The sequence below is a fragment of the Oryctolagus cuniculus genome, chromosome 6 (assembly GCF_964237555.1).
Source record: "Oryctolagus cuniculus chromosome 6, mOryCun1.1, whole genome shotgun sequence".
In the NCBI taxonomy this organism is placed as follows: Eukaryota; Metazoa; Chordata; class Mammalia; order Lagomorpha; family Leporidae; genus Oryctolagus; species Oryctolagus cuniculus.
Genome location: NC_091437.1, coordinates 115152053 through 115213000, shown reverse-complemented (window position 1 = coordinate 115213000; position 60948 = coordinate 115152053). Strand labels below are relative to the sequence as shown.

General features: G+C 40.3%; 1 protein-coding gene across 3 annotated transcripts; it reads right to left on the bottom strand.

Moving 5' to 3' along the window:
• Positions 1-9766: 9766 nt before the first annotated feature.
• OSGIN2 (oxidative stress induced growth inhibitor family member 2) lies at positions 9767-41034 on the bottom strand. 3 transcript variants are annotated; one of them, XM_070075847.1, is made up of 6 exons: positions 40797-41034; positions 33778-33932; positions 23036-23172; positions 22021-22212; positions 16005-16096; positions 10305-12202 (listed from the first exon to the last, which is right to left on the bottom strand). In XM_070075847.1, exons 2-6 carry the CDS (start codon positions 33842-33844, stop codon positions 11173-11175), a joined length of 1518 nt encoding a protein of 505 aa, XP_069931948.1. In that variant the 5' UTR covers positions 33845-33932; positions 40797-41034; the 3' UTR covers positions 10305-11172. The 3 variants fall into 3 exon arrangements, with proteins under 3 accessions (XP_069931949.1, XP_069931948.1, XP_069931947.1); XM_070075846.1 differs by having other exon boundaries at positions 40677-40955; XM_070075848.1 differs by lacking the exon at positions 33778-33932 and having other exon boundaries at positions 9767-12202; positions 40677-40809.
• Between the last annotated feature and the right edge of the window lie 19914 nt (positions 41035-60948).

The following is a 60948-nucleotide window of genomic DNA, read 5'->3' as shown; positions in this document are numbered from 1 at the left end:
CCCGGTTGCCCCTCTTCCAGGCCAGCCCTCTGCTGTGGCCAGGGAGTGCAGTGGAGGATGGCCCAGGTGCTTGGGCCCTGCACCCCATGGGAGACCAGGAAAAGCACCTGGCTCCTGGCTCCTGCCATCGGATCAGCGCGGTGCGCCGGCCGCAGCGAGCCGGCCGTGGCGGCCATTGGAGGGTGAACCAACGGCAAAAGGAAGACCTTTCTCTCTGTCTCTCTCTCTCTCTCACTGTCCACTCTGCCTGTCAAAAAAAAAAAAAAAAAAAAAAAAATTGTGGCCGGCGCCGCCACTCACTAGGCTAATCCTCCACCTGTGGCGCCAGCACCCCGGGTTCTAGTCCCAGTTGGGGCCCCGGATTCTGTCCTGGTTGCTCCCCTTCCAGTCCAGCTCTCTGCTGTGGCCCGGGAGTGCAGTAGAGGATTGCCCAAGTCCTTGGGCCCCGTGCTGGCATGGGAGACCAGGAGAAGCACCTGGCTCCTGGCTTCGGATCAGCGGCCTTTGTGGGGTGAACCAACGGCAAAGGAAGACCTTTCTCTCTGTCTCTCTCTCACTGTCCACTCTGCCTGTCCAAAATAAATAAATAAATAAATAAATAATATCCTCATTAAGTTACCTTGGTAACTTTGTGAAAAGTCAGTTAACTATAATGGGTGTGTCTTACTTCTGGACTTTGTGTCCTGTTGATCTGTGCTCTCAGCTCTTCTTCAGCATTAGAGTTTCAGTGTACAAGCTTACATAAATTTTAATTTATCCTTTAGACATTTAATTTTTTTTATTTTGTAAATGAGACTTCCAAAAAATTTCATCTTAAAATCCAGTTTTCAAAAAAACCATTTATTGACTAGACTGTCTTTTCTCCAGGGAATTTTTTAAACATCTTTGGTAAAGATAAGTTGGTTACATAAAACTCAAGAACAGAGAGACATCAAGATGGCATAAAAGGGAGGGAGCTTAGTGCTCTAGTTTAGGGAAAGATCATTAAAAAAAAAGTGTGTAGGGAGTGTAATCTCAGGGAAGAGTTAAGGAGGAATTGGCAGAGGAAACTCCACACATTAGAGAGACACTGTGGATCTGTGTGGAGGGTGTGGACACGCACAACTCAGGACCCCAGCAGCTGAGAGCCTCTGCACCAGCTTTGGAGAGTGAGGTGAGTTCAGACTGTAGCAGCCCAAGTCATTGGTGAGAAAGCTGCGGGAATAGCCTGGTGTGAGTTGGTTGGGAGTCCTGTGGGGGACAGTGTACCTGCCAACCTAGAGGGAAAAAAAGGGGGGGGCAGTTTTCTTCCCAAATCGCCTGGCATCAGTGTCCTGTAACTAGCCACGAGAAGGTGGGTGACATTTGGGACATACATAACAGCTGTGCTAGCTCCTGTCCACTCTCCTAGCAACCAGCTGAGTAGAGATGCCCGAGTCTGGCTAAGAATTGACAGGGTTCTGGGTGCTCATCACTGTGGGAGTCTTGTGTGCTGGGACTGTGAAAACACTATGGCTGCATGTGAGGGCACAGGGTGTGGCTGGGTCTTTGGGTAGTCACTGTGTGTGGCTCCACATGCTTGGGGCTCCCTGATTCCCTGGTGAGAGTCATTGTTGCAGGATCTGTGTGCACACTGAGAACTACAGGGATCCTTTGTGTGGTTCTGGTGGCAGACGACTGAATGGATATTATAGCCACTGGGGCTAGGAAACAGGCATTGGTCTCCTTGGAGGAGAGGGGGTGAGCGTGAGACTATGCCATCAGAGCTTAACAAACCTCCCTTCTGATTAAAAAGATATTATCATACCCAATTTAGGTGTGACCTTGGACACGCCCCTCATACTGGAGCACTAAAGAGAGCTCCCTGGCAACACCCAGTATATGCTTCAGGGTATTCATAGAAAGAGCACTCTACTCATCCACAGAGGCATAGTCCATCTCAGGGGGAAAAAAAAGAAAGGCCAAAAAATATCCACAAATGCCCAAAAAATAGATGCAGCAACTCATGGAACAAGAATAAGGAAGACAACATGATGCCACCACAGGAACAACAATACTTCAATACTGGAATGTTCATTAAAATGAAGAGATTGATGAAATGCCAGAAAAGGAATTCAGAAAACTGTAGGATTACTTAGAAGTAATGAAAAGCAAATCCATGAATTAAAGAAATTCATACATGACATGAATGAACATTTTTCCCATGAAATTGAGATTTTCAAGAGAAATCAAAGTGAAATATTGGAAATGAAGAATTCAATAGATCAAATAAAGAAATGCAGTGGAAAGCCTGAATGACATATTTGGTGAGACAGAAGAAAGAATATCCAAGTTAGACGACATATCTCTGGAAATTTTACAGTCAGACCAAAAAAGAAAGAAAGCTAAAAACAGTGTTGGAGATTTATGGGATGCTATCAAATGACCCAATATATGGGTTTTAGGAATTACTGAAGCCGTGGAAAGAGAATGAATTAGAATGCATTTTTAGTGAAATAATTACAGAAAACTTTCCTAATTTGGAGAAAGAAAGGGACGTCCAAGTACAGGAAGTACACAGAGCTCCTAATAGATATGACCAGAAAAGATCTTTACCACAACACATTGTAGTCAAACTCGCCACATTAAAACATAAAGAAAAGATTCTAAAATGTGCCAGATTACTTTCAGAGGATCTCCAATTAGACTCAAGGCTGACTTATCAGAAACCCTACAAGCTAGGAAAGAATGCCGAAAAATATTCCAATTCTTAAGAGAAAAAAACTGTCAACCTAGAATACTGTACCCTGCAAAGCTCTCATTTATGAATGACGGTGAAATAAAGACATTCCATGACAAATAGAAATTGAAAGAATTTGTCACCACTCATCCAGCCTTACAAAAGATGCTCAAGAATGTGCTACATACATACAGAAACATCATGATGGGAAAAGGTGAAGGCAGAAAATCTCCCAGTAAAAGTATAAAGGAAATCCAAAGTAAACAATAGGAATATTTATGGATAAATGTCAGGGCCAAGTCATTACTTATCAATAGTTACCTTGAATGATATTGACCTCAACTCTCCATTTAAAAGTTACAGACTTGGCTGAATGGATTAAAAAACAAAACACATCTATTTGCTGCCCACAAGAAGCACATCTCACCAACAAAGATACACACAGAGTGAAAGTGAAAGGATGGAAAAAGATACTCCATGCTAACAGAAACCAAAAAGGAGCTGTTGTGGCCACCCTAATATCAGACAAAATAGACTTCAACACAAAAACTGTTAAAAGAGACAAGGAAGGGCTCTATGCAATGATTAAGGGATCAATTCAATATGAAGATGTGACTATAATAAATGTATATGCACCTAGTTACAGGGCACCTGACTATTTATAAGAAATGTTAATGGATCTAAAGGGAGACACAGACTCCCATACAATAGTAATGGGGAACTTTAATACCCTACTTTCAGCAATGGACAAATCAACCAGACGGAAAATCAGCAAGATAAACAACAGTAAATCGACATTGTAGTCAAAATAAACCTAATGGATATCTACTGAACTTTTCATCCTACAGTTCAGTTGCAGAATACACATTCTTCTCACCAGTGCATGAAATTTTCTTTAGGATACACCACATGCTAGGCCATCAAGCAAGCCTCAGAAAACTTAAAAAAAAAATTGAAATCATGCCATGAATCTTCTCGGACCAAGCTGGAAATCAACAACTCAAGAATGTCTAGAACATTTGCAAACACATGGAGACTGAACAACATGCTCCTGAATGAACAGTGGGTCAAAGAAGAAATCAAAAAAACTGTTGAGGAACAGTTTTTATTATATATATATGTATATATGCATATATATGTATATATATGTATATGTATATATATTACTTGTTGACCTCTTAGTATAGAATTAATCTTCTGTGCATAAAGTTACTTGAAAATAGATTTTAGTAAAAAATAAGAGTGGGAATAGGAGAGGGAGGAGGAAGAAGTATGGGAGAGTGGGTACAGTGGGAAGAATCACTGTGTTCCTAAAGTTGTATTTTTGAAATGCATGAAGTTTGTATACCTTAAATAGACTTCTGGGGGAAAAAAGATAAGTTGATTATAGATACATAAATTTATTTCTGAAGCTTCTATTCCATTGTTCCATGTGTCTATTTTTGTGCCACTACCATTCTGCTTTGGTTACAGTAGACCTAAAGTATGTCTTCAAATCTGGTATTTTGATGCCTCCAGCTTTGTGTTTATTGTTCAAGATTGCTTTGGCTATAGGGGTCTTTTTTGTTTACATGTGAATTTCAGGATTTATTTTCTAATTCTATGAAGAATATCCTTGGTATTCTGATGGGAGTTACACTGACTCTGTAAACCACTTTGGGTAGTATCGACATTTTGATAATATGAATTCTTCCAATCCCATGAAAATGGGAGTTTTTTCCATATTTTTTGTTCTATGTCTTCTTCAATTTCTTTCATCAGTGTTTTGTAATGTTCATTGTAGATGTCTTTCACATCCTTGAATTTATCTCAAGGTACATGTATATGTGTATATTTTTGTTGCTACTGTGAATAGGATTGCTCTCAAGTTCTTTCTCAGCAAGATCCTTATTAGTGTATAAAAATGCTGCTGATTTCTGTATGTTGATTTGTATCTTGCCACTTTGCTGAATTCATTTATGAGTTCTAATACTCTCTTGGTGGAGTGTCAGCCTTTATTGTGTTCAAGAGGAGAAGAATATTAGGTATTGCATACCCTCAGCCTCCAACCTTTTTATCATTAAAACTATATTTTTAAAGATTGATTTATTTATTTGAAAGAGTTACAGAGAGAGAGTAAGCAGGACTTGAACTACTGGCATTGTGGGTGGCAGTATAATCCCCTACACCACAACAGCAGCCCCAACATTTGTATTTTTTTGATTCACTGAGTTGTTTCTAATATTTCTGTTGGTTCTTTTTCAGTTTCTCCCTGCCAAATTTCTTATTCATATCATGCACAGATTTCATTATTTTGTTTATCTGTATTCTCTTGTCTCTTTGAGTAACATTTGATTTTCTTTTAAGATTAATTCATTTAATTAAAAGGCAGAGATAGAGATAGAGAGATGATAGAGACTGATTTTCCATTCACTGATTCACTCCCCAAATGGCCACAATAGCCAGGGCTGGGACAGGCTGAAGCCAGGAGCCAGGAACTAGTCTCCCTTCATGTTTTCATTAGCTAAAGTGTTAATTTGTTCCCTTTTGGGCATCATAGTGCCTTGTTTATTTGTATTTCTTGTGTGCCTATATTGATTTTTGTACTTCTGGGGGACCAGTTTGTAGCATTTTTTAACATGGTTTTCATGGATTGAAGATTTGCCTTAACATATGCCTTAGGGTATCAGTTTTGTAGACTATTTTGGCTTTAGTTCCAGCTGGACTTTATAGTATAATGTCCTTCTATCTTTTTATGCTACAATTGATAATAGTATTAGAGATCTGGAGTGATCCTGCGGCCCAGTATAGTTGCTGAGATCCCTGTCATATGGGTCTCCTGTAATTTCCTGGGGGAGGGACTGGAGTCAGGAGCTTCCCAGGTATTGTGAGCAGGTCCTGCTCTACAGGAAGTGGGCCTGGCATACAGACTCCTAGCAAACACCAAAGTCAGGATCTGGTGTTATGAGATCAGCTGTGGCTCCAGGAGTAGGTTGAGCTCACATACTCCCAGCCACTGACTGATTACAGAGCCCCAAGAACAGCACTAATGGCGGTTAGGGGAGGTGGGTTCCCCAAGATGCTTTCTGAGTGGCTGGATCTGTGAGAGTGACTTTGGCCCTGGGACAGAAGAGCAAGTACTCCCAGACCACGCCCATGTGCTGAGCTGTAGGGGTAAGGGGTGGTTTGGGCACGTTACAGATCAAAGGTAGGCAGTGGGTACAGGAATCCCAGCCTGGAGCTCCAAACAAGTAGTAGCCTTGGAGGGATATAGAAACCTGCCTATTTCTGTGGGAAAGGCTGGATCCCTTAGACCAAAGCTGGACCTGAGTGGGGCATAGCAACTCTGGACTGGACTCCCTAGCAAGTCAATGGTGTGCTGGACTGGTAAGAGCACAGAATACCTGGGCTAGAACCCTGAGTGAGCTAGCAGTGTGCTTGCTGTGCTGGTCCTGACACAAGTCCTGGCTGGAGCCCCAAGTGAGCATGCTACTTGATGGGCTAGGTGGAGCATAGATAGCCCAGGACAGAGCCCAGAGCAAGACAGCAACAAAGCCTAAAGCTCAAGCAGTTGTTCTTGGGAGGGGCAAGAGCCCAGAGTAATTCTCTGGATGGGGAGGGCACAGAAAACCCCAGTATTGTCAGTGAGAGGGGCTGGAGCTAAAGGGTGCTGAGCTCTGCTGCAGGCCTTTTTGTCATTTTTTTAAAAGATTTTTATATTTGAAAGGAAGAGAAAAAGAAAAATCTTCATCTGCTGTTTTTCCCCAAATGACTGGGCCAGGCCAAAACCACGAGCCTGGATTTCCATCTGGTTCTCCCCTGTGGGTGCAGGTGCCCAAGGTTTTGGGCCATTTTCTGCTGCTTTCTCAGGTACATTAGCAGGCAGCTGCATCAGCCGGGACAAAAATCTGTGCTCATTTGGGATGAGCAGAGATAAGTGGATTGTTAGCTTTGTTGTTGTGGGGTTTCTTTGTAGATTCTGGTTATTAAGCCTTTATCAGTTGCATAATTTGCAAATATTTTCTCCCATTCTGTCAGTTGTCTCTTTACTTTCCTGTTTCTTTTGCAGTACAGGAACTTCTCAATTTGATGTAATCCCAGTTGTTAATTTTGGCTTTGACTGCCTGTGCCTCTGGAGTTTTTTCCCAGTAAGTCTTTGCCTGTGCCTATATCTTGCAGGGTTTCTCCTATTTTCTCTAATAACTTGATGATGTTGGGTCGTAGATTTAGATTTTTAATCCATGTTGAGTGGATTTTTGTGTAAGGTGTAAGGTAGGGGACTTATTTCATACCTCTTCATGTGGAAATCCAGTTTTCCCAACACCATTTGTTGAATAGACTGTCCTTGCTCCAGGAATTAGTTTTAGCTCCTTGATCAAATACAAGTTGGTTGTAGATATTTGAATTGACCCACAGACCATTAAGTATGGCAGTGATTTTCTAGTCTTTTTACCACTGTCTGTGCTTCAGTTGAGTTCTGTTTACCCATCCTCTTCTATCAACCAGGTACCCTCTTTCTGCAGTATCCTCATTTGTTGCTGAACTCATCCAGCGGATTATTTCAGAATGCATTTTTCAGCTGTACTATAATCATGCTTCAGTTTTTCTTCTGAGATTCTTCCACACTTTTCAAGTTTTTGAATTTTATCCCTGTATTAACTGTGTTAGAGTACTTATCCGATATTTTCAACACCTGTATCCGTTATGGAACTGTTTTCATTCCTTTTTTGTTTATATACCATATTTTCCTTTTTATCTGCTCACCTAATTTTCTAGTGTATGCTGGACACTGTGGATGTTGTTTTGATTCTGGATTTTGCCTTTTTTAAAAAATTTTTTTATTTTTTGATAGGCAGAGTTAGACAGTGACAGAGAGAGAAAATGGTCTTCCTTTTGTTGGTTCATTCCCCTAATGGCCACCAAGGCCGGCACTGCGCCGATCCGAAGCCAGGAGCCAGGTGCTTCCTGCCAGTATCCCAAGCGGGTGCAGGGACCCAAGCACTTGGGCCATCCTCCACTGCCCTCCCGGGCCACAGCAGAGAGCTGGACTGGAAGAGGAGCAACTGGGACTAGTACCCGGTGCCCCAACCGGGACTAGAACCTGGGGTGCCGGCGCCACAGGTGGAGGATTAGCCTAGTGAGCTACGGCAGCACCAGCCTTGGATTTTCTTATTTTAAGAGTGTCAAGTGTTGGTGTGGGCAGGCAGTTAATTTACTGGCAGCTCTGCTAGATTCTGCTAAGGCTTAATCTTAGTAACCTTATTCTAAAGGCATGGCCTTCTTGGAGAGTCACAATCGAATGCCTAGGGTATTTAGAAAGGCCTGGTTTGGCTGGCAGGCCAGAACAATGTTCTAGAATGGTATACCTCTAGAATTGCCATACAGCCCAGCCCCTAGCTTATAGCTGCTGACCTCTGGCAACTTTTGTGGTTCTCACCAAAGCCAGACTTAAGGAAATCATCAAACTTCTGGAGTATCTTCTTTGTGAAACTTCCTTGTCAGTACACTGCTCAGCAAATCCCAGCAGGAACTCTCAACTGTGATGTTTTTCTCTCATCCAGATACACTCTACTCCTTGGAATAGTTTGCAGAGTGACTCAATGCAAAAAAGGCAGGATAATTATAGTGCTCACCTCACTTCTATCAAAAAATCAGTCCTATACTTGATTACAGTGGAAAGTAAGTTGAATTCCCACCACTTCATCATGATTGGAACCGGGAAGCTGTCCTTTTACTAGTTTTAAGTTTGAAGGATTTTAATTTTGTGGTTTATCAGTCATTTTTTCCTTATCTTTTTGGTCAGCTCCTTTCCCAGTGGCATTATTTTTCTCAAATAACATGGGTGGCAGGGTAATTCAAAATCAACAGGATAGGTCTAATCCTTAATTCAGTGTTTTTAAGGCTAGCCCTGGAGACTACTGTCATGTTTTTCCTTTTTCAGGAATGTATACAGTGTTGTTTTGAAGACTATCTGACCTGATATAATCAGATCAAAGTGGCTTTATGCCATAAGCCTCCCTTTAAAACAAGTTAGGTTTAAGATCACATTTAAACTCAATCTAATTCTCTTTCGAGTTCTTCACTGTTCCATAAGCAGGGACTTAACAGAAGTTACTTTCACTTAATAGCAGAATTTATTTAGAATTTTTCATCACTGCCTAATGGCTACATAATATTTTTAAATACCCTTGGTTTGAATTTTTAATATGTGTTTAGTAAAGTTTGGTACTATGGTAACTACATGATAAAACTGCTCAGATTTTCAAAAAGTAAAGTTGGATAAGGTTCATTTACTCTAGCTGCTTAAAGTACTGAAAGCTGTAAATGAATATTATTTTTATTACATCATTGATTTTTAAAAGTCAAAACATATTCCGCTTGTTTCCTGAACATTCTTTTACAATTATTAAGTATGGGATGTTTGTTAGGTACCAAGCTAGACTTAGAAGAATCAGGAGGAAATGCTCACATCATAACACTACTCGAGTAGGTAGTGATTTTCCTTTTCTTTAATAGCTGGTTAACACTGAAAAATTAGGAAACATTTGGAATTGTGGTAAAGAAGTTAATAACCTTAAACATAAGTGGAAAGGCCTGAATGTTTTATGCCACAGAGGAGACCTACCATTAACAGATTTGATAAACAAGAGGCTGTCAAAGATGAAATTACCCACCATATTTATTTAGGGTTTTACTGAAGCTTTATTTTCCCTAAAGATTCTTTTTTTCTTATCTTTTTTAACAAAAACTCTCATCAAAAGAAATACTATTTGTTGAGTAGGAGCAGACTCGGAGGCACAAGAGGATGTCAATAGGTCTTACTCCTTCCTAGAAATCATATGTACAATACTGTCATTTTTGATTTAAAACTGACATTAAGAAAAATATCCTATCCAATTCATTCAGAATTCAAAAAAGGCAAGCAAAAGAATATTGACTCATGTAGTCAGAGGATGTAATACCATTTCAATAAAGTGTGTAAACAGTTTTTAAAAAATTGCCATAAAATGAAACTGGATTACAGTTCAATTTTAACTCAATTAGGTATGCCATTATCAAGAATCTTAAGAATTCTTCTGAAGCAATTACTTAGAAGCAAATAATTTTAAAACATTATATTTAAGATAAGTTATGATCTTAGTTAACCAAGCACATAGCATTGTTAAGAGTGTACATGAAAATACTGACAGGTCCACTTTTTAAAATTCTATGAAAAATAGAATTAGAGATTCAATGAACACATTCCAAGATGAAATAACTATACCAAAGAAAATACTGATATATTCAATTACAAAGGAAAACTTGAGATGTTGTCTTATACTAAAAATTCTGACAATCTGTGTGAAAATACAGACATTAAGCCCACTTAAATGCAAATCAAGATAATTAGAACAGGCACATCGAATAAATAATCATTGTGTAAGCTACTTTCATCTCCAATGAACAAACAGTATTAGTGATCTCAAATTAATTTTGAGAATGGAAATTTTGGGAATGGAAAATAAAAATTTTAACCTTTTCTATTTTAAGCTTTAATAATTCTGATAATACCCAATACATTACAGTTTCAGAAGTACTTACCATGCCCAGATGTCTTACAGAAATGAACTATGTTCACACTCATGGATAAGTAGTTCCATTCACAATTTATTAGAAATCAGATTTATTAGATTTTATGGTGATTAGAGAACAAATCTCTGAAAAATATATTGGGTTCTCAGATGTCAAAACATATATCAACATTACTGGAATGTTTAAATTATTAGAAGATTATGAAGTATGTGTCAAGGTTCCAACAATAAAAATATTTTTAGAAGACTATCATATTTGGTAATAAATTAATTTACAATTGGTAATTTCAAAATAAATAAAACCTGAGTTGTAAATGCCCCTTGCCCTTAAACCACCCCCAGCAATATATACATAGCCATTTTTCACTTAGGCCAGTGTCTCAAACTTTATTGAACATACATATATCCCTTGGGGATCTTGTTAAAAAATGCAGTTTCTGATTCAGTAAGAGTGTGGTGGGGCCTGAGCATCTCCATGTCTAATGACTAACAGATGAAGAGGATACTGCTGGTCCCTGGACCACCTTTTGAGCATCAAGGTGACCCAATATACAGTGAGGACAATTTCTCACTTAAAGACTGTGTGGTTTTATAGATTTAAGGTTGTAATATTTTGGAATGAAACAGAAGAAACAACCCAAAAATGACCATTAAAAATACATCTTGGAAGAAAAGAATATTTTTAGTTACTGAAAGCTTAAATTATAAAGAAGTTGGCAGTGTTTCTATCTGTCGAATAGTGACACCTTTGATACGTTTTTATACAAATCAGGCCACCAAGTTCTAGGAACTGCAAAATGAAGTTAACTATAGTTTGAGGTTCTCCTCCAGTTAATTCAAGTCCAGAAAATTCAAGCCAGTACACTGCAAAACCATTATTAAAAATCTTTAATGGTAAATTGTCCATTTATTTATAAATTTGGTTTAAGATATCCCATCTCCTCCTCCTCGTTCAACAAACAAATGCTTTTTCTTCTGTCTTGTAGCTAAACAGCGTGTAACACCAAGTGCCCCTCCCTTTAAAAATCTAACAAAATTGTCTCCAACCAAGGGACCCAGCGCAAAAAGGTTGGCTTCTTTAACACACTCATAGGTATATGCATCTATTTCCACAGGATTGCCCTTACATGTGATTGGCTGACTTGAGTTATGGCCTAGGTAACACCCTTGTTCCTTTAAAAAGGATAGGTTAGGATGAGAACCTATCAATACTACTGCTGCAGACAGCTTAAATATTTTCTTCAATCCAGAGATGCTTTGAAGAATGCATTTCATATCTGACTTAAAGGAAAGCACATGGTGCTCAGGAAAACTTGTATAATCAGACAAAAGATTTGAGTCTACAGAATATGACTGAGTACACATCAAATGATAGACTTTATGATATTCAGGATAGAGTTTTTTGGGAAGCTGTTTGAAAATTAAGCTTGGATCAGTTACTCGTCTACGGAATACATGAATCACAGGGATATTATTATTGTAAGCACACAGGACTGCATCAGCTGCAGTAAGCCCAGAACCTACAATTAACACTGGATCTACTTTGCCACGCAACTTTCCTTTGTTTATAGCAGCTCCAAATTCAGGCATTGAATGAAACACAAAAGGAAAATCTTCCCCTTCAATTTCCAGATGGGCAGGAGAATCCAATGTTCCAGTTGCTAGAGCTACGTTCTCAGCAAAAAGGCAAAAGGGAACATGAGAACCATCTGCTATCCGCTGATAACCCCTGATTTCCCAGTTTCTCTTGATAAATTTTGACTTCTCTATCTGTAAATGCTTTGTTGAAACATCTCCATCTTGACTATCATTATCATCCTGCTCTCTGTAGAGTCTTGATACGGAGGTTATATATGTATTCTCTCTGAAGTTCTTCTGAAGACCCATGACTTTTACATAATGTTTATAGTAACGAGCTATTTCCTCTGGCATAACTCGATCTCCTTTTAGGTTCCTGGAAAAGGGAAAATATTCTATAAGGACAGTACTTTTAGTTTCCATGAGTATCTCTTCTCTGTCGTATGCTGTTATACACTTTTAATTTGTCTGGACTATCTTAGCTATAAATTATCCTAATACTTCACACAGAAAGCCTGTTTTTCTTTTTCAGTTAAAAAATGCTGATGAATTAGTTTTATCAACAGGAATCCCATGAAAGCAGTATTTAATGAGTATATTAAATATTTAAATTTAATATATTAAATATATTAAATATTTAATGAGTACATTAAGAGACAGTATTTAATGTGCCTTTGTGATTCCAGTGCCATCTACAGTGCTCAAATTAGCTGCTTGATAACCTTTCATTAAATAAATAAAGGGATTAAAATGTGTACATCTAAAAATTAAACCAGTTTATAACTATTGAGAATTTATAACTGTTGAGCTATTACAGGTCTAATTAAAATCTACACTTCTTAGTATAGTTAGCATCACTGCCGCTCTACTTCCCATCCAGTTCTCTGCTAACAACCTGGGAAAGCAGCAGAAGAGGGTCCAAGTGCTTTGGCCCCTGCACTCACGTATAGACCTAGATGAAGCTTCTTAAAGATTATATATAGACCATCTTGACATTTTTACTAAGTTCTATTTTCCTAATGACTGAAAGAATTTTGATCTGTCTTCTGATGAACAAAATCATCTTATGCCTATTAAGATTTAACATTTCGTAATGGGTATTCTCTTTTTAAAATTTATTTGGGCTGGTGCCGCGGCTCACTAGGCTAATCCTCCGCCTTGTGGCGCTGGCACACCGGGTTCTAGTCCCGGTCGGGGCGCCGGATTCTGTCCCGGTTGCCCCTCTTCCAGGCCAGCTCTCTGCTGTGGCCCGGGAGTGCAGTGGAGGATGGCCCAAGTGCTTGGGCCCTGCACCCCATGGGAGACCAGGAGAAGCACCTGGCTCCTGCCATCGGATAAGTGCGGTGCGCTGGCCGCACCACACTGGCCGCAGCGACCATTGGAGGGTGAACCAACGGCAAAAGGAAAGACCTTTCTCTCTGTCTCTCTCTCTCACTGTCCACTCTGCCTGTCCAAAAAAAAAAAAAAAAAAAAAAAAAAAAAAAAAAAAATTTATTTTAAAGGAATGGGGGAGGAGGAGAGCAATCTTCCATCTGCTGGTTCACTCCCCAAATGGTTTTAACAGCCATGGCTGGGCCAGACCAAAACCAGGAGCCTGGAACTCCATCTGGGTCTACATGAGTGGCAGGGGCCCAAGCACTTTGCCATCTTCTGCTGCTTTCCCTGGTGTGTTAGCAGGGAGCTGGATCATAAGTGGAACAGCCAAGACTCAAAACCAGCTGCCCACATGGGACTCTGGCAACACAGGCAGGGCTTAACTTGCTATGCCACAACACCGACCCGTCTATGTGTTTTCCTACTCATCGAGAGATCTACAGATATAACCCATTTTTTTTTAAAGTGGATTAGTACATCTTTTATTTTCCATTTGAATTTAAAAGCAAACAGGCAGTGGCCGGCGCCATGGCTCACTAGGCTAATCCTCCGCCTTGCGGCGCCGGCACACCGGGTTCTAGTCCCGGTCGGGGCGCCGGATTCTGTCCCGGTTGCCCCTCTTCCAGGCCAGCCCTCTGCTGTGGCCAGGGAGTGCAGTGGAGGATGGCCCAGGTGCTTGGGCCCTGCACCCCATGGGAGACCAGGAAAAGCACCTGGCTCCTGGCTCCTGCCATCGGATCAGCGCGGTGCGCCGGCCGCAGCGCGCCGGCCGCGGCGGCCATTGGAGGGTGAACCAACGGCAAAGGAAGACCTTTCTCTCTGTCTCTCTCTCTCACTGTCCACTCTGCCTGTCAAAAATAAAAAAAAAAAAAAAAAAAAAAAAAAGCAAACAGGCAGTAATGTCCCTAAACCTCCTATTCCAATTAGATGCAAGTAGAACTATAAAAAAAAAAACATACACACACAAACAAAAAAAAATCCATAAACATAATTCATTTTAACTTGTAACTTGAAGTGCATAAAATTTTTCACTTTTGAACACTTCATGATTGTAAATAAGATGCAGAATTTCAGGGGCCTGTGTAGTGGCAGACCACCAGTTAGTATCACTGCTGCTCCACTTCCCATCCAGTTCTCTGCTAACAGCCTGGGAAAGCAGCAGCAAAAGGTCCACATGCTTGGGCCCCTGCACCCATGTGCAGATCTAGATGAAGCGCCTGGTTCCAGCTGGGCTCGGCCCTGGCCATTTCAGGCACCTGAGGAATGAACCAGCAGATGGAAGCTCTTTCTGTGTGTCTTCCTTTCTCTAAGTCTGACTTCCAAATAAATAAGACAATCTTTTTTTTTTTTTTTTAAAGATGAAGATTGTATGAACTCTCAATTTTTACAGAAAACCTATAGAGTAGTTACTATTGTTATCATCTCCCTAACACAGACTAGGGAATAACTGCTTGTTTAAATTATCTGCCTAGGGTTTTAACCTTAGAAATTACAGTCAGGACTTAAACCTTGCCAATCTTTAGAGTCTTAAGTCTTCTCTTACCACTAAGCAAAGGTGAGATCTAAAGCTACTATTTATCACAAGATTATTTTTCACATATTATTTAAAAGAATATAAATAATTTAGAAGGATAAATGCTTATGGAACAAAAATCATAAAGTTTTCCATTTCTCACCCAGAATGTGTTGGGCAATTTCACTTGCTCACTTACTGATTCTGAAATTTTAAATTTCAACCCAACACATACTTTCTTTTTTAAAAAGCTAAAATGAATTTTTTGAAAGGTTTAATCTCAATTATCCATCAAATTAAGGAAAATTTCTATGGATTAATGTAGCTTCTCACTAGCAGGAAATCAAGTACTTAAATTTATATTCCTGTTCTAACAAAGGCTACTAAGTAACTTCCCACTTTAACTTGTTTCTTTGTAATACTCAAATTACAGTATATTTTCTGTATTAACAGTTCTTATCCAATTTAAAAATTTACTATGCTTAAAAATTATATAGCTCTTCATGTATATTTTTAAATTGTAGGGTTTTTTCTCCCCCAAGGCTTCTTATTAAATATTTACCTACATGATCAAACAGAAAACCATGTACCAGGTTGTAGTTTACTCCATTCTAATTTATGAATCATACAATACACACTCTACCATGATAGCCCAACACTTTAGATAGGCACACAAAAGATATGCAAACATGAAATTACATATATACTCATAGAAGTGTGTGGGTAAATGAGAGTAACCACAGAGGGAGTGATGAGAAGTTACAGAAAACCAGTTTGTGCTTGGTTTTATAACATCTAAATGGAAATTAGATTATAATTGCTGTTTCAAAGAGTTATTTTTATTTGAAAGACATATATATTTATATTCTTCATTCATACAAGATCACAAATATTTTCATTTTCACTGCATACCAAAGAATTTCATTATGTGGCAGGCATCTGGCAAAGCAGTTAAGATGACACTTGGAAAGCCATACATCATATTATCAGTGTGCCTGGGTTCATGTCTCAGCTCCATTTCGGAGTTCAACCTCCTGCTAATGTGTACACAAGGAGACAGTAGACCATGGCTCAAGCATGTTGCCCTGCCACACGTGTGGTACACTAAGACTGAGATCCAGGCTCCTGGCTTTTGCCTGGCCCAGTCCCTGATGTTGTGGGCATTTGGGAAGTAAACCAGTGGATGGGAAATCTGTCTCTGTCTCTTCCTCTCTGCCTTTCAAATAAATAAAAACAATACACTTCCAAAAAAATTAAAAAACAAGAAGAAATCTAATCATTTGATCTTTACCTTCGTTTACTGGACACCCAATCCTTAAATTTAAGTCCAGGTAGCTCCATCCAATTTCCAAAGCTGATTGTCAACATGGAGCCTTCCATATTCTATTGAAATAAAGAAAAGTACAGTCAAAAAACACACTTAGGCAGTAACAGGTTTCTTTAAGCCAAATCCATCTAATTATACTTATTAAGGCTATGGATAAAAATGGTTGTGTAATTACCTCTAAAGCTTTATATCAATAAACTATAATACTTTTATTTAAAAAGATTTATTTATTTATTTGAAAGACAGAGTTAGAGAGAGAGTGAGAGACGCAGAGGCAGAGGCAAACAAAGAAAGAGAGAGGTCTTCCATCCGCTGGTTCACTCCCTAGATGGCTGCAATGGCCAGAGCTGCGCTGATCCTAAGCCACAAGCCAGGAGCTTCTTTTGGGTTTCCTACTCAGGTGCAGGGGTCCAAGGACTTAGGCCATATTCTAATGCTTTCTCAGGCCATAGTAGAGAACTGGTTTGGAAATGGAGCAGCTGGGACTTGAACTGGGGCCCTTTTGAGATGCCAGAATTGCAGGCAACAGCTTTACCTGCTACGCCACAGCACCAGCCCCCCTTAATACTTTTAACACTTGGTATTACCCATTGGTAATTCTTCTTTCACACAACTATACACTTATGAAACAAATTTACAACATCACCAATGCCTACACAATGTTCATAGATTTGGCCTATGAACAACATTAAGTCTGAATGTACATGTTTTAGAACAAATCAATATTTTCACTTTTTAAACAAATGTTCATTAACTTCTAAAACTCTAGATGTCTTTATTTTTAATATTACTAACAGCTTTTCAAAAATTACCAACACAATCCCTTTTCTCATCAGTTATGATTCTGCAATTTAGGCTGGCTGGCTACAGCCAATTCTTCAGAATGGAGAATTAGCAGTAGTTGCCTGAGAAACAGCCTCACTGCTGAAGCTAATGCTGCCATCTAGGAAGTGAGCTCCCTTGACCTACTTACTTCTGCTCTGTTCAACACAAAGTAAGAAAAGCTCAAGGGCCAAGACACCTATCCCAATGACCTCAATAATCTCTTCCAACCAGTTCTTTAAACAATGGCTTTGTTTCTCATAAATCCTCGTACTCTATTTATACAGTCCACTGTTGGAAATGGGGACATATTATCCTAATAAAATTGTAATTAACTAACACAGAGTACTATATGCTAGACCCTGTAAAGCATTATATGTGACTACACAGATCACCAAAGGCAAAAAATGCAGCCAAGTGGCCGCTGCTTTGTTTTAAGTTTATCCTAACAATGTGATTATGCTGAATACCAGTTTTTGCTCTAGCAGGCAGAGGTCTGACTGGCTATAGTCAGTCACATGGGCACTGCTAGCCTAAACATGACTGACCCCACAAAAATTCCCTGGACACCAGGCACAGGTGAGCTTTTAGGGGTGATAACTCTTCAAATGGTTTGTTATATACCACTGTTGGGAGATTTAAGTACATCCCTATTTGAATCCACTAGGAGGGAAATCTAGAAGCATACACTGGATATCTTCTCTTTGCTGATTCTAATCTATATCCTTTCACTGCAATAAAATGTAACCGAGTGTATATCATCCTTTCTAAGTCTAGTGAGGGTGAACTTGAACTTCTCACAAGCACAATGTAAAAAATAAAAAGAGAAGGAGAAGTTAAGGCAAGAAAACTAAGTAGATGAAACATCAATGTAACATGGAAAACACAATAGGAAGTTTGCACACTACACATTAAATGAATAGGGAGCAACTGAAGGGTATTTCTGTATTAGTATATCTCAGATGTGTTTTATAAAGACGAATTCTGGTTCTGATATGAAGAATGGATTGACAGCCCTTAAGGCATTCAGATCTAGCTAAAAAGCCCATGAGAGGGCCGGCGCCGCGGCTCACTAGGCTAATCCTCCGCCTAGCGGCGCCGGCACACCGGGTTCTAGTCCCGGTCGGGGCGCCGGATTCTGTCCCGGTTGCCCCTCTTCCAGGCCAGCCCTCTGCTGTGGCCAGGGAGTGCAGTGGAGGATGGCCCAGGTGCTTGGGCCCTGCACCCCATGGGAGACCAGGAAAAGCACCTGGCTCCTGGCTCCTGCCATCGGATCAGCGCGGTGCGCCGGTCGCAGCGCGCCGGCCGTGGCGGCCATTGGAGGGTGAACCAACGGCAAAGGAAGACCTTTCTCTCTGTCTCTCTCTCTCACTGTCCACTCTGCCTGTCAAAAAAAAAAAAAAAAAAAAAAAAAAAGCCCATGAGAGCATTTCAGGCATGGAAAGCTAAGACACTGTGGCAAGAAAAATGACCTACATGAAAGATCTCTGTGAATGAGATCCCAGCGGAAAGAACAGGCCATCAAAGGAGGTACCTTTCTCTGAAGGGAGGAGAGAACTTCACTTTGATTATGGCCTTGTCTAAATAAGGTCGGAGTTTGTGAACTCAAGAGGCTTCCATAGTCTTGGCAGCTCATGACAAGAGCCTCGGGTGATTACTGACGCCATAAATAAGAGTGTCAATTGTTAAATCAACAACAGGAGTCACTGTGCACCTACTCCCCTTGTAGGATCTCTGTCCTTAATGTGTTGTACTATGAGAATTAACGGTAATACTACTCGAACAGTACTTTATACTTTGTGTGTCTGTGTGGGTGCAGTCTGTTGAAATCTTTACTTAGTATATACTAAATTGATCTTCTGTATATAAAGATAATTGAAAATGAATCTTGGCCGCCGCTGCGGCTCAATAGGCTAATCCTCCGCCTAGCGGCGCCGGCACACTGGGTTCTAGTCCCAGTCGGGGCACCAGATTCTGTCCCGGTTGCCCCTCTTCCAGGCCAGCTCTCTGCTGTTTTCAGGGAGTGCACTGGAGGATGGCCCAAGTCCTTGGGCCCTGCACCCCATGGGACACCAGGAGAAGCACCTGGCTCCTGCCTTCCGATCAGCGCAGTGCGCTGGCCACAGTGCGCCGGCCATGGCGGCCATTGGAGGCTGAACCAACGGCAAAGGAAGACCTTTCTCTCTGTCTTTCTCTCTCACTGTCCACTCTGCCTGTCAAAAAAAAAAAAAAAAAAAAAGAATCTTGATGAAGAATGGGATGGGAGAGGGAGGGTGTGGGAGCTGGGATGGTTGCGGGTGGGAGGGAGGTTATGGGGGGAAAACTGCTGTAATCCAAAATTTGGAAATTTATGTTTATTAAATAAAAGTTGAAAAAAAAAGAAAAAAGAATGCTTTGAAGAAGCTAAGTGGGAAAGGCTTTGCAATGAATTGGATAAAAGTTAATAGTGGCTAATATTTGCAAAATTATAATTATGATGGGGAGAAATAGTCTACTCAAAAATGTTTATCAAAACAGAAAAGATTTGGTAATTAATTTGAAGTGGGAATTGAAAAAAGAAATCAAGGAAGACTCCAAGGTTTTGCCTTGAGTAACTATAGAATGGTGAAATTTATAAGGAAATTGATGAAATTTGAAGATAAAGTTGGTTAGTTGTAGACATGTTGAGTCTGAGGACAACTGTGGAATAATCAGAGGGGCATATCTATTTGATGTAAGAGAAAGAACAGTTTGGGCCAAGGATTTTGACTTGAGACTCAATCAGCATCAATATGCACACTGAAGCTGGAAGATAAGGCAGGGAAAATGAAGCTATGAAAAGAAGACTTCAGCTTGGGATATAGTCTACAGAACCAGTTTTAAGAACAAAGTCTACAAAGTAACTGAAAAGGAGACCAAACAAGGCTAGTTCAGATAACAATGCTATCAATACCTTCAAATGCTATCAGGCTCAGATTTTCAGCCCCTTCATCAAATTAAGAAAAAAGTCAGTGACCCTCAGAAAAAAAGTGTCAGTGGAAAACCAGTGACAGAAGGTAGCATGGATGAACTAAGGAGTAGTACACAGAGGTTTATAGACAATATGTACAGGCAATACTTTCAAGAAGTTGGCTATAAAACAAAAGACATAAGCTGGCATCTAAATTTTTTTTAAAGCTAGAAATAATTTTACATACTGAATAATTTCTATGGCACAGAAATCGAAGGCAAAAGAGAAATATAACACCAACTATTAGATATCCTTGAGAAGACTGGGATCCAGAACATAATAACTAGGTGAGCTCTGGATACCAGTGTTACCTGTTTTTATAAAGCTACTGATCCCATTATGAGACGCCTGCCTTCATGACCTCATGTAACCTAAATTACCTCCCAATGGCCTCATCTTCAAACACCACCACACTGGGGACAAAAAATAAAGAAATAGCATAAATGAGATACATTGCAGGTTTGAGTACAAAACTGTATGAGTTCAATCCTGCTATGTTCTATTTTCTCTTTAAAAGAAGATGCAAGAGCACTTCCAAACATGAAAGAGAAAGAAAAAAAAATGAGGGCTAAGAAGAACCTCATAAAGAAATCAAGGGTTATCAAGTAATCTTTAGAGCCCAACTAAGGTTACAGAACACTTCCCACATTTAGACAAATTTTTCCCCTGGAGGTCTGACAGCTCAATTAAAAAAAAAGATAAAGTGGCTAGTTGGATGAATTGTTTTCTCCTTTTTTTCCAAACACATGTAATAAGACATCAAAGAAAGGAATTAAAGAGAATGCTAAATCAAAGAACTGCAGAACCTTAACTTGATAGGTAAGGTGGCAAAGCGCAGGACCTAGAGCATTCTCTGTGTGTTAAGATTAGGTATAAGTGTGAGAAACTGGGTGATGCAGCTGGAAGAAAAGAGAGTTGTGATCAGAGAATAAGAAAATTAACAGCTTGAATTTTCACAACTTGAGTAGTTCAGAAAGACTAAGAAATACTTAAGTAAAATAGGCATAGATACTTTGGTAGCTATTACTTATTATCATAAAAAGAATTAAGATTTTAAAATTAATTAGAGATATATTTACTCCAGGAATGTCCTCTGATACCCTGAAGAAGTTACTTGATAAATTATGGGTACACAACTTCTTAGATGTGTAACACTGCCATAGAAACAGCCAACTGAAGTACTAACATTTGATATTTGATATTTAATGTTAATGCTGTCATGAAGTCTACTTCATTAACATAGCAAACTAAACTATAACATTTATTCGTATAGCAAATGAATACTCACTATATACTAGACACTATTAACTGTAATCACCTAAAAATATTTATTAATTATTGGTCCTCTAGTGAAATTTACTGGTTAAATCTTTGTTGGTTTTCTGGTTTAATCTCTACTATAGATTTGAACTGTATCTCCCCCAGAATCCTTGCTTGCAGCTCTAATCCCCAGTGTGATGGTGTTTGATGATGAGGCCACTGGGAGGTAATTTAGGGTTACAGGAGGTCGTGAAGGCAGGCACCTCATAATGGGATCAGTAGCTTTATAAAAACAGGAAGAGAGGTTGCTCTCTGTCCTGTATAGACACAATGAGGTGGCTATGTGAAAGAGAAGAAGGACCTTCCCAGAAACCACATCAGTCTTGGACTTTGTTCTCAGACATTCTAGCCTCCACAACCAACATAAATAAATGTCTGTTGTTTAAGTCTTCTTGTCTATGGAATTGTGTTACAGCAGCCAAGCAGACTAACACAACTTCTTTCTTTCACAACACATTTTTCTTTTAAGATCTTGAAAATGTATGGAAATATTAGACACTGGTTTGAAACACTGTAAATACTGCGTTAGATTTTGTATATTCTAAAACAAATACATGGATTTTAAATGTGTTACTGTGCAAAATATTCCTAAAGTGTTTTACATATAATTTTTATACGATTGTAGAGATAAACAGATGAACTGCTTTTCTGAGAAATGAGTATCTTAAGACACTGTATCAATAATCAACTTGATTACTACTAGTAATCAATGCATATTTAAGCAAATAAAGAGGATTAAGGTGATAAACATTACACATTACAGTATTATAATGGTTAAGAATCGAGCTGGTTTATGAAAACAAAATATATACTTCACATACTTTAAAATTCCAGGAAAAATATACTCACATGCCAAGCCCCACCAGGTGGACCTTTACCAAGAACTAAGTGAGGAATATAATGATGCTGTTCTAATTTCCAATGCAAAACGGATGGATAGTCATACCCAAAGTCAGCATCTGGATGAAGCAGTGTGTCAAAAAGCACTGCAACTGGATTGGATGATCGGCCCTCAAGACCTTCAGACAAATATTCTAAGTCCTAAAAGCAAAGTGGAAAAAAAAGGTACAGTTTAGAAAAATTAAAAATAGCTATCATAATAATGATCATTACTCTAATTCAGTGTTTCCCTGATAATGGGCTGTACAGCACTGAAGTTAAGTTCCTAGAGATCTCAATAGATTCTTTGGTCAAATATAGGAAAAGGCTAGGTTTCAATAAAGCCAACCAGATCAATATATAGAAAAACTTAAGAGGCTGTTACATGCTAATGTCCTATCCTCATGTCTGGTGATAAAAAATAAGTCCTTTTAAAACTTATCTGAACATCGAGCATCTCTTAAGATGCCATCAAGAAATTATTTCAGAAAATCAGTTCTAATAAACTCAGTGAAGCAAACAGAACGCAGGAAAATATATTTATTAATCTAAAGAGTGACAGAAAGCACTACTTCAAATTTTCAACCAAGAAACAATGTTCATCTAAGTAAAAGCTAATGTTTTTTTTTTCTTTTATTTAATGAATATAAATTTCCAAAGTACGACTCATGTGTTACAATGGCTTCCCCCCCCAAACCGTCCCTCCCACCCACAACCCTCCCCTTTCCCACTCCCTCTCCCCTTCCATTCACATCAAGATTCATTTTCGATTATCTTAATATACAGAAGATCAGCTTAGTATACCTTAAGTAAGTATTTCAACAGTTTGCTCCCACACAGAAACATAAAGTGAAAAATAATAGATGATTTTTTTTAAATGATGATGAAATCAGATCAGACCTATTGTCATGTTTAATCCCAGTGAGAGTCAAGTAATGTTTTAACATAAAAATTTTAAAAATTACACGTAAGTAAGAGATAATACCTGATCAACAATGGAAAGATGTCTTGCTTCTTCTAATTTACTATGTAAGATTGCATTGGGGTGCATTGCTTCTGATGATAAATATGGTCTGTAGCCTGACAACATATAGGAGAGGCATATTCCTGAAGGTCCATTTCCTATTTAAAAAAAGGTGCAAAGAGTTACATAATACATGTTTACACTCTGGTTCTTTGTTTTTCTCCTATTGTGAAGACAGCTCTTCTCCTTTGCCAATTCTTCCTTCTTTAACCTTTTAAAATCAGACGTTTGCAAGATTTTGATTCTCTACTATTTTCTTTTGTGAGTCTCATCTATTAAGGCTTCAACTCTCACTGTTCCAGAAATTGGTTCTCTAGGCTGACCTCTTTCCTTAAATTACATTCCACTTTCTTATATGTTACTTCTTCACTCCAACCTATTAATAATGTAAACACAATGTGTAAAGGCAAATTCTTGAATCCCTTCATTTAGGTGTCCTATTCTTTAAACCATATCCCATTTCAGGGCATAATTTTTAGCACAATCCTAAATTAATTAGGTTCTAGTTCTACACTTATTTTACCATCTATATCTAGTCTGTTGTCTTTGCTATTCCCACTCCTGTTCTCTCACCTAGAAGACAGTCTCCTACTGTTTCTCCTTCCTTAGATTTGCCCACTCCCAAATCACTGCACATAGGGCATTCAGATGAATTTGGTTAACACAGTCGATATGACATTCTCCTCCACTCTAAAAACTTCAATTGTTTGTGTCTGACTATCTAGTATTCTCCATGTTCTGACCTCAATTTTCTTTCCAGGCCCAGATCCTAATATAAGTATTGCCTTCCTTTATATTTATATACTTTAACTAAAACCAAACTGGACTTAACGGTTGACCTCAGTTGAACTATTTCCATTTAGGTAGTTCTTTTAGTCTTGGTTGCCACTTATCTATGCCCTCTACCAAACATTTAATTCATCTATGACAACTGCTAGCCATCAATGAAAGAATTCTATTTCTTGCCTAACAGATTACACTAAATAAAATATACTCAAAGATGTAAATATGAAAACTGTAACAATACTAGAAAAGGAATAATACTCTGTACATATAATGCTATAGTAGAAAATATCTAAACATGACAGAAAACCAAAAAAATACAGTAAGCTACTTTTCTGATGAAAATTAGAAACATATGACAAACAGTAGAAATTAGGATCTGAGGCATAGAGTTAATTCACTTGAAACAAACAAAAAAGGCACAAAATACTGAGGAAGAAAAATCATATGCTAGTATCAAGAGATGTAGAAAAAACATTTAACAAATTTCAATATTCTCTTACAATTTTTAAACAACTCAATAAATGAGGAATAGAGGGGAATTTCTTCAACATGGTAAAGAATATCTACAAATAATATACATAGTTAACAACATACACAGTGATGAGAAACTAGATGTTTTCCCTCTAAGATCAGGAACAAGACAAGGATGTCCCTTTTCATCACTCACACTCAACACCATAATTAAAGTTCAAGCTAGTACAATAAAATAAAGAAAGAAAATAAAAGAGATAAAGATTAGAAAAAAATCATCCCAGTTTACAAAGGACATGATTATTTCTATAGAAAATCTCAAGGAATTGACAAAAACAAAGAAAAAACATACTGGAAGACACAAGCAATTTCAGCAAGATTTCAGCAAATAAATCAATAGGCAAAAGTCAATTGCTTCCCTTTTTTTTTAAAGATTTATTTGAAGGCAGAGTTACAGAAAGAGAGGGAGAGACATATGAGATCTTCTATCCACTGGTTCACTCCTCAGATGGATACAACGGACCTGGCTAGGCCAGGGCAACACCAGGAGCCTAGAACTCCAACTGGGTCTCCACAAGGGTGGCAGGGGCCAAGGCACTTGAGCCATCTTCTGCTGCTTTCTCAGGCCTATTAGCAGGGAGTTGGGAAGTAGAGCAGCTAGGCCTCCAATCAGTGCTCATAAAGGATGCTCATATGGGCAGCAGTGGCTTAACCTACTGTGCTACAATGCAGGCCTCAGTCAATTGCTTTCCTATACACCAGCAATAGCAATGAACAGGTAAAATTTGAAACTAAAAATATACCATTTAAATTTATACTAAAAATAATTTAGGTGTAAATCTAACAAGATACAGATAAGATTTACATGATATAGGCTTATCCTCTGCCTGCAGCGCTGACACCCCGGGTTCTAGTCCCAGTTGGGGCACTGGATTCTGTCCGGTTGCTCATCTTCCAGTCCAGCTCTCTGCTGTGGCCCGGGAAGGCAGTGGAGGATGGCCCAAGTGCTTGGGCCCTGCACCCACATGGGAGACCAGCAGGAAGCACCTGTCTCCTGGCTTTGGATTGGCATGGCGCACTGGCCATAGTGGCCATTTTGGGGGGTAAACCATCGGAAGGAAGACCTTTCTCTCTGTCTCTCTCTCTCTCTCACTGTCTAACTCTGCCTGTCAAAAATAAAGAAAGAAAGAAAGAAAGATAGATTTACATGATAAAAATCACAAAACTCTGATCAAAGAAAACCCGAAACTGAACCACACAAGCAGAAAGATATGTCATATTCATGGATTGCAAGATTCAATATTATAAAATGTCAGTTTTTCTCAACTGATTTATAGATTCAACACAATTATAATAAAAAAAACTCAGCCAAATACTTTGTGGATACTGGCAAACAGATTCTGAGGTTTATACAGGAAGGGAATGACCCAGAATAAAAAAAAAAAATTCAGAGAACATAATTCAATTTCTTGTATTACTCTAATGCTACAGTAAATAAGATGGTATGTAAATGGTAAAAGTAAAGAAAAATAGATAAATGGCACAGAATAGAGTCCTATAAAGTTAACCAAAACATAGTCAATTGGGCCAGTGCTGTGGCATAGCAGGTAAAGCCGCTGCCGGCAGAACCAGCATCTCATATGGGCACTGGTTCAAGTCCTGGCTGCTCCACTTCCATTCCGGCTCTCTGCTATAGACTAGGAAAGCAGTGGAAGATGGCCCAAGTGCTCGGGCCCCTGCACCCACATGGGAGACCCAGAAGAAGCTCCTGGCTCCTGGCTTCAGATTGGTGCAGCTCCGGCTGTTGCAGCCCATTGGGTAGTGAACCACCGGGTAGAAGACCTCTCGTTCTCTCTCTGCCTCTGCGTCTCTCTGTGTAACTCTGACTTTCAAATAAATAAATAAATCTTGAAAAAAATATATAGTTTAATTGACGTTTGACAAAGAAGGCTATCCAATCAAGAAAGGAGTCTTTTCAACAAAAGTGCTGAAACAACTGGATATTCTCAGGAAAAAAATACAAATCTGGGTAATACATCTTTCACAAAAATCAACTTAAAAATGCAATACTATAAAATTTTCGGAAGAAAACCTAAAAGTCCTTGGCTTTGGTAATGAATTTTTAGATAAAACACCAACAGCAGGATCTGTGAAAGAAAAAAATAAGCAGGACATAACTGAAATTAAAACTTGGAAAGAGCATTGTGGCACAGTGGTTAAGGCACTACTTTGGATGCATGTGTTCTTTTGGAGTGTCTGGTACTAGTCCCAGCTCTTCCACTTCCATCCAGCTTTCTGTTAATTCATCCTGGGAGGCAGTGATAAAGGCTCAGGTACTCAAGTCCTTCCCATCTACAGAGGAAACCCAGACTAACATTCAGGGCCTTGGTTTTGGCCTAGCCAGCCTCGGCTGTTGTGGGCTTCTAGGGACTGAACCAGTGGATGGAAAATCTTTGTGTTTCTCTGCCTTTCAAATAAATAAAAATAATTTTAAAAATAACTCCATTTTAAAAAAATTTAAAACTAAGGCTCCATAAAAGACACTGCTAGGAGAATGGAAAGCAAAGTCCCAAACTAGGACAAAGTACTTGCAAAGCACATATCTGATAAATGACCTGTACCTAAGATACACAGAGAACTCTTAAAATTCAGCTAGAAGGGCCGGCGCCGCGGCTCACTAGGCTAATCCTCCACCTAGCGGCGCCGGCACACCGGGTTCTAGTCCCGGTCGGGGCGCTGGATTCTGTCCCGGTTGCCCCTCTTCCAGGCCAGCCCTCTGCTGTGGCCAGGGAGTGCAGTGGAGGATGGCCCAGGTGCTTGGGCCCTGCACCCCATGGGAGACCAGGAAAAGCACCTGGCTCCTGGCTCCTGCCATCGGATCAGCGCGGTGCGCCGGCCGCAGCGCGCCGGCCGCGGCGGCCATTGGAGGGTGAACCATCGGCAAAAGGAAGACCTTTCTCTCTGTCTCTCTCTCTCACTGTCCACTCCGCCTGTCAAAAAAAAAAAAAAAAAAAATTCAGCTAGAAGAAAACCAATATTGTGTGGACTCATTCTGTGAGGCCTGCACTGTCGAGGAGAGTGGGGCAATCATGTTCTTCAACAAGAAGCACCAGGCAGAGGCTTTGGTGAACACGTCTGCTTTATTAACGACCATGTACAATTTTTAATGGGCAGGCAGAAGGGGCGTAACTAATTCAGGGCAACACGTCAGAACCGACACTGGCACCAATATGCCTCTCCAATTAGCTTGAAGGTCAGGTAGCTAGGGTAGCTTTCCAGGTGGGCCTGGGCCACACCCAGGAGCAGTTTACCTGACTGGCAGAAGCTGGGGGTGGGGAGAAGTGTGCCCGGCGCTCCCGCCACCTGCCAGCAGCCAGGCAGCGGGGTCCCTCCTGGGAAGCACGGCACACCATGCCCTCTCAACCTCTTGCATGGGCAGGGCAGGCAGTCTCATGGGATCATCCACAATAACCCAATTAAATATTGGGCAAAACAGCTGATCAGATACCTCATCAAAGATAGTGCAAAAATAGCTAATAAGCATTTGAAAAGATTAAACATACATGGGGGCCAATGCTATGTCTCAGCAGGTTAAAGCCCTGGCCTGAAGCGCCGGCATCCCATATGGGCGCTGGTTCTAGTCCCGGCTGCTCCTCTTCCAATCCAGCTCTCTGCTATGGCCTGGGAAAGCAGAAGATGGCCCAAGTCCTTGGGCCCCTGTACCCATGTGGGAGACCTGGAAGAAGCTCCTGGTTCCTGACTTCGGATCAGCTCAGCTCCCGCTATTGCAGCCATCTGAGGAGTGAACCAGAACATGCAAGACCTCTCTCTGTCTCTACCTCTCTCTGTAACTCTGTAATTCAAATAAATAAAATAAATCTTTAAAAAAACATTATACATGATTATGGAGCTGCAAATTAAAACCAGATAGCACTACACACCTATAAGAATGGTTAAAACCCAAAATACAGACCACTCCAAATGCTGACAAGGATGTGGAACAACCTAAACTCTCATTCATGGCTAGAGAGAATGCAAAATTATATAGTCATATTCTAAGACAGTTTGGAAATTTCTTAAAAAGCTAAATATAGTCTTAGCATATGATCCAGCAATCATACTCCTAGGTATTTGCCCAAATGAGCTTAAAACTTAACATCCATACAAAAATTTTCACAGAATGTTTATAGCAACTTCATTCATAATTGTCAAAATTGGAAGCAACTGAGATATCCTTCAAAAAAGCAGACAGATAAAGGTTGATGTTGGTGCAGCAGTTAAGTTGCTGCTTGGGACACCTGCATTCCATATCAGAACACCTGGGTTGGAGTCTCAGCTCCACTTTCAAACTAGCTTCCTACAAATGTGAACTCTGGGAGACAGCAGGTGAGGGCTCAAGTACTTTGGTCCCTGTCACTTGCGTGGGAGACTGGGAAGGATTTCCAGGTTCTTTGATTATCTGGCTCAGCTATAACTAATTCAGGCATTTGGGGGATGAACCAGCAGACTGAAGATCTCCATCTTTCTCTCTTTCTCTCTCACTTTCTTTCAAATAAATAAATAAAATGTTTAAAAAAAAAACAGCAAACAGATAAACTGCAGTACATCCACACAACAGAATGTTTTCCAGTGATAAAAGGAAATGCACTATCAAGTCACAAAAAAATAGAGGAACGATAAATGACTACTGTTAAGTAGAACTGTCAATCTGAACAGGGGAAAGGCTACATACTGTATGAATATAACTATATGAATGGAAACGGCAAAGGCAAAATCAGTAACACAGAAGAAAGGTTAATGATTGCCAGGGGGTGCAGGCTAAAGGAGGTATGAATAGGTAGAACACAGAGTTTTAGGGCAATGAAAATTATCTGTAGGATCCTGTAACAGTGGATATACGACATTATACATTCACCAAAAACCCACAGAATATACAACATGGAGAATGTACTCCAATGTAAATTACAAATTTTAGATAATGATATCTATAGCTTGTATGTGGTTTGCATTACCCAGCCCCAAAGGTTTCATGTAATTTGGGGGCTTGGTTCTGAGAGTGTTACTACTGGGAAGTGGCAGAACCTATGAGAGGTTGGGCCTGGAGGGAAGTCCTTAGGTCACTGGGGCCATGCTCTTGGAAGATGAGACTCCTCTGTAGTTCTCCCAATAAGGTTGTTACAAAAAGAACAAGACTGGTCCCTTCTACTGTACAGCTTTGAGATGTGACCTCTTGTCTCAACACATGCTCCCGTAACTGTAATCTGCCAGGATATGATGCAAAGAAAGAGAGAGAGGGAGGGAGGGAGGGAAGGAGGGAGAGAGAGGCAGAGAGGGGGAGGGAGAGAGGGGGAGAGGGAGAAGGGGAAGGGGAGGGAGGGAGAGGGAGAGGGGGAGGGAGGGAGAGAGGAATGTCCTCACCAGAATCAGGTCAATGACATGCCCCTGAGCTCCAAAATGGAGCTAAATAAAATTTTTTAAGTAGCTTATGGCAAGTATTTCACTGCAGTAACAAAAAAACTGACTGATGCAATAATGCATCAGTACTGAATTGTCAACTGTTAACAAAAATACCATATCAATGCAAGATGTTAATTTTAACAGCAGGGGAAGTGGGGAAAGGGGCAAAGGAGGAATACAGGAGAACTCTCTGAACTTTGTTGGGTTTTTCTGTACACTTAAATTGTTCTAATAAGTAAAATCTATTAAATAAATGACAAATAGAAGAAATTAGGATATAAGAAAAAAAACTAAACTTCTTTTTTTTTATTTTTTTTTTAACTTTTATTTAATGAATATAAGTTTCCAAAGTACGAATGATGGATTACTATGGCTTCCCCCCATACCGTCCCTCCCACCCACAACCCTCCCCTTTCCCACTCCCTCTCCCCTTCCATTCACATCAAGATTCATTTCGATTATCTTAATATACAGAAGATCAGCTTAGTATACATTAAGTAAGGATTTCAACAGTTTGCTCCCACACAGAAACATAAAGTGAAAAATAATAGATGATTTTTTTTAATGATGATGAAATCAGATCAGACCTATTGTCATGTTTAATCCCAGTGAGAGTCAAGTTGGGAGTTGATAGTTTCTTTTCTTTTCTTTTCTTTTCTTTTCTTTTTTTTTTTTTTTTTTTTTACAGAGGATCAGTTTAGTATGCATTAAGTAAAGATTTCAACAGTTTGCATCCCCATAGAAACACAAAGTGAAATATATTGTTTGAGTACTCATTATAGCATTAAATCTCAATGCACAGCACATTAAGGACAGAGATCCTACATGAGGAGTAAGTGCACAGTGACTCCTGTTGTTGACTTTACCAATTGACACTCCTGTCTATGGCATCAGTAATCTCCCTATGCTCCAGTCATGAGTTTCCAAGGCTATGGAAGCCCTCTGAGTTCTCCGATTCTTATCTTGTTTAGACAAGGTCATAGTCAAAGTGGAGGTTCTCTCCTCCCTTCAGAGAAAGGTACCTCCTTCTTTGAAGACCTGTTCTTTCCACTGAGATCTCACTCACAGAGATCTTTTGCCAGAGTGTCTTGGCTTTCCATGCCTGAAATACTCTCATGGGCTTTTCAGCCAGATCCGAATGCCTTTAGGGCTGATTCTGAGGCCAGAGTGCTATTTAGGACATCTGCCATTCTATGAGTCTGCTGAGTATCTCACTTCCCATGTTGGAAAAACTAAACTTCTTAGGCCAGCGCCGCGGCTCAATAGGCTAATCCTCCGCCTGCAGCACCGGCACCCTGGGTTCTAGTCCCGGTCAGGGCGCCAGATTCTGTCCCGGTTGCTCCTCTTCCAGTCCAGCTCTCTGCTGTGGCCCGGGAAGGCAGTGGAGGATGGCCCAGGTCCTTGGGCCCTGCACCCCATGGGAGACCAGGAGAAGCACCTGGCTCCTGCCATCGGATCAGCGCGGTGCGCCGGCCGTGGCGGCCATTGGGGGGTGAACCAACGGAAAAGGAAGACCTTTCTCTCTCTCTCTCATTGTCCACTGTCCACTCTGCCTGTCAAAAAAAAAAAAAAAAAAACCACACACAAAAAACCACTAAACTTCTCAAAACAAAATGATACAACATACCAAAGAGCAAAAAAGGCAGTTCAAAGAGAAATAAACTGTGGTTGGGAGAATGAGCCCTCACACCCCAAGATATTTCAGTCTTAAGCCCTGGAACCTGGGAACATTATCTTATGCAGCAAAAGGCCTTTGCAGATGTGATTAATAATCTTGAGTTTTAGAGCATCCTGGATATTCAGAGGGGCCCAAATTAATGGCAGAGTCCCTAAAAACAGAGATCCTCTCTACTCCAAACTGGTGAGAACAAGATGTGACTATGGAAAAAGATTAAAAAGCTAGTATCATTGCTGGTTTTGAAGACGCTAAAGAACCTACAGACAAGAAATGTGAACAGCTTTCAAACACTAGTAAAGGTAAGAAAACAGATTCTTTTCAGAGCCTCCTGAAGGTTAAGATAAGCCCGTAGACACCTTGATTTTAAATCTATGTTGACATCTGACCTACAGAAAAATATATAAGGCTTGTGGTAATTTGTTACAAAAGTAACCAATACATGTTTTACAGAAATAAATTCTTCTTTTTTTTTTTTTTTTTTGACAGGCAGAGTGGATAGTGACAAAGAGAGACAGAGAGAAAGGTCTTCCTTTTTGCCGTTGGTTCAGCCTCCAATGGCCGCCACGGCTGGCGTGCTGTGGCCGGCGCACCGTGCTGATCCAAAGGCAGGAGCCAGGTGCTTCTCCTGGTCTCCCATGGGGTGCAGGGCCCAAGCACTTGGGCCGTCCTCCACTGCCTTCCTGGGCCACAGCAGAGAGCTGGCCTGGAAGAGGGGCAACCGGGGAAGAATCCGGCGCCTCGACCGGGACTAGAACCTGGTGTGCCGGCGCCGCTACGTGGAGGATTAGCCTATTGAGTCGCGGCGCTGGCTGAAATAAATTCTTTATGCTCAGGCCGATGATGCTATTGCTAACAGTAGTCACTCTAAATACATTAGATTAAGCTACTCATACATGAGTTAGCAGAGACAAAACAGGGATAGATTATTTTTGGAGAAGTGAGGTAGGCAAGCACAAACAAAAGTAGTTTCTCTTTTCTGATCCTCCTACAGCCTAGCCAGACAAGAAGATACAGTCCCTTTATTCATTTTGGGACATTCAGGATGGCAAACCAGGGTAGGATGTAAGAGGGAAAAGAAACACGATGTATGGTCACTGAGAGCTACCTTGGATGTGAACTACTGTAAAAACTGTCATCTCTATCAAACTCCCTAGAGGCCAGGACTGCAAAGTCACTCTCCTTCCTCTCCCTCCTAGCATCTCCCATATGCCAGCCATAGACACAACCTTAACCCTCTTTCTACTATCTCTGCAACAAACTATCAAAGAGACACAGGAAGTGAAATGCCACTTATGTCCCAAATGCACTTATGTCCCAAAATTCTCCCCTTTGCCTTGGCTTTACACAAACAGTACTGTCTGACTTCCTTGAGTTTGAATATTAGATGTAAAATATGCATGACAGATATTTAAATGAAATTATAAAACTATTATAATTTGAAATTACATTTTATTAATAGCTTAATTTTAGTATTTTTCATGCCTGACATCTTTTATGCCTATCTTTTGAGGTGATACAAAGGATAAATAATAGTAATATTATGGTTAATTATAATCACACTGTGGCGTATTATGTCTATGCTAATTGAGTACTAGTTACTACATTGCACACATCATTCAACTTCTGAATCCATTTCCCTACATCTGCCTTACAAACATCAGGGGGCTATAGTGTTGCAAGGTATAATGCCATAATACACACAGAATTCTCTGAACAGAACTCTAAAAATACTGGTTATCATCATTAGCATAATACTGGTCATAAAGTTAACACAACTGATATGCAGTATCGGTCCTCCACTGAAAAGGTATTAAATTCTAATAGATTCCCATCAGATAAAACAAATTCTCTAGAGATTTGGTTATCAGCTCTTTTTAAAATTTATTTGAAAGGCAGAGATACAGAATGAGAAAAGGAGGGACAGAGACAAACCTTCCATCCACTGGTCCATTCCCTGAAGCCAGGAGCCAACATCTTCTTCTGGTCTCCCAAGTGGATGGCAGGAGGCCCAGAACTTGGGCAATCTTTTGCTGCTTTCCCCAGCCACTAGCAGGAAGCAGGGAGGAAGTGGAGCAGCTTGGACTTGAACTATTGTCCATATGGGATGCCAGAGCTGCATAGAGACAGCAGCTTAACCCACCATACCACAACACCAGTCCTGGTTATTAGCTATTTTAATGTATCAAATAACCTAAGAATATTTTTCACTATTTTATAAGTATAATCCTAAGAACCTACACTGCCTAATTGTACATTTATAAAAATAATAAGGATCAGAACTAATTTTAAGAGATAAAATGCAATAACTTACCTATTATTACCACAGGCAAAGTCACAGACGAGTCCCCAAGTAAAGAAGTTTCTTCAACTAATGGCATCGCTTTAACTTTTTGCCCCAAATTATCACCAAAATATTGCACTAGGGAATTAAAAATCTCTCCTTCAGTTTCACTGTCACTATAGTTTCTTTGAAAAAAAAAAAAGAGAAAAAAAAATGTCAATAGTGCCTTTATAAAAATCAGTTTTCATTCAGATGTTATTTAGGCCATAAAATATTCATTGTTTCATGAGAGAGAAAGTTTCTGGTTAATGTTTTCAAGTTAGTAGCTCTGGTACGTATCAACTCACACCATTTTGAAGGACAAAAATCCTAAATAGCTGCTTATCTAGTATCTTATAGGCAAGTTCCTACTAAATACGAAGCTCTCCTTAATAATCAAAGGCAAAGCACTGTAGTGTGGATTTTATAATTCTCTGAAATCTCCCAGGAATGGCTAGTTTCCCCTCTCCATTTTTCTCATTTATTAAAGATAATATAGTCACATGGTTTAAGGAAAAATTACTGTCCTTTAATATCATAAATTATGAATTTTGACATTAGCAATGAGGTTTATACATTTTTATCCTCAAAGACATATTAATATAAGACCTTAACGTTGACTACCACCTTTCTCACTGCCTCTTCAGAATCAATTTTAGCTTATCTGCCATGTTCACAAAATAAAGCATCACTCCAGAGAGTACGCTAGTACAGAATTCCTGATTATTCTTTTTCTTTTCTTTTTTTTTTTTTTTTTGACAGGCAGAGTGGACAGTGAGAGAGAGAGAGAGACAGAGAGAAAGGTCTTCCTTTACCATTGGTTCACCCTCCAATGGCCGCCGCGGCCGGTGTGCTGCGGCTGGCGCACCGCGCTGATCTGAAGGCAGGAGCCAAGTGCCTCTCCTGGTCTCCCATGCGGGTGCAGGGCCCAAGGACTTGGGCCATCCTCCACTGCACTCCCTGGCCACAGCAGAGAGTTGGCCTGGAAGAGGGGCAACTGGGACAGAATCCGGCGCCCCAACCGGGACTAGAACCTGGTGTGCCGGCGCTGCAAGGCGGAGGATTAACCTGTTGAGCCGCGGCACCGGCCCTGATTTCTCTTAATATAGTCAGCAATACTCATAATGTCTAAAAGTATTATACTTGAGTATCTATTAGTGGGTATGTTTAATATTAGTCCTAAAATGATAACTATGGGATAGATCAGTTATTTCATAGAACTTCAGCCAACTCGCTAATCTCTAAAGTGGTAAACTGGAAATAATTAGGGAATTATTTCTGCTTCCTAGTAACATTCAGAGTTCCAAATCTACCCTGAGACAGGCAGAGTTCTGAAGAATACAGAAAGCTTTCCTGAACCAAAGAAAGTAACCTCCACCCACAAACACCTAAACTCCTCCAGCATGGCCCCTTCTGACCAGAAGAGATAACTAACTGGGCACGGCTATGAAGGGAAGGCCCTTCCTCACACTTCAAACCTGCCTCAGGAAGGACGTGTCTTACACTCAATCCACTCTTTTCAGAATCATTTCATCTACTGCTTCTGATCAGACACAGATGCATCTGCTGTCTTGCTTGCTTCTGCCTCTTAGCAACAGCATTTAACATGAGAGTTTTATTCCCTGGCTTGTCCCGGACAACGCGTATCAGTGAAACCACCCATACAATATGTGGCCTTCTGTGTCTAGCTTCTTTTTCCACTGAGCATGTTTTTAAGGTTTACTCCCTTGATAGCTGAATAATATTCCACTATATGCATATACATTTTGTTTATTCATTCAATTGTTTGCATTTTTTGGCTATGATGGAAATTACGAATAATGCTGCTACAGATACATGGGTAAGTTTTATGTGGACACATGTTTTCATTTCTCTAGGGTATGTTTCTAGAAATACAATGGCTTGGTCATAAACTCTACATTAACATCTTCAGGAGGTGCCAAACTGAGTCTCTGTGACAGTTAATATTCCTAACATCCAAGGGTTCCAATTACTCCACATCCTTACAAACACTGTTACTTTTCACCTTAGCTATCCAAGTAGATGTGAAATGGTACCTCACTGCAGTTTTTAATTGTTCTTCTGTAATGCCTCGTAAGGCTAAGCATCTTTGCATATGCTTATCTGCCATCTGAATACCTTCTTTGGAGAAATATCTAAAGAAATCCTTTGTCAATTTTTTAAATTTTTATTGTTAAGCTTTAAAGTTCTTTATACATTCTAGATACAAGTTACTTTTTTATATACGTGGCTCTAAATATTTCCCATTCCACGGACTTTTTCACTCTTTTCATGATGTCTTTTAAATCATGTAAGCTTTACATTCTGAAGTCCAACTTTACTTTTTTGTTGGTGTTGCTTTTGCCGTCACATCTAAAGAAATCACTGCCTCATCCATAGTCAAAAAGATTTATTTCTAAGCTTTCTTCTAAGAGTTTTTTTTTTTTTTTAAGTTTATTTATTTATTTGAAAATCAGAGTTACGGAGACAGAGAGAGATAGATCTTGTATCCACTACTTTACTCCCTAGATGGCAACAACAGTCAGGGCTAGGCCAGGCTGAAGCAGGAACCACGAGTTTCTTCCAGGTCTCCCACATAGATAGCAGAGGCCCAATCACTTGGGCCATCTTTCACTGCTTTCCCCAGGCTATTCGCATGGAACTGGATCAGAAGTGGAGAAGCTGGGACACGAACCTGTGCCCATATGGGACGATGGTGTTGCTTGCAGCAGCTTTACTTGCTATGCACAACACTGGCCCCTGTTCTAAGAGCTTTATACTTTGAGTTCTTAGTTCTTTAGGTCCTTCATCTTGTTGTAATTTTTGTACATGGTGTGAGGTAGGAGTATACCATTCTTTTTATTTATGGATATTCAGCCATCCTGATATTTGGACACCATCTCAGGGTCCTCATCAAAATCAATTCACCAGCAATGTATTTGGGATTTATTTCTGTATTCTCAATTCTATTCCATTGATCTATTGTTCTATATGCCAGAACCATATCATCTTGATTATTGTTGCTTGGTAGTATGTTTTGAAATGATGAAGTGTGAATTCTTTAACTTTGTTCTTTTTCAAAGGTTCTCTTGGCTATTCTAGATTCCTTACATTTCCATATGAATTCTATGATTTTTTTTTGTTTGACAGAGTGGACAATGAGAGAGAGAGAGAGAGAGAGAGAAAGGTCTTCCTTTGCTGTTGGTTCACCCTCCAATGGCCGCCGCGGCCAGCACGCTATGGCCGGCGCACCACGCTGATCCAATGGCAGGAGCCAGGTGCTTCTCCTGGTCTCCCATGGGGTGCAGGGCACAAGCACTTGGGCCATCCTCCACTGCACTCCCGGGTCATAGCAGAGAGCTCTTTTAAAAATTGTTTTTTCAATCATAACCATAGGATTCCTTTCCATGTACAGTCATGTGTCACTTTAAGGTCTGAGAAATATTTCATGTAGTCACTTCTTGTGCAAACATCAGAGTATACATACACAAACTAAGATGAATATGATGTCACCGGGCAGTATATGACCAAATGTCATTATGCACTCGTGCCTGTATTTAGGCTTCTTTTTTTCTGACAGTGTTTTGTAACCTTAAGCATACATGTCCTAAACTTTAAAGATTTATTTCTAAGTATGTCATTATTTTTCATGCTATAACAGATAGAACTGCCTTGTTAATTTCATTTTCAGATTGTTCATTGTTAGTATACAGAGATACAATTCATTTTTTGACATTTATCTTTCATCCTGTAATACTGGTAAATTTATTTTAATACTGGTAAATTTAATAGGTCTAGTAGTTGTGTTAGAGAGTGTGTGTTTGTGTGTGTCTCAAGAAATTTGACTCTTGGGGGATAGTGCTGGGGCAGAACAGGTAAAAACCACTGCCTGCAGTGCTGGCATCCTAGGCATCCTATATGGGTGCATGTTCGAGTACCGGCTGCTCCACTTCTGCTCCACTTCTGATCTAGTTCTCTTCTATGTCCTGGGAAAGGAAAAGATGACCCAAATCTTTGGGCCCCTGCACCCGCACGGGAGACCGGGAAGAAGCTTCTGGCTTCCCATCGGCACAGCTCTGGCCATTGCAGCCATCTGGGGAGTGAAATGGAAGATTTCTTTTTCTCTCTTTATGCCTTTCAAACAGATAAATCTTTGAAAAAATATAAAAAGGAAAAGAAAAAAGAAATTTGACTCTTGTATGCCCTACGATTCAAGTAAGAGTAAAATTTTTAGATCATTTAAATTTTCTACACATTAGCTTAGATAAATTTATACAATATAAGTAATTTGTTCATATTTTTAAGAAGTCATCAATGTAATATGCGTGGCAAACTATCTGTAATAAACGTATATGCTATTTGATAAACTAAAAGTGGTTTGGCACAGATATGAAAAATCAATCAACAGAGGGAAAGTAACAAACAAAAAAGTATGGTTAACTGGTTTTACATAAAGCAATAATAAAATCAAAGCCTGCTAATTAATAACTAGTTTAAAAAATCAGAGCCTAGTAAATTTAGTACTGCTGCAAATGTTTTAAGTAATGCAAACCACATCAGTTATGTGAACAGTGGTAGTTTCCATTTTAGATTTTCAACCTGATAAACATTTCTTTTTAAGATAGAAATTTATACTGGGAAACAAAAATCTACTTTTTGTTTATTTGGACAAACAAACAAACCACAAAATATGCATAACTATATTTAAGAAACAGGGCTTCAAAAAGTTTATGGACAATAGAATTAAAAGATAAAGTTTATTTTGGGGCAAATAATTTTGAAATTCATGCAGTTTTCCTGTAATACAAATTATCCATGAACTTTTTGAAGAATCCTTGTAATAAAAAATAGCACTTTATACACAAGCAAAAAAAAGTTACCCTCTCACTTTTTGTTTTTGAAACATTATAGTCCAATTTTTAAAAAAATTTTAAAGGATGATACAGGCCTATTTAGATAACAAAGACTTTTCCTTCACCATAGCAATTACTCTTTAAAGGATTAAACCAAAATGAAAGGCTGGAAACAGGAGCCAAAATTTACCAAACTGATTCTACTAAATGGATAGTAGGGTTCTAAAACCACAGATTTAGTCAGTCACCCTTTTCATCTTCAGAACCGGAAGTATGGACAATTAGAGGTCAGTTTCCTCACAGTACCTGTCTATTCAGGTATTAAGCAAATTCCAAAATCGAGATGTTGTCGCAACTTGTTGTAAAATATGTTTCTAATGAAACAGTTCAAGTACCATTAGTAAATTAGAAGCATATTTCAAAAGCAGCTAGCAAACTTTAATTTTAGATGTAACAGAACTGTTTTACCAATGAAAATATAACAGACTTGTTTTCTGCTCGGTCCCTTAAGACCACAATATAGCAAAAAACTTGTTATCACCTCAACTCCAAACTGCACAAAGGTGGTATTGACCACATGGTATCAGAAGAAAGGATATGAATCTCAATCTGTCCCCTCTGAGTTCAAAAGGGGTCAACAGCATTTGGACAGTATTTTCTGAAAGGCATGTGAGTTTCTCAGAGCTTCAGTTTAACAAGTTTTCACCAGGGAAACCTGCTTTTTGAAACTCTTCAATGTGAACCTGAGGTTCTCAAACCACCATAAAGTAGTTAATAAAAAACGAAATGAAACAAAACAAACAAACAAACAAACAAAAACCCCACCTTGGTTACAAGTTAAAATTCGGAGATCTAGTACATAAAAATTTTTGTTAATATATCTAAAATTTGGAGACTCACACAAAACTCACTGAGCAGGACTGTTATTACAAAAAGAGGGAGTTGAGAACTTTCCCGTGCCTTACATCCTTTTTGCAATTTGGTGAAGTCTAGCAATGTCTTCTCTAAACAATGTCATTACATACTAACAGGATTAACAAGGAAGCCAATTAAGACAGTTTATATACATATATATATATAGACACGCACATACACACATATATACATACATACACACACACATATATTCCCATAGTGGCATTTTTATATACATGTACTTCTCAGTTCACTGATGTGTAGTAACAGTAATTATCCCCCCAAAAAGTATAAACAGTATATCTAGATACCTGTCACTGTGATATGAAAATATTTGTGATTTCCATTGATGACAGACACAGATACTACTGTGATTTGTTCCAAATGTTGGTTTTTAAAGTTTTGTGAAAATAATAGTTCTTCCTATCCAAATTCATGGACCACCTAAATTCTACCTATGGTCCTTAATATAACAACTGTTGATCAGGTTGTCATACTTCTTACCAAAAAAAAAAAAGTTTACACAGCATTATTCTGGAACATTTCTCTACGAAAGCAAGACATTACAGTCTTCGCTATGCTTAGCATTTCTTGACCCCAGTTAAAAAACAGTTTCTACTGTCTCTTTGGTCCCTCTCCCTGTAAAAGTGCCTTGATTCACTTTTACTTTAAAATTGTATTATCTTTATCACCCCTAAAAGCTTTACTCGTGAGTGTACAATTGTCATTTTTCCAAGTTTCTAAAATATATACACATAACATCTTCAGTCAGAACCTGGATGTAACTGGATCATAATACTGAAACAGTTCCTCGCCTTCCTCCCACCCAGTGAAACAAAAAATTTCAGGGGGAGCCCTCCGTGGACCCCTTTCCTAAAACTTTGCACGACTTGGATGTCTCAGCCCGCCGGGCCTAGCCGGTATCGCAGTCGTGTGACCGCGCAGACCAGGGCGACGAAATGCGGACACCACAGATATGGTTCCCCGAAGCAAGGAGTCCCCGAGCTGGGGGGCCGAGGCGGAGAACCAGACCGGACCGACCCCGGCGACACGGCCGAGGCGCTGGGGCGGCCGCTCCCCACCCCCGGCCCGCTCCCCTCCCGCCCCCAGTGGGGAAATCACCTGAAATGACCGGTCAGGGAGCAGCGGCAGCACCACACCGGCATGGAGCGATGCGCGAGGGGCGCCCCAGCGCAGCCGCCAGGGCCGCCGCCGCCTTCCCCAGCGGGGCTGCCCACTCACTCGCGGTCTCCGGGTCGGCGGGACGTAGCGGGCTCCGCCGGGCCCCCCGGCCCCGCGCTTCCCTGTTGCAGCGGACGCCCCGGCTCGGTCGCGCCACAGTCCGCCTCCAGATAGCGGCTTCCGCTCCTCGCCCGCCGGGATGCCGGGCACTGGCGGCCGGTGATCTCGGGGCGCCGCGTTGGGGGCGGGGCAGAGCGGGGCGGGGACGCTGCGACGGCGGCGGCGGCGGCGGAGGCGCGCGGGCTCCTCCTCGCAGGTGCGGCGGCGGTAGACGAGGCTCGCGATTGGTGGAGCCGCGGCCGCGGCAGAGGGGCCGGGCTTGATGGAGGGGAGGTTTCAGTGGCCGAGGGCTTCGGGCGGCCGGCGGAGTGCTGCGTGCACAGCCGGGACCTGCGCTTCGGCCTGCCCCGTGCTATGCGGTGTGAGGCGCTTGCGAGGCGGGCGGATGCTCGCTGACAGGGCCGAGGGACGGGCGGAAGGGAAGGAGTTGCTAGCCCTGGCCTGCGGGAGGGCCCGTGACAAGTCCAGCGTTAGGCGCGGCCTTTGCGACCCCGGCAGGGATCCTGGGCAAAGGCCGAGCTTCCCGCGCTTAAGAGCCCACCTCGGCGCGTTTCCTGGCGGGAGCCTGGGGGTCAGACGCCCGCGGCTTCCGGGCCCTTGTCGCCCTTGACCCCATATCCCTGTCACCCGGGAGAGCTCTGGAAACCACAGGTGCTCGGGCCCACCCCCAGAGGTGCGGTTCACGGCAGTCTTGCTGCTGTGGGTCTGGCTCCCAGACGTTGGCGAGTGTGAGGATTACCTGTGTCTGGTTAAAAATCAGTGCGTTGAGTGCCCCCCCCCCCTCCCTCCATGCCTCGCGGGGTGGTCTGTGGGCGAGGGAAGAGCAAGAAAGGGCTTTGTCCTCAGTCCCTCCACAGCTAGGATACAGCTAGGAGTTGGTACTCAAAAGTGAGTGTGCCTAGTTTGTGTTTGTCAGAAATTAGGCAGCTGGTGGGGACCGCATCAACTGTTCGACACACGGGGGATCGCTTTCGTATCCCTTCCCAAAAGAGCCCCAGTTATCTTCGCAGTTGAAAGATGAGTTTATGTTTTTAAATACATTTTTTTAGGTCCGCTTCAGTTTTGCTGAGTGTAGACATTGCATAAACTTGCAGTTAGGTTTTTTTAGATTCTGTGGAGTTTTAGAGGAAATCGTGGGATTCAGCTGCCTCTATCCAATCTAAGAATACATTTTCCATTTTTGAAAGTTCTCCTTTTTTCAGCTGTCGACAGTTGGATGCGTTCGTTTTAATATTGGTTCTGCAAATACAGCATGAAATTGCTTTTCCCATGGTATTTATTTTTAAAAAACCCAAGTTGCTAAAAGGTATTCCATTCCAATCCAGAAAGTTTAAGTAAATATAGTAAATAAATTGGACATACGAAATTTTAGGCTTAATCTTGTTTGTATCTAATCTTGTGACTTTTATTTGCATGGTTGAGACTGGATAATGGAATTTATTTATTTATTTATTTGAAAGGCAGGGTGATGGAGAGAGGGAGAGAAAGATATCTTTCATCTAGTCCTTCATGCTCCAGATGCTTGCAACATCCAGGCCTGGCACTCCATCTGAGTGGTATGAACCCAAGTACTTGGGTCATCATCTGCTGCCTCCCAGGCTCATTAGCATGAAGCTGGATCAGAAGCAGAGGTGAGGATTTAATCCTAGGCAGCCTGATGTGGAACATGGGCATCCCAAGTGGCATCTTAACCAGTGTCACACAACACCTATCCCAATGAATTATGATTAATCCAGTCACAATGACTGCATCGACAGTTTTTTTCTGTAACCAGTGGGACATATCAGAATTTTCATATTTTTATGTTGAAGTTGTATGTAAAGGTTCATCTAAATATAAAATCCAGAGTTAGTGAAATTGTAGGGAAACAGACTGATATTGTGGTATTCAAAGTAAACTTTCATTTCATGTACTCTAGGTAAATTTGTCCAATGAGCTGTGTCCGAAAAGGCATCATTTGATAGTATAATACTCAGAGCATTGTAGAAAATACTCTAGAAAAAATTCCTTTATTAACTTGAAGCTCTGTGAAGCTCAGCTGCCCTTCAGATTTATTATCTTTAAGCCCACTGGCACTTTTAGTACAGCAGAGGCCTTTGTTTAACTGTCAACTTGGAATTCTCATCAGTCCAGTTCTGCATCTAGATGGCAAATAGGTGGAATGCTTGCCCGAGTACTTGCAAAATTGGAAACAGGAGCTGTGCTGGGGACTTAAACTGAGATTTTTTTTCCCTGCAGATTTGGTCTCAGGGGACAGAAAAATACCAAGCAGGCTTCATACTTAAAAATACATTTTATTTTTTTGAATATTATAGCAGTTAGATTCGTTGCAAAGAATAGAATTCACTGTAGCTAACTTAAGGGCAGAAAAATTTCTTACAGAATATTACATGTGTTGCAGAACCATAGGAGAGCTGGAGAAACAAAATATGGATCCAGCTTAGAAAAATTCCTCTCATACTGCAAGTACAGGCCACCGAGGAAGCCACTGCCCACCTGAACAAAAATTGCTTGCCAATTCAGAAACTACAGTTACAGGCTCCAGAACTATACCTGAGATGCAGGTATAAAATATGTATAAATATGTATATATACGCATTTGTGTATTTTTTTTAGTTATGTGTCTGTCTGCTAAAAGTAAGTCCAGGATATCAGGAACTTCTTTGTTCACTGATACCAAGCACTGAAATCAGAACTTAGATGAACACAGAAAACCATATACCTGGCAGGGTTGATGTTAGGCAAACCTCCAACTAATTGGGAGGGAAAATGAGTTATAAAGATCTAATTTTACTGTCTCATTTCCTGGGAGGTCAGTCAATAGGTTCTATTTGTATTACTACTAGAGGAAAGGAAAAAAGAGTGCAACAGAGATAGAAAATATGACAAATGATGTCATAAGAAGTAATCTAGGTTATCAGAAGTTCCAGAAAGTGAAAAAAAAAGTGTTTGAGTGAAACATACTTAACAAGAGAAAAAAGTTTTGGAACTGAGTACTGAGCGGGAGAAAGAAAAAATACACATGTAGAGATATGAAAAGAGATATGAAATTTAAGGCTAGCAATGATAAAGATTCTAAAGCTTCTAGAGTGCAAATTCGGGTTCCCTTTAAAGGAATGAGATTTAGGTTGGCAACAGCCTTCTCATTAAGAGGACAGAGTAGTAGAAGACAAGCAATGCCTCTGAACCTGGAATTTGATTCCAAGTCAAAACCCATTGAAGAGTATGGGGGCAGAATAGAAAAGAAAATTAAGCATAAACTGACAGTTTTACCTCCCGAATTTTCTTTTTTAGGATGTTACTTGAGGTTGTAGTGTGGTAGAACAAGGGAGGTATCCGAGAAACTGGAGCAGATTGGATCTTACAAACAGTAAAACCAATTCAGAAAAGCAATGAAGGTAAGTCCCAGGATGACAGTTGTGCAGCAGGAGGCCTGCCTATAGAGAAAGAGTCCCTAAATACCAGGTGGTTGTGGATGAGAAGAAATAATGGTACCTAAAGATAGATAGTTCAAGCAGAAACAAAAAGGCAACTTGGAATCCAGTATGGTGGAGGGAAAAAGTTGTATGAAAACTGAGTATAATCATCGAATACAACTTGGCTGGGCAGTGAATAATGTTTTCATTGATGTAAGATAAACCTTCACTGGTTTTCAAATTTACAGTTGACCTGTAGACAAAGCAAGAATCCTTTATGGTTGTTCCCTTTTTATAAATTAAAAAAAAAATTCTAATGAGAATCTTTATGGTTATAGGACTCTTTGTAAATGTTAAAGATGATAATGTGAAAGGGAGAAGAGAGATTATGAAAAGGGTATGTGATACAAGATTCATATCTGACAAAATGAAGCGATAGAAATATGAGTCTGTTATTTCAAACCACGTATTTAATCACTGGAAAAGCTTATAGTAGTGACATAATTGTTAAGTGTTGCAAGTTGGGAAAACTTGGGATAGTTTAATGTAGTTGGATCCTTATCTATCTTGACAGGAAATAAGTATGCAAGATCTAACATTGATATATCAAGAATTAGCAGTGTAAGCATATTATTTACAAATAGGAGAAATCTAAAAATGAGATATAAGTGATTGCCTCTCGAAAAAAAGATTGGAGAGTTTGAGAAAGGTTGGGTTGGGATTTGTTGCTTTTGTGGTGTTAAGCCCATTTAAATTCATTTATTTATTTGTTAGCAAATTTTGTGTGTCAGAATGTACCAAACACACATAAATGAAATGGACTTTACTAAAAAGTTGAAGAGACTGGCTATTTTCTATCAGAACTATGCCAAATTTGGAATTCAACATTAAACAGACTTTTCTTCAAATGTTTTTATTAGGCAGTTGATGCCAACCATGTTGCCACATGTTTCTCTCATCATTCCTCTTAAATTCTCACCCACTAGCACAGACTTTCCTTCTACCAACACCCACACGCAGCCTTGTTTGTTGGGAACTCATGAATTGGGCTGCAAAGGAGAAATGTGGCCTTTCCTACCTTTCGTTTCCAATGGGGTGGGCAGGAGGTGTCTGCAGATCTTTCTGCCAAGGGGCTCTGTGGTTTTGGAATGCCAGATGTTGATAATACTGGAGCAGCAACAATGATGAGCATGAGGGGCAGACTGCTTGGAAGTAGGAATGAAAACAAAGCCTTCTCTTTTTCACATATGCCAGAGTAGTGGTTCTCTACTATGGCTGCATATTAAAAGCCCCCAGGGAGCTCCTCGAAAGCTTCAGTGTCCAGGCAGCACCTCTTCTTCCTACCCACCCATTCCCCACCCATCACTACCAATTAAGTTAGAAAAATCTCTGAGTAATAGACCTCAGGCCTATGATTCAAATCATTAATGTACAAGCCACATGCGGTTTCTGCACAATTGATTAAATTGGCAAAACAAATTAGAGTGGCAAGACTTTGTCAACCATATCCATTCTGATGGTAATATGATTAAACTCTGAGAAAGAACTACATGGGTGCCAGCATTGTGGTGCAGTGGGTTAAGCTGTTGCCCACAACTCCAGCCATCTCCTGTCAGAGCACAGATTTGAGCCCTGGCTGCTCTACTTCTGATTTGGCTGCACAGTAATGTGTCTGGCAAAGCAGAGGAAGATGACCCAAGTTATCTGGGGCCCTGCCTCCCGCATGAGAAACCTGTTGGAGTTCCAGGCTCCTGTCTTTTGGCCTGGCCCAGCCCCAGCCGTTAAGTTCAGTTTAAGAGTGAACCAGTGGAGCCGGCGCCGTGGCTCAATAGGCTAATCCTCCACCTTGCGGCGCCGGCACACCGGGTTCTAGTCCCGGTCGGGGCGCCGGATTCTGTCCCGGTTGCCCCTCTTCCAGGCCAGCTCTCTGCTATGGCCAGGGAGTGCAGTGGAGGATGGCCCAGGTGCTTGGGCCCTGCACCCCATGGGAGACCAGGAAAAGCACCTGGATCCTGGCTCCTGCCATCGGATCAGCGCGGTGCGCCGGCTGCAGCGGCGGCCATTGGAGGGTGAACCAACGGCAAAGGAAGACCTTTCTCTCTGTCTCTCTCTCTCACTGTCCACTCTGCCTGTCAAAAAAAAAAAAAAAAAAAAGAGTGAACCAGTGGATCAAGATATCTCTATCTCTCTTTAACTGTCTTTTAAACAAATAAATAGAGAGAGAGAGGGAGAGAGAGAGAGAAACTATATTCACTTCTTTGACCTTTCTGTAGCCTGGAGCTCCATCTGAAGTCTACCACTTGAATAGCAGGGATCCAAATACCCTGACACAGCTGGGACTTGAACTGATACTCTGATATGGGATGCTGGTCCTTCAGGTGGTGGCTTAATCCGTTGTGTGACAATACCTGGCCCCTATCCTTTGTTTTTTAAAAACCAGCTTATTCTTTCCTCACCTCCTATTATTATCAGTGTCCCCCTATCCCACAAACTGCCTCCCCATTGTTCTTTAAACATGCCAGGCAAGCTCTCCTTGGGATTTTTCCTTGGCTGTTCCTTCTTCCTGGGACGTTCTTCCCAACATACACACATGTCTAAGTTAGTCACTTCCTTAATGAGGCTGACCCCAATCACTCTGTTTAACCTGTCCTCTGTGTCTCAAAATGTCACTCCAATTTCATTTACTCTGTTCAAGTTTTATCATAGCACTTACCACCTTCTTATGTATGATTTGCCTGATTATACTTCTGTTGTGTAATATTTGTTTCTTCTCACTGGAAACTAAACAAATGAGATAGGATTTTTTTGTTTGTTTTGTACAATAATAAAACTTTAGTGTCTAGAACATTGTGTAGTGCCAGTGAACATTCAATAAATATTTGTTGAAATTAAGGGGCCTCTTAAATAGCATTTAGCTCATTATCTCCAGAAAGGATTTATATGTAGCCAAATTACAAACACACATTACACACATTATGTAATGTATGTTTGGAATGTGCTGGTGTTACACTGTTATGTAAAGTCTTTGTGGAGTTATGAATCTCCCCCGGCAAATGTCTGTCTCCCAGTGAAGCTTGCTAGATATCTGGACTGACATTCAGAAGGCTGGGCTTTAATCTTAACCTTGTCTGTTCACCAGCTATCTAATATTGGAGAAGTTTCTTTACTCCTCTAGCCTCACTTGTGTAATCCCTAACAAGAAAGGGAATCCCAAGTTCTCTTTCTCTTCTACTATACCAATTGTAAGCTTGAAATACAATAAAATGTTAATTTTATGCTTTCCATTTTCTTACAAAAGCTTTTTAAACATGTACCTATCTCCCTATTTAGGCTAAGTATTGTGGCTAAGATTTACCCTCTTTGGAATCACATTGTTTTTATGTTAATCCTTGCTTAACTGCTACTGAGTACCAAACAAGTTATTCAACATCTTTCCAGTGAAAAGTGAAAGAAGTAATAGTACCAATTTTGGTAGGCATTGTTATATTTACTATGAAATTCAATTAGATAACCCATAACAATTAATGCATTTAATAATTCATGATAAGAATTTAGTTAACTGTTAACTATTAGCTTTTTATGAAATATTTATGGAAATAAGACCAACTACATGTTAAAGCAAAGGCTGTGTATTTAAAGCTTGTTGTAATAAGAGAGTCAATGCCCATCACTTGCAATTTGGCAGGGACACAAAGGCAGGCAGAAGAGAGAGAAAGCTTTGGGTATTCACTGATTGGAAGCCTTGGCCTGAAGAAGCTATAGGTGGCCTAACTAGAATCAAACTATCCCATATGATTGGTTAGGAGTACAGTTTGGCTTTCTCTGGTTGGTTCTAATTTGGATGTGCGGACAAAAATTAGGGAAGCTTTTAGTTACTAATCAAGTCCCTACCATTTGGGACCAGTTAATATAGAAATTACTCTTTAGCTTCCTAGGTTGTCGCTAGAGAAAAAGAAATTTGACTTCATGGACTGCTCATTGTAGATAAAGGGATTAGTTTCCTCAGCAGGTTGTTGCAGATTATTTATCGTAGTTCTGTGTTTACATATAGTCTGGCCATTTTCCATTTTCATATTCAATCTCTTGGGAACATAAGAACAAAGTAAAATTTTATATCTTTCATAGATTTAGGTTTTATTTATATCTTGGAAGAATATTAAGTGTGGGGATAATTTAAATAATTCAGTTTTGAAATTTATATTAATATATTAGTTTCAGAGTTTATTCTGATTAAATGCCAGTTTAGTGCTACAGCAAGATTCTATATGGGTCATGATTGTGTTACCAGCAAATGGAGGGTTCTTGTTTTCACGCAAGAAAGAATTCAGGCATGAGACAGAGAGTAGTGGAAAGTAAAGTAGCAAGGTTTATTAGGGAAGGGGCATCCTTAAAAACGGATGGGCACCTCTCCAGACAGAACCTGAGAGAGTGTCCAGTCGCTCGGACTGGGGGAGAGCAGAGTTACATGGTTGAGTGGAGAGATTACACCTGGGCAGGCCAGGTGGGCGGCTCAGCAGAGAGGCAGAGGGCTGAGCACGTAGTCCGGTTGCGGCGGGGTGGGGGGGGAGGGGGGGTGTTAAGGAGATGGGTCTTGCTTCCCCACCTCTGCTTCTCTTGGAACAAAGGACTTTTTGGATGTAAATAGAAAAACTCCTATCTGAGTTTTCCCCCTGAAGTTATCAGACATGGGGAAGCCTGACTGGCATTGCCCCACCTTAGAGGAAGGATGGGGCTGGGCGCATTTGAAGTGCAGATACTGGGCTGCACCTGGAAGATTATCAGGCAGAAGGGGCGGGGACCCCCACCTGGCAGGTTATCTGGTAGAAGGAGCAGGGCAGGATGCAAATACTGGGCTGCCCCTGAATCCTTATTGGGATGACTTTGAGATGCATGTACTGGACCCAAATGTCTCCTTAAGCCTTTGTCACACACATAAGCTCATATCTGACTTACTACCTAACAATTGTAGCTAAGCCTTTGTTAGCAGAGTTATGGAGAATATTGACTAGAGAAAAATGGATAGTTTCAGTTTTTTTCTTTAATAGGTCATTTAATTTAAATGTTACTACTTTGTTGGTGCTGTATAAAACCTACCCAATCAGCACTTTACAAGGTACATTACCTTCCATTAGTTCTTTTAATCTTAAAAATGGCTTAGCATAAATGAAATTATAGATGTCCTTTCTACCTAATCATCCTCTTCAATGGTTATTTTCCCATTACATAAAGGACAATGATGCATGGCAAGGTTATATTTGGAGGTAGACTTATTTCCCACATTTCCCAACCAAAGCTTGGAATTTAAATTTATGACAGCAAATAGGATCATATCATAAGGACACTGATTAGTGTTTCTCCTTTTAAGTGTACTTTTGTTATTTTGCTCTTAGTTTTATTCTTTTTTTTTTTAGCCTTAAAAGATTAACTTTCCAAGTCAATAAAATGGTTTTGTGACATAGCACTTCTTTCATAGATATTCTGTGAATATTCATTGTTAAATTATTTCTTAACCTGGATATCAGAATCACAAGAGGTACTTAAGTAACAGTGATTAATTTGAAGACTCTCACTTGTTATTTTGCATTTATTGCCTATAGAATTGAAAGAAGACTTTGGATGTCAGATATAGCAGAGATCAAATTATTTGGAAAGGAAACTTAAATTCTCACCATTGTATAATTTATTTGTGATACAATTCTATGGAAAAAGATTTCTTGACTGGACATTTAAGCCAATTAAAATTTTACACAATTTTATAGTAAGACAACTTTCATTAATGTAATAATGACCTTGTTAGATATTTACTTTTGCTAGAATAACTACATATTTGTCCAAGTTCTCAATCTGAAAAAATGTTTTTATAAATCCCAGGAATAATAGTTTCAATCACATCTATAAAGTTATTTCTTACATTTTGTTTTAGAGTATGTCCCAGTTGGCCAGCACCGCAGCTCACTAGGCTAATCCTCTGCCTTGCGGCGCCGGCACACCGGGTTCTAGTCCCAGTCGGGGCACCGGATTCTGTCCCAGTTGCCCCTCTTCCAGGCCAGCTCCCTGCTATGGCCCGGGAGTGCAGTGGAGGATGGCCCAAGTGCTTGGGCCCTGCACCTTATGGGAGACCAGGAGAAGCACCTGGCTCCTGCCATTGGATCAGCTTGGTGTGCAGGCCGCAGCGCACCGGCCACGGTGGCCATTGGAGGGTGAACCAATGGCAAAGGAAGACCTTTCTGTCTCTCTCTCTCTCTCTCTCACTGTCCACTCTGCCTGTCAAAAAAAAAAAAAAAAAAAAAAAAGAAAAAAAAAAGAAAAAGAAGATATCCCAGTCATGATATAATTAAAATGATCATTTAATTGATAATTATTGTATTGCCCATTGTGTTGGAATAACTATGGTGTTTCATAAGGGTGTTCTAGGGGATTAGCAGTGAATGTGCTTATCTGTGTGCATTTTATGTTAATTTATATACCATGATAGAAGTAAATGAAAGTTCAAGCTAAGTGTGTTAGAAATGTACTGTGACAACTACAGTTTAAAACTGGAATTCAAGCTCAGTTTCCTCAAAACAGTGTGAAATTCACCTAGTCTTCCATGTGTAATTCTAGGGGGAAAGATTAACCTTCCTTATTGAAAACATAGTACGTATGCAAAGGTGAATCTCCAGAGTTAAATAACAAAAGCCATCAGATATTTAGTTAAACTAATAAAAGAAAAATGGTTTGAACTCTATCCACTAAGTATTTTTTTCTTATGAATACTGGTAAATATTTTATTTGCAGGAAGTTTCTGCTTTGCTGTTTCACAGATCTGCTTGCTCTTACTTAATATAAGGTGTTGTCACTTCATTCTGATTTATATTTTTTCCTTCATTATAAATATTTATTTCAAAGTGTTTTTACAATTAGACTTTGTCAGTGATCCCTGTTAAATATAAGAGTGGGAATAAGAGAGGGAGGAGATGTACAATTTGGGACATGCTCAATCGGACTTGCACCAAATGGTGGAGTTAGAAATGTGCCAGGAGATTCCAATACAATCCCATCAAGGTTGCATGTACCAATGCCATCTCACTAGTCCAAGTGATCAATTTCAGTTCACAATTGATCATACTGATAGGTCTAAGAGTCAAAGGGATCACACAAACAAGACTATTGTCTGCTAATAGTAACTGATAGAATAAAAAAGGGAGAGAATGATCCAACATGGGAAACAGGATACACAGCAGACTCATAGAATGGCAGATGTCCTAAACAGCACTCTGGCCTCAGAATCAGCCCTTAAGGCATTCTGATCTGGCTCAAGAGCCCATGAGAGTATTTCAGGCATAGAAAGCCAAGACACTCTGGCAAAAACAAACAAACAAACTAACTAACCTAAATGAAGGATCTCTGCAAGTGAGATCCCATTGGAAAGAACAGGCCATCAAAAAAGGAGGTACCTTTCTCTGAAGGGAGGAGAGAACTTCCACTTTGACTAAGACCCTGTTGGAATAAGATCGAAGTCAGAGAACTCTAAAGGCTTCCATAGCCTTGGCAACTCATGACTAGAGCCTAGGGAGATTTCTGATGCCATAAACGAGAGTGCCAAATTGTTAAGTCAACAATAGGAGTCACTGTATACTTACTCCTCATGTGGGATCTCTGTCCTTAATACATTAATACATTGTCCAATGTGAATTAATGCTATAACTAGTACTCAAACAGTAGTTTACACTTTATGTTCTGTGTGGGTGCAAACTGATGAAATCTTTACTTAATATATACTAAATCGATCTTCTGTATATAAAGAGAATTGAAAATGAATCTTGATGTGAATGGAATAGGAGAGGGAGCAGGAGATGGGAGGGAAGTTATGGGGGGGGGGAAGCCATTGTAATCCATAAACAGTACTTTGGAAATTTATATTTACTAAATAAAAGTTTAAAAAAAAAACACCAAAAAAAAAAAAAACCAATTAGACTTTATCTTTTTTTTCTAGTTCTTGTTAGACAAATTTTCTGTTTATTGTGTCTGCTAATAGTTTCTTAAAGTGATTAATTCCTCAAACAGATTGTAATCTTCAATTGTACATTCTTCTTCAGTAGTAAAGTTGGGAGTTTATGCTATTTTCTCCCAATATAGAAATATACAATTTTTTTAAAAAAATATATTTATTTGAAAGGTAGAAAAATAGAGAAGGAGAGAGAGAGAGAGATTTTCCATTCACTGGTTCACTCCCCCAATGGTCACAATGGTTGGGGCTGGGCCAGGCTGAAGTCAGGAGCCAGAACCTCTTCCAGGTCTCCCACAAGGGTGCAGGGGCCCAAGCACCTGGGCTGTCCTCTACTGCTTTCCCAGGTAGCTGGATTGGAAGTGGAGCAGCTAGGACTCAAACTGGTACTCAGTGATGTAGAATCTTAACCACAGGGCAATTTCACATTTGCTTCTGCCTAGATTGAATGGATTGTTCTATCTGGTTGAGTTATTAAAAAAAAAAAAATCTCAGTTTCAAGTCCTTGGAACCAAGCAGACAGAATGAATTTAGATTCCTTAGATACCCACTGGCCGAGCTATTGGCTTCCTTTAGGTGACTTCTTTGCCACTCCAGATCCTAGACAGAGGACAAGCTTCCTTGCAACCTCCTAGGCAGAGTTAATGGCTGAGATTTCTGCATTTCATTGAATGATCAGATCCTTATGATTCTTGGTTGTTTGTAGGAAATGTTAACAGTAGTTGGGTGTTTTGGCCAGGGCACTCTTTTGCATATTTACCAGAATCATAACACCTCACTATAAAGCATACTATCTAGTTTTAAAATGTCCATTAGCTAGAACTACCTTATAATTTTTTATCTAAATCAAGACACTTTGGAAATTGAAAGAAGGCATTATTGTTCATTGTACTGAAGTAACAGGTATAAAGCAGATCTATCATGGACAGTTACATGTGTGGTTACCCTGTTCACTAATAACTGTTCTGTATTTTTCCATTCCTTTTTTTTTTAAAAAAAGATTTATTTTATTTATTTTAAAAGCAGTTACAGAGAGGTCTTCCATCTGCTGGTTCACTCCCCAGATGGCCGCAATAGCTGGAACTGAGCTGATCAGAAGTCAGGAGCCAGGAGCTTCTTCCGGGTCTCCTATGTGGGTGCAGGGGCCCAAGGATTTGGGTCATCCTCTGCTGCTTTCCCAGGCCATAGCAGAGAGCCGGATCAGAAGAGGAGCAGCTGGAACTAGAAACGGTGCCCATATGGTATGCAGGCACTTCAGGCCAGAGCTTTAACCCGCTGCGCCATAGTGTCAGTCCCATCCATTTCTTCTTTACTTCTGTAATCTGAAGATTTTGCTGTCAGTTTCCAGCTTCACAGTATATCCAAATCCTCCATTGTTATGTTTGATCCCTGTGTTTTTCTTGGGAGGAAAGAGTCCTTCTGATACACTTGTGCTGGTGTGTTAGCTTAAGACATACTGGATTCCTTATTATAATAAAGAATTTAGACTTATCCAGAATAAGTCTTTATAATCTTTCAAGTTGCATTGCTTCTTAAAAGTTCTAATTGGGTTATCAATTGTTTCTTCTCATTATAATTGTGTTTACTTGTATCATGGATACAAATATTTATAGTAAAGAATTTTTTCTTTTGTTTCTCTTGAAACTGTTGACTGAATTCTGTCCAACATGTGCTTTAAGAATTTTCATCATTCCCAAGGTACAATAAAATCGTTTTCTTTCAAAAGGATCAAATCAGTACTTTGAACTTGAATTCACTACTCGTATGCACAATACTTCATTTTTGTTTGGCATATAATTATACTCAGTAAATCTACTTTGGCAGTAGAATTTCCATCTAATTACTTATTACTCAGAGCCCAGCATTACATGCCATGTGAGTGGGACAAGCAAAAGCCAAGAAAGCTCTAAATTGACTGAAGTACCAGTAAAACAAACTGCAATGACACTGGCACATAGAACGAAATGTGCCTATTTTTTAACCTGAATGAAATCAAACTGGGCACTGAAATTCTGGCTTATAATAAATAGAAGCCTAGTTACCAGAATTGGGGCACAAGGTGGAGCAACAAAATGCACAGGCAGAAATCTGCACACATGTGAAGTGTGGATATACATGGTACAGCCACAATTAAGTCAGTCCAAAATGGTTTAAAAGCATTTAGAGAAAGAATTGTCACCTGCTAGAGCTGATTCATTATCTTCCATCTACTCTTCAGTCCCCTGTTTATTACTCATTCGTTTGGACACACGTTCTTTCCTTCTGACATGGTCCTCTGATTACCTCTTTTAGATGCTACAAGCCCAGGCAGAACACTCAGGACTGCCGAGGGGAAACTAGGTGAAAAGGCAGCAGCTGGCAATAAGCGTCCATTGTTATAACTTGGCTTTCTGGGCACAGGTCTGGTGACTGCCTCCCCTACTACTTCTGTTTCTTTAATTCTTATTTTCCCCTGGTGACTGGGATCCTACTTCCTCCTACTTTGTATTTTCATCTGTGGCACTCCTATGGCCAACCTGTCCTGAAGGGCTTTATTTTGACAAAGCTTTTTACTTTCTTAAATGGAAGGTTAATGTGTAAACTCTGATTCATTTCTGTGTTAAACTTTTTGGCTTCATTATTAAGAAGATATATTTTAGATATATATGTATTTATAGGTAAAATGTTATTTACTCTATTGACAGAAGAAAATATGGATATTCTTTTCTCTCAATAATCTTGTTTTCTTGAAAAAGGATGATATTTCTGATAGAGCCTATGCAGCTAATAGTTTTCTGAATTTGTTAATGTATTAACCTGAACATTGAAAGAGAAACTGTATGTATAATGCAAGCACAAAGAAATTATACAGAAACATACATTTAGATCTCATCTGTTTTACATATATAAATCATACCCTCTGGAGAACTCTCATGGATGCCACTATTTTCTTGTGTTTTTCTCCTGATCTCCCCACACAGGTTAGGATTCCTTGACATTATATGTCGCTCCCCGTCTTCGTGGGGGAACGACACAGGACCCTGCGCTGTTCTGTCTGCTCGGCCCTCCCCGGGTTTGCTGCTGGTTCTTCCCGGGTTGGCTACTGTCCCTTCCACCTCCGTGGAAGGGCAGTTCCCCCTGGCCACATTCCCCACTTCCGCAGGGGAGCGGCACACCGCCGGCCGGTTCTCTCGGGGGCTGCACAGGTGTTCCCCTTAGGTGTTCCCCTTAGATGTTCCCTGTGCATGCCGTCTCTCTCCTCCTTTATAGTCCTCCTCCGCCAATCCTAACTCGGCTGCCCACACGCCGAGTACGCTGCTCTCCAATCAGGAGCAAGTCCTACAGTTTATTAGTTGAACTGGAGGCAGCTGTGCGGAAGCTGTTTACTTCTCTCCCAGCGCCATATTGTGGGAGAGCAGATGCATAGAATAAGTCTTAATTCGAGTAACTTAGTCTAGTCCGGATTGCTCCCCACAATTATGTAGTTCATGCTCTGTTGAACCAACATTTTCTTTTCTATTTATTTCAATGCTTGCCAGTTTTTCTTATCCTCTCCAAATTGAATTGCAGAGGCTAACCCTTTTCCCAAAACCATAAATCTTGAGTCTTAGCATAGCATACTAGATACTAGATAATGCTTTAATTGCTCTTACCCCTTTATGCAGCCTTCCAGCAACCATCCTGTCCTAGACAACATCAATACTGTACAACAAAGTATTTATTGTCCTGAGCCTGTCATTCTTTTTTCTTGGAGTGTCTTGCTTTCGATAGCTGAGAATTCCATTCTTTGGACTGCCAGAATCTATCTATGCTTACTACATGTTGCAGTTATTTCCAGCTTGAAGCTACCATGAATTAAAATAAAAAAAATAAAATTACACATTTGCACACAGGTCTTTGTATAGAAGTCTGTTTTCATTTCCTTTGGGTTTTTCTAGAGTAGGATTACTGAGTCAAATGGCAGGAATATGCTTACCCTTATGAGAGACTTCCAACCCGGCTGTGTCATTTTTGCGTCTGCGTAAGTGCATGGAGTTCCAGTTTCTCAGTATCCTCATCAACACTTAGAATTACCAGACATTTGAAGTTTAGACATTCTGGTGATATGTAGTGGTATCTCGTTCTGTGTGTGTGTGTGTGTGTGTGTGTGTGTTTTGAAATTTATTTATTTATTTGAAAGGCAGAGTTAAAGAGAGGCAGAGGAAGAGAAAGGGAGAGAGATCTTCCATCTGCTGGTTTACTTCCCAAATGGATGCTCTAGAGCTGAGCCAATCTGAAGCCAGGAGCCAGAAGCTTCTTGGTCTCCCACGCAGGTGCAGAGGCCCAAGGACTTGGGTCATCTTCTGCTGCTTTCCCAGGCCATAGAAGACAGCTGGACTGGAAGTGGGGCAGCGGGGACTGGAACCTGTGTCCATATGTGATGCCAGCACTGCTGGCATCTCTTTATGTTTTATTTGCTTTTCCTGAATGATCAATACTGTTGACCATCTTTTTCTATGTATTGGTAACTCTCAGATCTTCTTTAGTGAAGTGCCTATTCAAGTCTTTTGCCCTTTATTTTACTTGGAGTGTTTGTTTTCTTATTTTTGAGTTAAAAGAGTTCTTTTAGACTATGGGCACTAATTTTTTTTTATCAGATATAAGTCCCTAAACGAGGGTCCATTCTTGGTTCAATAAAGGTACTGCACTGATCCAGTAAAGATAGTGCAATAGTTTGTGAAACAGTACTAACAATTCTTGATGTCTTATCTCACATTTACTGTGAAAGAATAAGTTAAGCTATGTTTATTTTGAGTTTCTTTACCTAGTAGTTGAAACCCATGCAAAAAGATACATTATAGTATCTTGCTGGTTTCCCTTTTACCTGCTGAATAATTTAGTTGATTATGTGATTTTTAAGCATCTATATCAAAATCAGAAGTTGGAATTGAAACATCAATGTGGTTATAGGCTTGTGAGAGCCCAACTTTCATTAATATAGGGGAAGATTCTAAAGAAGAAACTTTATATTCAGAACAAACAGCTGCATAATTAATGTGGAAGGAAGGGGCTGGGGGCTGTACTTTAGTTGTGCATTGATATTTACTAACTGTGTGATCTTCAGCTATTTACCTAACCTCTCAGATTTCTGTCTTTTCATTTATAAAATGAGAATAACAAGTTTTTGGAGTTCTTCAGAGAAATTTTTAAAATATTACGTGAGATACTATATGCAAAATATCTGTGTATATGTGATAGAACTGGTAGTAATAACAGCAGTAGTAGCAGAGGTAATAGAGAAATACAAATAGGAGAAATGATTAATATTGGTCAGCATTCAAACATGCTACCTCCTGCTTCCTGGAGGCAGTGGTAAGGCAGAGACTGGACATTCAGCTATTGATGGAACTTCCCCCAGCCAAAAGAATCCTTTCATTTAAGGAATACAAACTTCATGCATTTCATAAGTACAGCTTTGGGAATCTAGTAATTTTTCCCACCATACCCACCCTCCCACACACATTCCCACCACTTCTCTTCTTCCCTTTCCAATTCCCAGTTCCATTCTCTAATAAGATTTATTTTCAATTAACTTTATACACAAATGGTATACTAAGTAAAGAGTTTAACAATTTGCATGAATAAAATAAAAATTAAAAAAAAAAACAACCTGTTCTTCAGCAGTCGAGACAAGGGCTGTTCAAAGGCATTGCATCTTTAAGTTAATTTCAGTTCTTTTTTTTTAAATCAACTTAATTAACTTTATTATTATTATTATTATTATTGACAGGCAGAGTGGACAGTGAAAGAGAGAGACAGAGAGAAAGGTCTTCCTTTTCCATTGGTTTACCCCACAATGGCCACTGCGGCTGGCGTACCGCGCTGATCCGAAGCCAGGAGCCAGGTGCTTCTCCTGGTCTCCTATGCGGGTGCAGGGCCCAAGCACTTGGGCCATCCTCCACTGCACTCCTGGGCCACAGCAGAGAGCTGGACAGGAAGAGGAGCGACCGGGACAGAATCCGGTGCCCCGACCGACCGGGACTAGAACCCAGTGTGCTGGCGCCACAGGTGGAGGATTAGCCTATTGAGCTGCGGCGCTGGCCAACTTAATTAACTTTAAAGAAGCACACAACAATGATATATCTTTTGTGAGCACTTAGACATTGTCGCTCCCCCTCTTCATGGAGGAACGACACAGGACCCTGCATTGTTCTTTCGTCTGCTCGGCCCTCCTCGGGTTTGCTGCTGGTTCTTCCCGGGTTGGCTACCGACCCTTCCACCTCCGTGGAAGGGCGGTTCCCCCTAGCCACTTTCCCCACTTCCGCGGGGGAGCGGCACACTGCCGGCCGGCTCTCTCGGGGGCTGCAAGGTGTTCCTTCAGATAGATGTTCCTGGTGCATGTTGTCTCTCTCCTTCTTTATAGTCCTCTTCCTCCAATCCCAACTCTGCTACCCACACGCCGAGTACGCTGCTCTCCTCCAATCAGGAGCAGGTCCTACAGTTTATTGGTTGAACTGGAGGCAGCTGTGTAGAAGCTGTTTCCTCCTCTCCCAGCGCCATATTGTGGGAGAGCAGATGCATAGAATAAGTCTTAATTCCAGTAACTTAGTCTAGTCCGAGTTGCTCCCAGTTGCTCCCCACAGACATGACTATAGCTTATGAGATGTAAGAATATCCTTCATTTAATACATTAAAAGAAAGTAAGTCCTTTAGAATGAGTTTTATCATTAATTAAGGAAGCACCTAAGCAAATGAGCAATGGAGTTGGACACTTAGGCATAAGTTAAACTAATGACACGTAAGAATATCCTCCACTTAATACACTAAAACAAAATAAATCTTTGGGAACAAGTTTTACTGTTAACCATCATAATACAACTGTTTGAGGACAGAAGTCCTGCACAGGAAATTAGTGCACAGTGACTCCTTTTTTTTTTTTTTTTTTTTTTTTTGGACAGGCAGAGTGGACAGTAAGAAAGAGAGAGACAGAGAGAAAGGTCTTCCTTTGCTGTTGGTTCACCCTCCAATGGCCGCTGCGGCCGGCGCACTGAGGCTGGCACACCGCGCTGATCCAAAGCCAGGAGTCAGGTGCTTCTCCTGGTCTCCCATGGGGTGCAGGGCCCAAGCACTTGGGCCATCCTGCACTGCACTCCTGGGCCATAGCAGAGAGCTGGCCTGGAAGAGGGGCAACCAGGACAGAATCCGGCACCCCAACCAGGACTAGAACCCGGTGTGCCGGCGCCGCTAGGTGGAGGATTAGGCTATTGAGCCACGCGCTGGCTCTCCTGTTGTTAATTTAACATTTAACAGTCTTATGTATGACATCAGTGACTATACAAGGCTTTTGACATGAGCTACTTATGCTTTGGAAGCCTTTTAAATCCATAGATTCCTTCAGTATTTAAACAAGGCCATAAGCAAATTGGAATTTCTCTCCTCCCTTCAGAGAAAAGTAGTTCCTTCTTTGATGACTACTTCTTTCCACTGGGGTCTCACCCACAGAGGTCCTTCATGCAGAACAATTTTTGCCATAGTGTCATGGCTTTCCTTGCTTGAAATGCTCTCATGAGCTTTTCAGTCAGATGAGAATGCCTTAAGGGCTGATTCAGAGTGCCACCTAAAGTGATTGTCATTCTGTGAGTCTGCTGTGGGGACTGCTTCCCATGTTGGAGCAGTCACTCCTTTTGGATTCTATTTTTAGTACCAGACAGTCTTATTTACATGATTTCTTTAACACTTAATCCTATCTATATGATCACTTTAACACTTAAGATGGCATTTTTACCACATAGCTTAAGGGGATTTGGGGTCCCATGGCAAGCTTTTAAACTGTACCCTTGGAAGTAAGTGCATAGGAATGTATGCAGAACTAAACAGCTTTACAGTTACAAACTTCATAATGACAACTTTAGGAACATGGTGATTCTTCCCACTGTGCCTGCCCTCCCACCCCACTTTCTCCTCCTTTCTTATTCATACTTACTTTTTACTAAGATCTATTTTCTTTCTTTCTTTCTTTCTTTCTTTCTTTCTCTTTCTTTCTTTCTTTCTCTTTCTTTCTTTCTCTTTCTTTCTTTCTTTCTCTTTCTTTCTTTCTTTCTCTTTCTTTCTTTCTTTCTCTTTCTTTCTTTCTTTCTCTTTCTTTCTCTTTCTTTCTTTCTTTCTTTCTTTCTTTCTTTCTTTCTTTCTTTCTTTCTTTTTGATAGGCAGAGTTAGTGAGAGAGAGACAGAGCGAAGGGTCTTCCTTCTTTCGTTGGTTCACTCCTCGAGTGGCCACTACGGTTGGCACATTGTGGCTGGTGTGCTGCGCTGATCTCAAGCCAGGAGCCAGGTGCTTCCTCCTCGTCTCCCATGCGGGTCCCGGGCCACAGCAGAGAGCTGGACTGGAAGAGGAGCAATCAGGACAGAACCGGCACTCTGACCGGGACTAGAACCCAGGGTGCTGGCGCCGCAGGTGGAGGATTAGCCTAGTGAGCCGCAGTGCCAACCACTAAGATCTATTTTCAATTAACTTTATACAAATATGATTAACTCTATGTTAAGTAAAGAATTCAACAAGTAGTATGATAAAATATTCTTCAACAGTCAAGACAAGGGCTGTTCAAAGTCATTCTGAAAGTGTTAATTTCACTTCTACAGATTGCCTTTTAGGTGCTCTAATAGTTATCACAAGTAAGGAACATATGGTATTTGCCCCTTTGGGACTGGCTTATTTCACTAAGTAGGATGT

Coding starts and splice junctions, on each gene's coding strand:
- OSGIN2 (XM_070075846.1), bottom strand. CDS start 40,720: ATGCCGGTGTGGTGCTGCCGCTGCTCCCTGACCGGTCATTTCAG. Junction 16,097..22,020: donor CACCTGGTGGGGCTTGGCAT/GTGAGTATATTT, acceptor TTATTTCAATAG/AATATGGAAGGCTCCATGTT. Junction 12,203..16,004: donor TGGGTGTCCAGTAAACGAAG/GTAAAGATCAAA, acceptor TCCCTTTTCCAG/GAACCTAAAAGGAGATCGAG.